Source organism: Pleurodeles waltl, chromosome 7 (genome assembly GCF_031143425.1).
Source record: "Pleurodeles waltl isolate 20211129_DDA chromosome 7, aPleWal1.hap1.20221129, whole genome shotgun sequence".
Taxonomy (NCBI): Eukaryota; Metazoa; Chordata; class Amphibia; order Caudata; family Salamandridae; genus Pleurodeles; species Pleurodeles waltl.
The window spans coordinates 492,560,907-492,632,995 of record NC_090446.1 but is presented as its reverse complement, the minus strand read 5'-3'; the positions used below and the strand labels follow the sequence as shown (position 1 = coordinate 492,632,995).

General features: G+C 46.7%; 1 protein-coding gene across 1 annotated transcript; it reads right to left on the bottom strand.

Annotated features, from left to right (window-relative positions):
- Nucleotides 1-17,777: 17,777 nt before the first annotated feature.
- Nucleotides 17,778-53,291, bottom strand: TNFRSF12A (TNF receptor superfamily member 12A). Its single transcript, XM_069244144.1, has 5 exons — nt 53,010-53,291; nt 30,119-30,220; nt 29,034-29,168; nt 23,217-23,274; nt 17,778-21,936 (listed from the first exon to the last, which is right to left on the bottom strand). The coding sequence occupies exons 1-4, from the start codon at nt 53,077-53,079 to the stop codon at nt 23,219-23,221; spliced, it is 363 nt and encodes a 120-aa protein (XP_069100245.1). The 5' UTR covers nt 53,080-53,291; the 3' UTR covers nt 17,778-21,936; nt 23,217-23,218.
- Nucleotides 53,292-72,089: the final 18,798 nt, after the last annotated feature.

The following is a 72,089-nucleotide window of genomic DNA, read 5'->3' as shown; positions in this document are numbered from 1 at the left end:
AGATAGCTGCGGACACCAGATACATTAATGGGAGCCATGGCAGATTGGATGTCCTTTACCTTGGCCGGGTCTGGCAATACTCCCTTTCTAGAGAACGGATACCCAAAGAAAGCCACCTCTGTTTGTAGGAAGGAACATTTGCCTCTATGAAGCATTAAGCCATTCTCATGAAGCCTCTGGAATGTGGCTCTGAGGCAAGCAAGATGTGATTCCACGCTGGGAGCATGCACAAGTATGTCATTGCTGACATTGAAGACTCCTGGTAGACCAGCAAGTACCCCAGGGATGGTGTCCTGGAAAACCTCTGCGACACTGGAGATCCCAAAACGGAGGCGTTTATAGCGCCTGAGACCCACATGAGTGGAGAAAGTAGTTATTTCTCTAGAATCGGGATGCAATAGTAGCTGATGGTATCCTGCCCGCAAATACATTTTTGAGAACCATCTTGTCCCTGCCACCTCTGCAACAATGTCATCTACAGTAGGTGTTAGATGTGGCGCACACGTGATAGCGACATTGGGCAAACGCATATCCACACATATTCTCACCTCCCCAGGTTGCTTGGGTTTCCTGGCAATCACGATGGGCGACACCCACGGAGTGGAACTATCTACCTTCTCTATGACACCCGCTTGCTCCAACTTCCTGAGCTCCTCCTCCACTTTGGGCCTCAGATGGAAAGCAACCCTGCGATGCTTCAAAGCCACTGGTTGTATGGACTTGTCAATGTGTAATCGTAACATACAATCCTTCAGGCAGCCTTTACCTTCAAATAGTGGTTTGAAATAAGCTACCAGGCTCTCCACAGTCTCCAGGTGAACACTGAATGCAAACGAGATGAGATTTAGCTGCTCTGCCGTACGGCAGCTTAGTAGCATATCTGATCCAGTGAGGGTGACAAAGACCTTAGTTTGTATTTCATGTCCCTCATGAGATAGTGTTGTGGTAAACACACCTGCCAATGGCAATGGCCGTGATGACCCAAACGCATTTACCTGAGTCATTGTAGGTCATAGCTTGGGCTGAATAGGAAGACTTTTTAAAATCGATTGTGCCATCACATTGATGGAAGCGCCAGTGTCAATCAGTGCGTCAACTTTATGGCCTGCCAGAAGAACTGGGTATCTTGGTACTCGTTTCCGGGGATGCCCACTGGGCTGCAATGCATGTATCACATGGACTGTTCCTACACCTTCCTCATCATCATCCAGATAATCATCTTCTTCCATCAACACTGGAGGTTGCACAGTGTACAGCTTTGGACTTCTGTGACCTTGGACGGGGCGTTGACCTGCATACCTTGGTGAAATGATTTAATTTATTACAACTTGTGCATTCCTTGCCTTGCGCAGGACAAACCACTTGATGAGGGAACGGACCTCCACAGGAGTAACAGGATTGCGATGATGTGGTGGCCTTTTGCCTGGACTTCTTTCTATCCGCAGCCTCTGCGGTGACGGCGTTCACTGGCTCCACTTTGACCTGGGTTTGCAGCGCCGCTTCCATATGGGCTGCACGTACCTTAGACAGCTCCTTGGACCTTCCCAGCGTGAGGATATTCACCATCGACATATCCGATATCTGTAGTATGTGTTCTCTCAGCTTCACAGAGGCGCATCCCTGTATGAACTGCACACGGACTTCATCTTCGACGTCCACTAAGGTGCAGGTACGAGCTAGGTCCTTCAGTCTTGCATAGAAGGTATCAACTGATTCGTGCGGAAATTGCCTGGCTTGTCTGAGAAGAAAAGGGTCATAATCAGGATTCGCTAGGGGTTCAAAGTGAGCTGTGAGCGACTGTTTTAGTGACTGGTAGGTGAACGGTGGGCCCTCTTCGGCCACTGATTGTCCCAGTTTATGAATAGCTGCACCTCCCAAGTGTAAGAGCATGGAACGGCGTCTGTCAATATCTAAAGCTGTTGCGGCAAAGTAGGTTTCTAACCTGTCCACCCACTCTTTCCAACAAGCTGCTTGGGATGAGGGAGGACCTTCTACAACAAAAGGTTCTAAAGCTGGTACGGATGCCATGATTGCACCTCAAGTATGCGACGTTGGACCACCCCACTGCTCGTCCTGTGCACTCCCACTGAAGAAGAATAAACAGAAACTCACACACAAGTCACTGCGTGCTTTAGATCACGTACTCGCACACCTGACGTGAGAACGAAGTGTTTGCGTAGTATCCTACCACTTTGTGCAGGAGTCACTTGTCCTGTGGCATTCCAGGGGACACAGCTAATGGTGGTTGGATCACACAGTGAAGAACACATCCAGCAGAGGAAGAAAAGTTCAGGCAGATGACCAGCAGAGAAAGAAAAAAATGAGCGGAGGCTCCAAATCTCTGGAGACAGATTCTTGATGCCTTCAGGCCGCATGCGAAGAGTGGCAGCTTATGAAATAAAGACGCACAACACAAAACTGCTTAGCTAGTCGGACTGGCGGTAAAACCTCCTGAGTCCCTTTTTATTACAGTTGTTTACGTCACCGACTAAACCATTGTTGCATGACACTGTAGGGAGATTGGGGTCATCTCCCTTCCAGTGGGGACGTCATGGGTGGGTCCATGATTAAAACATAACAAAAACCTTTTTAATCCACCAAAAACTGCTAGTCTCCATTAACGTCAATGAGATCAACCTCCCAAACCACTCTATCTCACCCTCCTTGGATACTGAAGTGGTTCAGAGGAATGCATTACTCTGGTTTATGTAGGACCTGGAGCAGCCCAATCCCACACTGACCTGTTCACATGGAACCGGAAGTGGTCTCAGTTCACTAACGCTGCATTTTTCCAGTTGTGCTGCTGGTTAACATTTCCAAGTAGTGCAGGAGCAATTACAGTGTACCCTAGCACTGCCTAACCTCTGTCCTCTGTGTCAACTTACTTTGGGTTTTCTTTTTTTTTTAATCATTCACAGTTCTCTTTTCATTGCATTTTGCAGCTATAGTCTTTCTTCAGTCCAGTTGTAGTCTGTCGTCTTTGTGCTCTGTGTATCACATCAAATTCAGTATTACCCGCGGTGAACGGGTCCCCGAACAATGCTGAAGGTGGACTCAGTACCCAGTAATGGACGCCCCTGGTCAAAATCCACAGCTGTGTGTCAGAACAGTCCTGCCCTCTGATTGTTGTGTTTTATTTTGTTTTTTCACATTTTCTTATGAAGTTCGTATGTTTCTGAGGTATTGTGTACCTTTGATCCACTGGACTGTCAGTGTTCAAACTCTAATGCTTCCCATCTGCTGGTTGGAAAATAGGGGTCCAAGTGATCCCACTGCCATCTTTAGGGGATTTGTACATCACACTATTGTTGACAAAAATATAATCCGACATAAACATTGTGGCCTAAATACCATTCCAATGGGTATAGATTTTATACTAACTCAGATGATATTTTGTCCATGATTTTCTGGTACAATTCCATTGAAGGCAGTATCCTTACTTAAGCCTACCTCACCCCCTCAATTGACGTGGCTTCCTGGTTCTCATATAGTTAAGGCAAAAGCTCTTTTTGCTCTACCCCAGTTTAAAGTCTACTGACCCTATACGTTAAATCCATTCATCCCTAGTATGATATCACCCCCCTCCAACCCTATTATGTGTGAGCCACTTTACTAGTGCTTTATGGATGACATGCTGCATGCCACACATTACTCGAAAGGTCCCAGCCCGATAACACCCACTGAGCCCTTCTGTTCTGCCTGAAGACCAGAATGCTTGTCAGAGGGTGGAGGCACCTCAAATAGTGAAGTGAGACCTCTGTCCTTTGAGCCTGTCCTAGAATGACCAACAGCCTATTCTGCTTATGTTGCCCGTGCACTTTACCCCTGCTAAGCAGGAGTGGAATGCTGTTGCTCCTCCTTTGAACATGGTTAAATTGGAGTATTCTTAATTGGCACATTTTACTTGCCTGCAAATCCCTAGCATAGGGTGTAAAAGTGTACTCAGGGTCTGGAAGATACATGCCTTTTGTGGACGGAGCAACTATTGTGTCATCTGCTATTGTGACAGCTCAAACATGGCTTCAGGCCTCCCCTGGGTAGCTAGACTGTTCAAGTTTCAAGTTCAAGTTTATTAGCATTGCTCAGTTAATTAAAACCACTGCAACTTTAAAAAAGTATGTAGTAAGATTAAAACCATTCAAAAGTTACAATTTTAAAATCAACAGCGTTATTGAACATTGCAATCAAAATAAAAAAATTCATGAGTGCAAGAAATGCAAAGCTTTTCATAAAGTGCATGATTGACAATCTCTGCTGCCTATCTGGCGGAAAGAGTCTGCTGAATAAAGGTCTTGCCATGCACACCCGCTACTTTCAAATTGTGAGTTTGCCACCCAAAGCTTCAAACCATAAAGCGGTCATGTGTACAAAAATGCACAGTGGTTCAAGAAGTGCAAGCTTCGTGGTCCCTGTCGGAGTAGCTGCTTAGACTGGCCACTACTGCCATTTTCCTTTCCATATTTTTAAGGAACCTCACAAGATTTAGCTGCAGATGTCCTGGAGTGCAGCAGCCCAGCACCACCTGCCTGCATGTGCGGATTCTTCTTTGATTGAAGAGTGTTCTTAATATTATTCTTCATTCAGTCAGTAGCTCCTTACAGGTGCATATTAGGTGCTGCAGATCTTTATTCGCTCCACATAGACAGCAGCTAAAGCTGGCTGGAATGTGTGTCCGTAGCGATGGAGGTATACCAAGACGATATTTCAAAAAGTTCTCCTTAACAGAGTTGGTGAACCCCATCTGAAAATAGGGTTGTGATGTTTTGGTCTTGTAGCTGTTGAAAACAAGCCAGCCACGGGCTCTGCATGCCAGAGCTGCCTTATCCTCGATTAGGGAGAGGGATTTGATGGTTTTGTTAACCAATTTTTCAAAACGTGGTTGGGTTGTTGGAGTTTCCCAGAGATCTTGACCCATTGAGGTAATCTCCAGCGGGAGAGTTGTCCCTACCCTCCGGCTCCAGCCAAAGATGTGAGTTTAGAAAGTTCTGCTCTGCCCTCCTGATTTTATGCTAGCAGTTGAAATAAGCTCCCTGGTTGGCGAGAGACTGCTTTTAGAGACCAAATTCGAGCCTAATCTGTGCGGGGATGTTTATTTAGGCAGGCTAAAGATCATTCTGTATACCCCAACCAGGATCCCATTGAAGGTGGGTGTGTCTCCTCCACGCAGAGGTTCGCTCCCATATGTTAGAGTTGGCAGCAGCTTTGCTTGGATCCCCTGGAGTAATGGAGTAAGTGTAGGGCTAGCTTGTGTTTTCTTCATGTTTTTAAGAGCCAGGGCAAGGACATTGCCTTTCCTCTTCAAGGGTTCTTTCTGGGGTTTGAATGATCCATTTTTATCTGTAATGACTCCGAGATATTTATATTCCGATACTGATGCCAGCTGCTATTTGGCCAAGTGCCAGTTAGGAGACCTTATTTTTGCAGTATTAATTGACATCACTTTTGTTTTTTCTAAGTTGATCACCGGACCGTTTTCTGCCGAGTAGACCTGTATGATGTCAAGGAGGTGCTGTAGCCCAATGGGGTGCAACTTATTAGGACCAAATCGTTGGCCTAAAGGAGGCTGGAAAGGACCATGCCTCCTAGCTTTGCAGCCCGGAAACTACAGGTTTTCTGTTGTGATGTTAAGTCGGCACGAGAATACACCCCTGCTTCAGCCCTTTAGTTATTTGAATACGTCTAGAGAGGTGTGTCCCTGCGCCCAACTTAACCTGCACTCACGTATCTGTGTACAGTGGTATGAGTTGCTTCAAAAGAGCAGTTGAGATATTCCAGTCCGCCAGTTTGCTCCACAGTTTGCCTTGGTCGATGTGATTAACAGCAGACCGGTAATGTAGCACAGGTACAAAGAAAGCCTTGCCCCTTTTGCTTCATCAGTCAATAAGGATAGGACCAAGGTGTTTGTTCTGGTTCCCATGTGTTTGGGGAACCCAGTCAGGCTTGATGGAATTATGGCTCTTTTGGAGGCAAAAGATGTTAGTTCCTCCAAGATACTGCCTGCAAAGTACTTGGCCTCATTGTCCATGAGAGCCACCAGACTGGTTTTTATTTCCAATAGTTTTATCACCACTTTTGAATATGGGGGAGATTATAGATCCTCTCCATGAGGCTGGTGTTGATCCCTCAGCTAATATCTGCTGAAAACAGGCTCTAGCTTCTATGCCCGGTAACTAGCATTGTGCTTCAACAGAGCTGGTGGAATTCCATTTGGGCCCGGTGCCCCCGCATGTCTTCCTTTGTCGCATAACTAACCCCATGTTTATTGGGGGAGTTGCAGTGAAACAACCTTGTGAAAGCTGCAGGTCATAAGATGGTTGACATAATGCCTTCAAGTTCTGAGTGTTGAAGCAATTTAACTGAGTTTATTCTGCAGCCATTTTGGAGGCTGCTCCCTCTGCATACTGGTTGAAGTGCTCAAACAAGAATTTGGCCCAAGCCGCCTCTATCAGGTGGGAGCTGGTTCCTTTGTGAGTGCAGTGTTGAAGCTTGTTTACTGTGCACCAGGACTGCCCGTTTTTGTTGCTTTTCATACTGAAGAGCAATTTCGACCAGAGCGAGTCATCTTGTTGCCTTTTTATGGCCCAATTCAGCCTTTTTAGTGCTGTTTTATTGCATCCCAACGATTGTTGTAAAATTGCATCTCTCAGACTGCATTGAAGGTCTCTTAGGGTTTTGTTTATAGGCTTCTTAAGCAACTTTAGTTGCTCAAACTCAAACTTCAGTTTCTCATTTGCTCAAAATATAGCCCTGATGCCTAGTACCATGAATTGTGCTTCTTATTTTCATTGAAGTAGCAAATGTATCCGGAGCTCCTTTGTGAATGCCTCCGATATGGTTAAAGCAGTCATAACTATATCTTGTTGCTGATATAGCAGACCCTTTGCTGACTCAAGAAGGTTGTCTATAGACAGGGGAGAGTATTTGATCCTTTTTTTATTCATAGTGAATATTGAGCCTGGTCCCTCGGCCGATTGACGAAATGCTGCACGGGCAGCTAGGAAGATAGCACCTTACAGGAGCTGACATGAAGACCTTTTATGAAACAATGGGAGGTGACAGAAGTAGAATTAAATGTCGAACTAGCTGCTGGTGGCATAGCCTCCGAAAACTGGCCATTTAGTGCCCAAAAGCGAAGATGCTTCAAGTCCCCCAAAAGTTGCTTATCAGTTTTATTAATTTTGCCCATTCTATTTTCTCCCTGCAGTGCAATGTCCTATTATGAAGACTGATCTGCTATGAGGTCTTCATCCGTTAGGGTTCCTAGTTGATGTAAATCGAAATCTCCTGATTCTACAGATATTGAGGTTTGTTCTTCTAGGAGGCTAACAATTTTGCTGATCATTATTTTTGGGGACTTTGCCCTGTTTGGGGTGTAAATACACATTGATTATCACTACCTCCAACTCAGCATTCTCACAGCGGACTGTTGCTCTGATTACATTTATTGCTGATTACGTCACATATAGGCGGTCATTCTGACCCTGGCGGTCAAAGACCGCCAGGGCGGAGGACCGCGGGAGCACCGCCGACAGGCCGGCGGTGCTCCAATGGGGATTCCGACCGCGGCGGTAAAGCCGCGGTCGGACCGGCAACACTGGCGGGCTTCCGCCAGTGTACCGCCGCCCCATTGAATCCTCCAAGGCGGCGCAGCTTGCTGCGCCGCCGAGGGGATTCCGACCCCCCCCTACCGCCATCCAGATCCCGGCGGTCCGACCGCCGGGATCCGGATGGCGGTAGGGGGGGTCGCGGGGCCCCTGGGGGCCCCTGCAGTGCCCATGCCACTGGCATGGGCATTGCAGGGGCCCCCGTAAGAGGGCCCCTAAATGTATTTCACTGTCTGCTGCGCAGACAGTGAAATACGCGACGGGTGCAACTGCACCCGTCGCACAGCTTCCACTCCGCCGGCTCGATTCCGAGCCGGCTTCATCGTGGAAGCCTCTTTCCCGCTGGGCTGGCGGGCGGCCTGAAGGCGACCGCCCGCCAGCCCAGCGGGAAAGTCAGAATTACCGCCGCGGTCTTTCGACCGCGGAACGGTAACCTGACGGCGGGACTTTGGCGGGCGGCCTCCGTCGCCCGTCAAGGTCAGAATGAGGGCCATAGTTCCTTAATAGTACCTATGCTTGCTATTGATGTGTAAATTGTCAATCCACCCTTGGGGTGGCCATATTTGGATCCTTTGCAAGCTGGAACATGATGATTCATGAAGCCCTGCATTTCAGATGGGTCCTTGAGCCACATTTCCTGAAGGAGGATATCATCAAAAGTTTATAGACAGAATAGCCGCGGAGAGTTTGATGTTTTGTCTGTTAGGCAGTTGATGTTCCAGGGACAGAGGAGTAAGGATTTTAGCCTGTCATTTAAGGCCTTGTCAGAGGCTATCATTTGTACAATTTACTGTGAGCCATCTCTAGTTTTAGCCTGGACCATCTTCTATTTGTGCATGTGGCTCTGAGTGAATCCTAGACATGGCTCTTCCTGGTGGAGATTTGCCCAATGCACCTTTGAGAACAGAGTGAGTAGTCTTAGGATGCTAAGCATCTTTTCTGAGCTGGTTCGAGTCTAACAGGGGTAAAGGATAGCCAGGTCTGTAGTAAGGTATCAACATATCTTTCACTATCTTTCAGCTGACTCCATTGTCGCCCTTGTAGCCTTTGTTGACTCATTATCCAGTGGGCTACCAGATTGTACAAATTTGATCAAAATTGGAGTCCCCAAGCTAACGATTGACGCTAGTAGTCGTAATATATTCACCCTGTTTAGGATATCACAGTTCCCTTGTGATTTATATTCAGATAAGAACATTTTAATGTTTGTATTTGATTGCTTGTATGGCAAAGTCTGAAGGCCGTATTGCAGACTGTGAGGTTGGTCGACTTTTGATGAGGGAGATTCCACATTTTTTAGGCTCATTACTTCTCAGGGTAGATGGGCCTGTGAATGGCATGGTTTGCAATGTATCAACTAGCTGGACGTGGTCCTGCTCAAATATTGTTGGATGCACCTTTATTGCTAAATTAGTTCTTAGGTGTCAGCCACCAGTTTGTTGATCATCTGCGTATGGTAAAGAAGTTTCACTCATCTTTGTGCTCAAGGGTTCTGCTACCAAGGGGTGTTGATTTCCCCATGGTCATTGGCTTGGTACTCTTGAGAGATTCTCTCCCATCGCTGTTGGCTGCATCCCTGCAGATGGTACCACCATCTCCCTCCTCTGCCTCTGGATGGATACCTGGTGCTAAAGTTGCAGGGATGACATCTGAAAGAGATGCTATTTCAATGTAATTATCCTTTGGCGTCCTTGCAGCAATTTGAGATGTAGATTCTGCCCTGAAGTAAGTGGTGATATCATTCCTTTTATTTCTGCCTGTTCTTCTCTGTTTGCGATGGGCTTGTGCATTGTTCCGCTGCCCTGTCTGAGTTGAGCCGTTTTGCAGGTTTGGCTCAGGGTTAATTGTTATTATCGCCTGCTCATTTGAAAGCAAGAACTGTGGCCTTTTAGGTGTTACAGTTGTTGCCTGATCCTGACTGCCCTTATTCACTGAGACAAGGATCGCCGATTGGTGTGAGTCAAGGGCACCCAAAGAGGGGCCTGAGTCAGAAGCAACCAAGGAGGGTCCTGAGAGATCTGTCTATTTTCCATTTGCAGGCTTAGTAATTTGCTTTATGTATGTTAATTAATTGCCCAACACAGTGGGAAGAGAAGATAGCTTCTCTAGTACTGGGGCACAGCCACAGCCTACTTGTGTCAGTTGAGGATCGGATTGGGCACGCTTGATCAAGTTAAGTTGGCAAGTTTTCTGTCTGTACCAGAAACAAATACCATTAGGGTGTTGAGAAGCAATAGCTGGATGTCCATTTTTATCGGCTTGGTATTGTAAAGCTTTCACTGTAAACTGCATAGAATTTCAGAGTAATGACCGGATGGTGTCAATCGGTTATTCTTTTTCCTGCCTGAGATAATTTTTTGGCTTTGTGTGCTGCCATCTAGGGGTGAATTCTGTGCATATGAAGCTACTAACTCCTCCCATTCATGGGTTGTAAGGCATGATATGTTGCGGTTTGTCACCTGAGGTTCTTCCATTAGTTGATCAGAAAGTTCACGGCTAGCATGGCCTCCAGGCAGTTGTTGTGTTTGGTGACTTTTGGCATCAAGGAAAGTGAGTTTCCTCTCTCTTGCCTAATCTATTTTCCTCTCAGTGGTGCCTCATGTGGTGGTGTCTGGCGGTCGCAGGTCGAGGGGTTGATTTTCCTAAGGAGACCTTGCGTCCAGGGGGGTGCTCCTCCAAATAAGGGTCCGTTAGGTTCATGAATGCTGGTGGATGCACTTCCTGCCTTGTTCAAGCCGACTGACCTTGTAGGGGAGTTTGGACTTACAGGACTCTCATGGCTCTGATCCACCACTTCCTCCATTTTTCCTTTGCTGTTAATTCTGTTTGTTACAGTTGTTGCTACCCTTCATCTAGGATTTCTAAAGATGCTGAGGATTCCAATCTGGAGCTCCCCTCCATAGCGTGATCGATACCTCAGGTTATAATGGTAATAGTAGACCTGCAATCCCCTCATTGCTTGAGAAAGGAACTGATCCAACACCCTCTAAAAAGGTAAACTTTCAGTATATTTTTAGCTGGAAGCTGTGAGTCATTGCCCTCAGAATAGCAACACCCTCTGCGGATGCTGAGCCTCTGCTGTGTTGAGCTGCGGACTCCAAGTTGATGATGGATGGGGATTCCTCACCATTAATGGGGGACCGTCTTGAAATAGCAGCTCGGACAGGAGGGTTTTCTTTTAGTAGTTCGTATAGGGAGCCCCCTTTCCTTGCCCGACCTCTCTGAATCCAGCTATAAGGCTATTTGCTATTTACTAAGAATGGGTAGAATCTGGGTAATGTAGCAAGACTGCTGTTGTGTAAAATCAGCATGCAAGCTGTTTAACATAAGATAAAAACATCCATTTATATATTGTTAAGGTTCTTCTATCTAAGCATTACAGCTCACAAGGTACTGCGCATCGTATTTAAAAGTGGAAAGTTAATAATATCATGTCCCTACAATGACAAGGCACAAAAGCTATTTTCGCTGTGATGGGCCTGCTATCCTATGTAGAAAGCTAGAGTGCAGATTAAAATATAATTTTGCTAACTTGGGAAGGGGACTAGCTAAAATGCAATACACCCAATATTTTGATAGTTACTAAAAATCTAATTTAATTGTGAAGTCTGATTATTAACACATATTAAGGGAAAATAACTTTTAGAAAGTTACATTTTCCCTGACAATTTCCTGGAGGTTAATTTGCATTAGCTCTCCAGCTTCTCCCAACCTGTGTTCAGTCTTAAATAGGTGTGAATGAGATGTGAAATGCCTTCCAGGTGTAAACAATAGGCTGACATGAATGGGAAGAAATGAGACGAACTCCACAGACTATTCAGAATGGGGACTGTATGCATCTTATGACACCATTGTCAAATTCTGCTTGACAGATCTGTTGAGACACATGTACCACTTAGAGCACACTTGAAAGGAAGAGAATAGGACGCTAAGACAGTTCTTGTGTATCAATGTCTGGTGGCTGAAGGACCTTGGTTTTGTCTTACCAGACTGTCTCTGGGGTTGTTGTGGGCACAGTGCTTGCTTCAAACTGGATTGTAGCATTCATTAGATGCAAGAGGACACTAGGATTACACTCACTACATAAACCCCGGCTCTCAGACCCCAACTTTAGTGTGACCAAAGACTTATACCATCTTCAAAATGTCTAACGTGGCATTTTGGGCCTGTTTGTGGTAAGGCAAACAGGAACTGTTGCAAATATTGGTGAGGTTACACCTAGAAACTTTTACCTTATTGGTTAGGGAGGGGATAGGCGTCACCACCACTCAATAGCTGGTGTCAGGCATATATGAAGCACACCCAGGTACCGTCTTCAGGACACTTTCTGAACCTTTGGAAGATCAGATTAGGCCTGGTCCTGCATTCTGTAACCCGAGGAGGGCACTGAAGGACTCAACCTGGTCACTGTTCTACCCAAGACAAAAAAGTAGACTCCAAAGGTTACTTTGCTGGCCTCTTGAGTGGCTTAAGGGAGTAAAATTGCAAGAGACCTTTTCTTTAAAGTACCCAGATGAACAGTGGCAACTGGACCTGGCCTAGACCCTACTGTTTCCTCTGCGTGACACCATGTGACTTTCTAAGTGCCTCCTTTGAGGTCCTGGGGGCTTAGAAGCATGTGGTGGATTGGGACTTAAAAGACTAAGGGTCTGATTTATATTTTGGCGGACGAGTTACTCCATCACAAGGGTGGCAAATATCCCGTCTGCTGAATATAAATCCCATAGGATACAATGGAATTTTTATTTTATTTTGGCGGTATATACATCACTGTTGTGACAGAGCCCGTCCACTTAAAAATAAATCAGGCCCCACGTCAGAAGGTAAAATCTTTGACTGAAATGAACTTAGTTGGTGTATCTGACCTATACTCCATTGTGGTCAGCCTGAAAATGCACCTTGGTCCAGGTCCACTGCGACCATAGACTTTCATTGGCACTATTCTAAAAACTTTAAACATTCATATCTCCAGTTCCCTTATTCAATTATTGTCATTTGGTATTATTCGGTTTATTAAATTGTGCTCTATTTGTCTACTTCAGTTTGGGATGTTTAATTGTCTGGCAGTTTGTTTTTATTAGTGTTTTGGTACTGCATAAATACTTTACATATTTCCCTAAACTAAGCCTGTCTGCTCTCTGCCATAGGTACCAGGGGGTTGCGCTCTAGTTAATATGGTGACCTGGAGTGCTCACGGGACAAGGGTTGTGATTATTACTTGGTGTGAGCAGTCACCCACCACAAATAATAATCCAGTTTCTTAAACTCCTCATGTTGAAATATTCAGTAAGCATTGGTCCATTAATCTAAGAGAGCTCTATTACCAAAATGAACTGAACCATAGATTGTGAACTGAGAATAAAGATATTTCCTTTAAAATATCTGTGGAACCGATGAAGCTAAATACTTCAAAAGTGCACTGTTCTTAAAAGTGGTACTTTTCTTTTAGAACATCTATTAAAGTGCTATTCATTTCCAAAGTGATAACGCTGTTTGGATATTAATTTTTTGAGCAGTGTATATTAATATGTAATTGACTTCCACATTATCTCACTCAAATTTCACACAACATGCCATCAGCTGCACAGCATCTGCGCAACGAGGCAACCCAGGAGTGCTAAGGCAGCTTTGGGGGCCAAAGTGTACATGTGGTGCTGTATTATGTTAAGTGTGCATTGCCCGGGTCAGGCTGTGCTACAACACAACTTTAAATGGGTGCGATGGCGGTGGTCATTGCACTCCTTTATAGTAAATGAGCTGTCCCTGGGGCAGCCGTGAAATTGCACCTGTGCATTAGTGAAAGGTGTTTCAGCAGTTTTAAGCAGGCTGTCTGTCATTCACAGTGTAGGTGGCAACTGGCCTGATTTTGAAGTACTGTGAGAGACTGCAACCTCCTTTATAGGGATGTCTGGGATTCCATTGGACCCTCTTTTCCCCTCGTAGAAAACATTGACTGTATGCCACCTGTGACAGCTCCTTTGCCTCTGTGCCCGTGTCTCTCATACTGTGCATGCACAGATGCTAAGTGACCACTCTTTTGCATGGTCCATTCTCCAATGGAAATGAGGGAATACCCCTGGGATCGTGCTGCCACAACATCTGCCTGGTGCAATCTGTTACAGAAGGGGGCAACACAAGCATCTACAGCCCCTTCTGTAACACCACATGGTGTGGGACACAGAAAGCAGGTGCACTGGCACTTTGTGTAATGCGGCCCCTGGAACGGACTAATGTGCAATGTGTTCTGTGGATAACAATTACACTGTCACCTGTGGTGCTGATAGGCGGAGCCTAAAACTTCAGGATCTGAAGGAAAATATTTGCCCTATATAAACCTCATTCCAAAAACAGGCATAGGCAGGTAGCTAGTCATCTGTCTGCCAAATCCCCTTTCACAGAGAGAGAGAGAGAGAGAGAGAGTACCATGGTGAGAGCTGTATGGGATGTAACTCCTTCCCAGGTGCCCTCCAGGACAACCAAGCCATCTTTATTTTATTTTCACAATCCTAGGGGAGGTTTTTTGCCTTGGGGAGGTGTGGTCAGCAGTCAGGTTTTGCCAATGGGTGAACCCTGAGTCTGCCGGGGACACTGGAGACTGGTAATATGGTTTTGCCTACTAGCAAGCTGGACCTACCGCAGCCACCCTGGAAACTGAACAGATCTTAAACCAGTGTTCCCTCATTCTCCACATACCTGTACTTCCTGCACCACAGTGTTTTTGCATTTACGTAGCCGTTAAATGCTCCCAGATTAAGGGATGTCCCTGGGTCTAGGAGATGGATAGGCTATTGAGCCAATTGACAATAAGAACTCCTGAGAGGGAGGGAGGTAATATGCCGATACTGCTATCAATAACTCCATATACCTTGGACCCAGTCGAGTTACTAAATGGGAATGTCCTAGTATGAATACTGTATCATCCTAGAACATATGGCTGAGAGAGTCTCAGGGATATCTAAATTGCTACCTGGCAGATGGTCAGGAATGGAGGCCCACCTCCTCCGGGTAAAAGGTAGGGGACTGCCCACCCACATGGCCTGTGGTCCAATTTGTGAACTGCATGTCTGGCCTACTTGCAGTTCTTCTGGTGCCATGGAGCCTGCCTGGTCGGGGGTTATGTTGTCCTCGGTAATGGCAGATAGGCACCAAAAAGCATTATCCAGCATTAGCTTAGGCTGGCCTAGGTCCCATCTGTACAACTCTTGCAGTCCTCCCTCCTTCTGTACTGTGATACACGAGAAGGAGGACTTCTCGTTGATGTAGAGTGCCTGACTGACTACATGCGTCTTTCACTCTAGGCTTCAGACTCAGTCTCTCTCTGCAAGGACGAAAGTCTGCAGACTGGCATTTTTCACATTTATCTCTTGAAGTTTTCCTGCAGTTTTAGGTCATGTCTACCGGAAAGCAGATGCACTTTGTGTTGTGAGGCATATTGTGGTTTACCAAGAACAGAGGATTTTTAGAGCCTGCCCGTTTCTTACCATTGGGTAGCTTTCTATGTCACTCTCATTTACAAGCTTTTTATTCGTGTTCCAGCTTGTCAATATTGTGTTTGTCCCTCACATGGAGCATTGCTGGTTTCCAATTTGATTGGTTGACATCACTGCTTACTTTTCCAAGCACTACTTTTTTGTGTGTGTGAAGCGCTCCATTAGAGCGCATGTATTTTTGAACTGCCTCCCTCTGCACTCAGTGTTGCACTCCGTTAACCTTCTCCTTGCCACTTTGCGCTCAGGCATGTATTTCTCCCCATTGCTTCCTCTCACCCACGCCTTCCATGTTAATTTCCCTCAGCCCCGTGCTGCTCTCGCCCTCCACCCTGTTGGTTTTGCGTCCACTCCAGTCCTTCTCCATTGCCTCCCATGTTGCGTCAGCTCTCTCCCTAACCTTCCTCTGTGTTGCTTCACTGATGGCACCCCCAACCATGTTGCTCCTGCCCAGCCCACTCAAAATAAAAGCTTTTAAAAATTCTGTTTTTGTTTTAGTTACCAACTCATCAGGACGGGGACCAGAAAGAGGAACAAAAAAAATACACCAGTGCCATTTTGCAGGTGCGTGCATGAACGCCATGTCAAAGGTTTTTTTTTTTCTTTTTAACTTTAGGCATGCTGCACAGCACTGCAGATACTATGCAGCTTGGCTAAAAACCACTTGCTAAGACAGCAAGTTACAAAGATGAGACCCACTGGCCTTACCGATGCTTGTTGTTAAAGGGCCCTTAAGCCTAGGAGACACTCGAACACCAACTCCAGTGCTTTTGGTGACACTCTGTATGTCTGCAAGGACTGAGGGATACCAAAAAAATTCCTCCACCATTTGTCTCAACGGGGTAATACCCATTCTACTCCTTGGTTGGAGCTCCACCGCTTGTGGACATCACATAGAACTAAATTAGGGTTTCTAGAGCTGTTATGTAAAGTTCAGTAGCCACCTTTTTCAGGGTTCTATCGCCTTCCCACCCAGAATGACTGAGTAGATGTGTGTACAACTAACTTTTCTGCCTGGGGAGTTGCAGCGGCTACCACAGTGCATGCTAGGAGCAAGACAAGCCTGCCTTACAGAGCAGCAACTGCCCCTCCCAAACCCCTGCTATGATGTCTGAGAGTCAGCCTTGGACGCATCTGTATCTGCCTGAGCCAAAGCCTCAGTGACTGGTGCCCATACTCTGAACATAGCTGATGGACCAACCACCAAGGACAGAAGACAGACGCTGGAACTCCACTACACCAAAGCAAGGAACCTACATTTAATAAGACCACCATCACCACCAGTCTCGCTGGATTATGAACCACTGATCCCAAATTGTTGATTCTAATCGACCAGACTTCCAAAAGCCCAAGAAGCAAAGTAGTAAGTCCAACAAAACCATAGAAGTGTGGCAGAACCAGTCTGCAAACACCGGATAAAGGTCCCTGCCCAAAACTGATATTGACTAGAACTTTTATAGGATCAGGGCTGGAAACATTAGATCACCATAATTCTTTAATATTTTCGATCATTGTATTAAAAATATAAGTATTTTCAAATAATAACCTCAAATGAACAGTCCTATTTATTATGACTACTCTGACAATTCTTGTGTTAAACCGTATCTAGCTCAGTCATCAAAACACCTCCCATGAGTAGGCTTGGACCTCTCCAATACTACCCAAGAGAGTCAACTAGTTTTGGAGGCCATCTTTTCCGGATATCCAGCATCATGCTCACTAGACAACACATGTAGGCTCACACCTCTAGGTGGTTCTATAACACTGCGGATCAGCGGACAAGCTTGCTCTTACGACTCTTAGGCAAGGTCTAGCTTGTTGGTCTTGATGTAACTGTTTAGTCAGATAAAGTAAAACATAAGAATTGTAATTACAATAAAGGATGTCCATTCAGTTATTACTTGCACTCCAGTGGTACACTTCAGGTTCAAGTGCTCTTACTCCAACACCTTTCGTAAGCATGAAACCCACATCTCAAGTTGTCCTGTGCTCCTAGCGAGCATCAGTTTTGACTTTTGCACTACATCAAAAATACGACTCATTTGGAGAAAGCTAATCCCTACCCACTATTTCTCTGCGCCAGTCTATGGGCTTAATTACAAGTGTCCCGGTTGGTAGCAATATGTGGTGTAGTGTCTGTTACTGTGCATATCGCAATGACGTGCTTGTCAAAAACCACCGAGCGCCACAATTCTCTCTAGGTAAATACTGCTGTTTTGCGGGTGCTATCTGTAGTTAGAGTTATTGATTGTATCTGAGAAATAACGATGTCCAGATTATTGTCAGTTATCGTATGTAATTAATATTAATCCATCAACAGGACGCTCGTAGTCTGCCCCATTACTTTAGCCAGGTAACTGCTGTGATATATATCGAATCGGATACATTCAACATTTTTGAAATTGGATTTCATCCGGTGTGATGAGCACCATGCAATTCTGAGTTTTGGGAGAGTAACAAGCAGATTTTGCTGCTAACGGCACCGGAAGTTGCAGGTAGCAGTAAATACCGGGCCCGCCCCTCTGTGCAATGAATAGGTTTGATCTGCGGATATTGGTCACAACGACGACAGCTGCGATGTGTAGGTCATCAGGAGCTGCCACTCAATGAAGGCCCAGGTCTCCTAAAATCTTCAAGCTGCATCCCACTGTATGCGACGGCGGGAAAGGAACAGACTCAGTCGATCTTTGTTTTTTTCATTTTATTTTTCATGTTAAAAAGCAGCGGAGAGCATCAAGCCATCCAGAACCACACATCTACAGAAACAACTGACCCTTCAACCAGGTTCCACACAAAATAAGATTTTTGGACACAATACAGGTAGCGTTTCCTATAAATAACCCTGCGCCAGGCCGGTGCTTGCACTTGAAAGTGTGTGGTTCTGCATGCTTCCGAGGACGTGCGCATGCAGCTGTGTCTGGCTTGCAGAGAAATAAGATCTGGTGGCCCAGCCACCATACGTTTACTTGCGCGAGCCAGGATTTCTCGTTCGCAGGTTGTATGTACACCCGGGTGTGAGCGTGGGCAAGTGTCGGGGAGATGTTGTGAGAGCCACATCTGCTCACTGATGCTGTGCGTGACTTTTTGACCTGTAATTTGTTTAACCGCCTCTGAAAAGCTTTTGGAGCTCTTTAGCAGTGGAACAATACCTCAGTATTTCCATAATGGTTTTGAGGCAGAGCTGTGGCTAGCAGGGTTCCACCTCGGTTGGAAATAAGGAGACTTCCAGATGCCACAGAGGTTCTACGGTATTAGTCTAGGCAGCATCAAACAACACTGTCCATGTCATGAGTACCCAGCCCTGTTCAGTTATTGCAAGAGTGGATGTGAATAAACGGACATGGGAGAGTTGTCAGGATCTCTGCTCAAGAGCAGCCGTCCCTACCATAACAGATGTCGATATTTAATATTCATATACATATCATACATATTTACAGCATTATATACAAAAAATGGTGCACACTGAAAGAACAAACATGCCCTCTAGCATTTATTTCAGAGTATGTACATATCAGTCTCGTGAAGTGTCGGCTGCTTGAAAATATTTACACCAATGTGCAGCCCTATTGTTCCATCGGCTTTCAGTAGGAGAAACACAGGTGCCACATTTTCCCAAGTGCTTTCTGTGATGTGACCAGATGAATGGCAGACAAGTGACTCTACTGGGTCGCCAAGGATTTACTACCCACCCCTTACAGGTACAGGAGATTCCTGATAGAGACATCTCCTTCATATAATTAAGAATAATTCATACATATGTACACAGTTTGCACCTATTTACATACGTAGGCATGTTTGAGATATTTGTGCATCTACACACACACACACACACACACACACCGATCCCTGTTTTCCGCGTTTGTTTTTATACAGTCCACGGTGCTGCACACTTCACGTTTAATGAAAATTATTTTAAAGCATCTAAACACCAATCTTTGACAGTTGGTGTACTCGAGGCACTGCTAAATGATTATTTGCCACCATTATGCATCTCATTTACAGGAATAAGTAGGACTTTGGGCTTTGCAAAGATGATTCACTTACAATCTTAGCATAAAAACCCAGGCTAAGTCACAAACCCAAAAAACAAAAGTTTCAGTTGTGTTTTCTTTTTTTACTTGACTTGAATAAATCTGCTCCAATTGCCCCAGCTACAGGGAGTTTTTTTTGAGAAACCCGAAATTAAAGATTGAACTTGAATTCGCATTAGAATGGCTTTACGCCCCCTTTCTGGCAGTACTGTCACAACTGTGGTGTCTGTGACAGTGGGGGGGGGGGGGGGCAGAGTGCAGCAACCACAGACTAAGTAAGGCTTCCAGGTGAACACAAACGCCTTGGTAAAAAAATTGTAAGGATTAGCACCAGGGAGAAGGCATCAGCCATTCATTAACAGGCGAGGACAGGATATTACATTTTTTAGATTAAAATCGAAGTATACTAACACTATAAAACCCTGAATGGTGAAGAAAAACCTATACCTTTCTGCCAACCCCCTTACCAAGACTGCAGCAGCTGCCACACTGCAGTGGCCAAGAAGTAGGACTTAGGGTGGGAGATTGGGGTGCTGGTGTGGAGGGGATTCCCTAGAACATCTTGCCCTGGGGTGCTTTGGCGTGGGCTCTGTCCGTGGCAGGGCAGGCAGTAATAGGTAGGTCATGGTAGCTAATGGGTGCGTCATGGGTAGTTAGTCAGGGCTCAAGGTGTCCTCCTTCCCCTGTGCGATCCTGTGGGAGAGTTAGTGTTTCTGGTGCTTTCCTGTCCGCTCTGCCCATTTTCAGGACTCCTTGAAGGATTTAATTATTGAGGTAGCTCAGCACGGGTCAGGGGCAGCATGAGTTTGTGGACTTGGGGGGCAGGAGGTGTTTCTTCTGGTTCACTTCATCCTGTGGTTAGGATCGGGCCGGCCTTTAGCATGGCCGAGATGGGCTAAGGTACAGGGCACCAATTGTCTTTGGGGCTCATGAAGCTGTTGGCATAAGGCTATGCCAACTGCAGCATCCTTCTCATCTTGCTCCAGCCTTGTCCCTGCCTGGTTGTTTCTGCCTGATTTGGCAAGTTAAGGTAGTTTTAATCCTTCACTATCATACAGCAGGCGATGTTTTAAACATCCCTTTTAGCCCCCTCCCTTGCTCTCCCTTAGCCCTCTGGCCCCTGTTGACACACATCAACAAAACCATCAACTGCATGAGGCAGCTGAGATATCAGTGGTTTAGTAGAGCTGCAGGAAGTCAGAGGTTGGTGTTCAGGAGCCAGTGGCTGCTGGCCCAGGTACTGACCAGTGAACACAAAAAGGACACCCTGCTGCCTCATTTAGTTCACTACCATCAGCAAGGGTGCCAAATTTCTCTCCGCCCAGGTCTCTATCTTAGCAAAAGCCAGCTCTGGTTAGGAGGGTTGCATTTTTGGGACTGCCGGTTTAAGGTTGGGTCTCATTGCCACGAAAGGAAGGAGAACAAAGAGCTAATAAAGGTGTGCTGCTTATCACTTCTAGGCACATTTCTTTCACTCTTTCTTCTCCCTTGCTTTTGAGGTCCCCATCACATGAGAAGATCTGGAAAGGCCTAACATCTAATACTGTTCATTTATATCAATACTGAAAGGATGCGTCGCTAGAGGAGAATGTGGGTAAAGGGGCTGTAACGGTGTCTCTCTCCTGAGAAGGGCAGTCACTGATGTGGACCTGATAGGCCCGGTTAACTTTACAATCGGGGGACGGCATTCATATAGGTGATCTGCATAAGTCAGATTTCCCAGGCAGGTATGTTCCTCTGAAGGTGTAGCAAAACTGGAGAAGGAAGCGTCACAAATCAGACAGAAGGTGTAACCCGAGATAGATCAGGCCCTCATCCTACACATCTTCAGGAACGCAGGTGATGGGCATCATGTCAAGTAACAAGAAGTCACAAAAAGCAAGGTTTAGCATAGATGGATGTCCAAGGCTGGATCACACCATTTGGTTTGTGCATACACTCGGTGTGTGATGTACAGCGCACCAGATTTGTGGTTTAACATGATACATCTTGCTCACAAAAACCTAAATAAAGAAAAAGACACACCTATTTCCTTTGTCCGGGACTACTTTCTGCAAACATTTTCCACTGTTTTCTAGAGCGATTTAAAAATCGATTGAAAGAGGCAGCTATTTGATGTGTGAAAATGGACAGATCCCCCCAGAATTGTCTGGCACTTATGCGGGATTCAGGAGTGAAGAGAAGCCATGTTTGGGGGCGGCAAGGAAATCTTGATCATCAGCTACTTAAGGAGCAGGAGTCCAGGAAGCAACTATAGCGTACAGGCAAGTCACAGACGCAGTTCTAAGCTCAATGCTGCTCTTTAGATCCCTCACAACAGGGCTTCTGGGGGTGCAGGGGATATCGGCTTGAAGGCTGAAAATTGTGCATGGCACTGCACCCCACCTTCACACGCATCATGAAAGATATAGCCAGTGCATTAAAATGTGCAAAATAGCGCATCCCCCCCCGCTTCCCCAGCTAACAGCTCCAAGTATCTTAATCTTTCATTATTTAAGTAACTGGACTCATGGTCCTACTCCCACTCAATATATATATTATAAATATATATATTAAAAAAACTCTATTTAAAAAAATAAACATAAATCTGCCAGCGGGGCAGAAAGTCCGATGTTTAGGCATTCCCTCCACTTGCATGGTACCATCCTTTGCCCTCCGGGTTGGCACAAAGTTAAGTCCCAATTTGCAGCGGTCCGCCTGACCAGATTCTGTCAGAAGATGCGATTCGACATTCTCCATCAGAGCGCTCTTTCCATGCTGGAGGTCCAGATACAAAAGTCATCACCACGTGTCTCTTTGGCCACCGACCTCCACCTAGAAAGAAGAAAGGGGTTTTAGGCAAGGTGCGATACTGGTGCCACGTGTAGGATACACTGCGACATTCATAGTGAGATGAGCAACAGAGCAGCAGCCGCACTTGTTCCCCCACAAAAATGGAATAGAAGTTGTGTCTTCTCTGAGGGGACCTAGTCGAGGACTGAGAGAGAAGTCCACTTCAATCCTTGGGAGTTGTCTCTACAGAGATCAGTCGCTGATCTCCGGCCGCCAGTCCCGGAAACGAGGGCTGGCCAGACACCTCCTGGGACCTCCCGGGGCGGAGGAGAGAGCGCTGGACCAGCGGCTAGCAGCCCGGATTCTCATTAAAGCTCGGCTCCGGGACCAGGAGCTCTGCCCGCGCCGTCTTTCCGTGACGTTAGGGCCCGTCTGGGGTGTGTCTGCTGCGGCACTTACTCATTTTCTTTGGAAAGCAGCTGGGTTTAATTTCTCCAAAGGAAAAAGCGAGGCAGTCATTTCTAGACATGGCTCTTGCTCTCTGATATGTTTTTCAGCCTTGACGGAAACACTGATCGTGGCGGGTGGAAAGATGCCGAATGGTGTTAAGTTGTAAGCATGTGAGGTTGTTGTGTTCTTTGCACAACGTCGGGGAAAAATCTGGCATTAACTCCCAGCCGAAAAAATAACAAATTAAGCTCCGCACCTACAACACTGCGAGAGACTCCGGGGCCAGTGGTAAGAATTAGTGAGACTCCACTGAAATCCATGCGGCCATTGACAGAAAATGAGTGAAACTTCACTAAACTTTATGAAGCCAGTGATGGAGAAATTGAGACAATTGAAGAACATGAGGTCACTGATTTGGGAATACCAGACTTCATTGATGTTTATGAGGCTACTGATGTAAAATAAGTGCGACTCGGTTTATGAAAGTGTATGAATCGTCTGCATTGAGCTGTGTGCAGCCACTGATATGTGAATGAGTGAAACAGTGGTGAGGTTTATGAGGCAAGTAAAGCGAGCACAAGTGACACGCCATTTAAGCGTATGACATAAAGGTATAGTAGTGAGTGAGGCTCCACTAAAGTTCATGCGGCTGCTAATGAAGTAGTAAGTGGGATTCGACTAAACCAGCTGACTCTAGTGATGAGAGGATGAGTGGTCCTCACTGTTGAGATGATAGTGAAGGGTAGGACACCAACAGTATAGACAAAGCGAATCGTAAAAAAGGATAAGGCCGGTGAGGTACAAATGAGATTCCACCTTGGTGTGTGAAGTTGTGGTTTTGAGGGATTTATACCATGTGCTTGAAACCATACCTTCAATTGAGTAGCGATTCCTCTGCCGAGTGAGGTCCTCCGGTCTCCTCAATAGGAGCTGAAACAGAAAGGGAACACTTTTACTTGACCACAACAGATGTACGCCTATGTTTTTTGCTCTGAAAATGGCTTCTTGGTCACCACAAGCAATATTCTACTTTCGTCTACAGAAGGCAAACATTAGATCCATGATATACCGCTCGTATAATACCAGTTTTATAGGTTTTGGCATATCCACAATACCGTACAGGAAAACTTTATAAAAGTACCCAAGTAACCTTTTTTATCATCTCTCCTTTTATTTATTATCCGGTCTATCTTATCCCACAATCTTTAGCAGTTAACTATTTATCATTTTGAACTCAAACACCCTTAAATGTACATGTTCAAATTCCCTCAAGAAATTATTCTTACTGCACATTCAGTACGACGTTAGTAACCTTCTTTGTTAATAACTCGTTATCTTCCTTCTGAGGATCTTTTTGCACAACCAAGTCCGGTACCTTCCAAATTGACCATTTATCTATCCATTTCTTATTATAATTTTCCGCTTCCCGTCCAATGCCTGCTGTACAGACACAAATAACTAATTACAATTATCAGTTGGGCGTGCCAATTATGCATCACACATATAGATATTATTAGATATATACATATTATTAGATATATACATATTATTAGATATATATTTAAAAAAAACTCCATGTATTCCTTTGCTAAGGATTCAAGGGGCCTGACGTAATTTCTCATGGCATTCAACATTTCCACAAATGTGGGTCAGGACTGGACCACTGCTATCTTAATGATCCCATTCTTTTTTCAGTTTGTAATATCATGTGTTCAATCTTTGGCCACTTACATACTTCATATACACATTGTGTTATATCCTGGGCCTGTGTCAACTTCTATCTCACTGTAGTCGACCTGTCTGCAAGAATGCATGCATGAATCTGTTAGGGCAAGCCATTAGTCCAAATAAGGACGTCTCTGGCTTCATAAGGTTCTCCCCTCCAGTCACCGAGAGACCTGTGTTACTTCCCTCATTATGGTTCCACTATAGGACAGCTCCAAACTATGTGACAGAAGACGGCTCCAACACTTCCATACCTAAGGCCAAGACATTCGGCCTATTGGATATTGTTTACCCAATTCTCCTAGAAGTCAAATAAGCTCCTTGTAGAAAACGAAACTACAGTTAAAGTCTTCACGCAACTCTTTACCAATAGCTTTGAGATATATACGAGAGATCTGTACAAAAGGGCAATTGCTTTCTTCTTTAAAGATCAAGTGAAGGATGTCATGTCTATCTGGTTTCCTACCCTCAGGTTGGTCTCACTACTTCAGTAGTTGCCCTATATTTCAAGAACTGTCCTGAGGGAATATTATATGTTTGCATAACCATAGTGAAAGACAATCATCCTGAATCATTCTCCACTCATTGCATCAAGCCCTCAGAGTTCACACTGTTCCTTGTCATTTTCTGAATTGGTATATTCTGGGCGTATGCCACCACAGAACCCTTCTCAGTTAAACTTCTGTCCCAAAAGTACCAGGCTAACATCAATAGTTTGGCCAATATCCTACTGGTCTCTTTAATGCTAACAAACAGATTAACCAATTCTCCATTTATCACACCAGTCGAAACCATCTTAGCCTCTGCTAATGGGCTCTCAGAAAACCACTGAGCCCCACCGGAGCTGTGCTGACACAGAGTACAGCCAAGATCTGGCACTCCCAACCCCCTTCATCCCTGAGCATCCAGAATGTTCACACAGCTACCAGAGCTCCACATCAATCCGGTTATCATGCTCACAAACAATTCTCTAGAAAATAACACTGGTAAGTTGGTGAAATAATACAAAGATCTTGGCAGGTCTTTCATCTTTGTTAACCTTGTCCTCCAGACCAATAAATGCAAGCCTTTCTTCCAGAATGAAAGACTGTGCTGTATAGCTCGAATAGTGTTTCATTCAAATAGATCGGAATCAGAATGGTAGACCTGGATCTCTAGATATCAAAATGTAGTTTATTTACACTTAAACGGAATATTGGGAAATATTGCATTAGTGGAATCTTCACCCAGCCAAATCGGGTGTTAGCATAACTTGTTCATAATAGCATTTAGCCCTGACTATTTTCTGAAATTTTCCAACGTTCCCGCTCTGGGAGCCAGACTAATTTTTACACCCCACCCCAGTGCTTAATTTGTAAATAAAAATGTGCCGGTGCTCAAAGCCCTCCTCCTAAATACGCGGGTGCAGCAATTAAATCTGCCAGCACGGAATACTGAGGCAGCGTAATCCTGAATCCACCTCGGGCCTCTTCAATCCACATAAAGCCACTCCCTGCCCCTACAGCTTTCTGCTTTCTCCCTTTGTGACGCTTTTTCGTTTTTCCTTCCTCCGTCTTTCCCATATGTGTCTTTTGCTCGCAGCAAATGCGTGAGGCAGAAGAACAAGCCCCGGCCCTCAAAAATAAGTGCTGGTGCTCAGCACCGGAAACAACAAACAAAATTAAGCACTGCCCCGCCCACACCACCACCACAGGTATAACAACATATCATCAGCATGAGGCAAAAATGGTGTGAGTGATGTCAGACGCCTTCACACCCCTCAGGTGTCCCAAAGCAAGTTGGCAAATGGTTTCACCCCTATTGCAAAAATGAGTGGAGACACGAGGCAGCTCGTACCGCTTTCTTTAGAATATGTGCGCAATACAACCTGGCCACACGGACCTTACAGTGGGTCACGCTTAAACAAATTAAATTCATCATAAAAGCACTGTCCCTCACTTTATTTCAAAATGACTAACAAAGCCTACCAAGGCATGGTAATATATTCAATATAAAAGTGAGGGGTAATCTTTTAAGACGGTACTCCTGCATCTGTGGTCCTTACTTTATGATCTTCCTTAAGATATACATATTTCCTGTAGGAGTGTGTCAATGTAGTTTTTAGATCTGGTTTCGCAGCACACTTGAAAGTGAGACTAATGGTTAAGATTTCTTTAATCTTTATATAAAGGAGGCCTTGAGTCCACCCAGGGCAGTACTACTCTCTCATTTCATGTTATTTGCTGTACGCTCCCACCACATCTGAAGCGCTTAAATTGTGCTGCATGGCGGGTTTCTTTTAAATCTCAAAAGTACACTGAATCATCACACATTCCATTCTTTCGATCATATATTCTCTGTATGCAGAAAGAAATCATTCGTTTTCGCGGCAGCAGGCTTTTCTTTAATTCGTGTAATTAGGACTCAAATTGCAAGCCAGACCTGTTTGGTGGTTTCTGAGGGCCGGCTGAAAATGAGCGACAGTTAGTGGAGAGAGGGGAGGATGGGCTATATGTGCGACAAACAAGGTTTGTTAACTATATATATATATATATTAGGCTTACATCTCTGAAACAGATGAGAGAGCAAGAGCCAGAAGAGAGGGAGCGCTTCCTTCACCCCAGCTGGCTGAACTCTGCAGGGCTTAGTTCACAGTTTGGGATCACATTTGGAAAGATATTTAAGAGTCATTGCTCATCTCAGGGTGTCGCAGGTCTGCTGGTCGCCTCTCGCGCCTGCCGCCAGTTACAGCCGTTTCCACAGACACCTCTCGTGGCCCGGGCTCCGGTTACCGGCCAGCCAATGGGATCCAGAGATTTTTGCCTGATGAGGTATTAAGGAGACTGACAGCTGCATGCTGACAGCAGAGCCAGCGAGATGAATTTACGACGCGATAATCCACCTCGGCCGCGGTGCGGGGTGTTTATCTGGTGGTGCAGAGCTGATAAAATGCACGGGACCCTGGGTGCTTTCTGCACCAGGCCGGGGACTATTCTAACGGTGCAAGGAGCGGCCGCATCCCTGCTCCTCCCCTTCTCGGGGTGGTGGTTCCTCGAGAAGCAACTCCCAGTACTTTAATATTCTACTGTTAATTACATCTCTTCCAAACACCCTGATGTCCATCTCAGATAATTAATTCCTCTTCGTGGGACAATTTCCTATATAAACATTTCTGAACGATCAGAGTCCGAGAAAGATAATTCGTCTTTCAGCACTGAGAGAAAACATCATTAAATAGCCATTGAATTATGGAATTATCGTCTTTTAGGATGAACTCATAACTCTAATAACAGGAACACTACTTCACTTATCAAGGAAGATGGACCAATGGAGTTAAAGCAGAGACACCACTTAATTGTGGAAAGTTTGGGAGAAAACCAGAAATGAAGGAGGAAGTGTGTGTGCTAGAAGAATTTTTAAGTGAAAAAGTGAAAGGTGATTATGTTTCTCATGCAGAGGATAACCTCAATAATGTATCTGGGACATGTAAAAATGAGTACAGTAAGTTTTAAACTCTACATTAAGGCCCCATTTACGAGGCGGGTGGAGCTGAATTATGTCACCAAATTCCACGCCACCTTAACCTATGTGGGACAGTTTTTCCAAGTGTGGGTGAACCAGACCTGATTTTTCTGTACCGCAATCCGCAAGTTAAAATTCGTATAAGACTTTGGCTGCAGCAGCAGACATGCCTCAAGCCCGTTTTTTCCCTGGTCGCGCAGCATACAATGCTTCTCATGCAATAAAGCGCCTTCCTCTTCCCTTTTCTACTTCTCTAATCCGCCCCCCCAACCCTTCACCCATTCCCGCAAGTCCCCGTATTCATTTACCACCTGTTCATAGCAAATGGTATATATATGCATTAAATCCTATGGAATTAAGTGTGGTTTTATGACAGGGAAAAAAAAAAACAAAAAAAAAAAAAAACACCCATATGGTAAATATCCCAGTCCATGACGCTTAACTTGTAATTGCATGGGACTGGGGCTGACTTACTGCACAGTGATGGTTAAAACATCCGATTTTAGCATGCCCCCAGTATAAGCAGCTCAAAATGAGGACCCAAGAGTTGGAGGTACATCCAAATACAGATTCAATTCATGTCTACAATAATTTTGTTAAACTAAGTCATAGGTAAAAGGAAGTTTTAGAAACTCTACACCCAGTCTCTGCCTTGGAGCTTAGGCACAACAATGGTGTTCTTGCATTCAATGGCTTCTCAAAGGTGCTATTGCTTTAAAAATCACGAGGAAAGCAATTATAAGCAGACTTGCCATGCCTAAAAAGTCAGCGTAAAATACCGACAATCATACTGGTGTCTTACTTTTAAAATTGGGATTTTTTCAAAGAATGAAATTATTGTCCTTGGGAAAATGAAGGTTCAATTCAAAGACTTAAAAAATTAGGGTTTTTATAAGTTTAATTTAACTTATCTGAGTGGCAAATCAATTTCATTCATGTGGACAGCTCACGTGCTGCGGTTACAGATGATGTTTATGACATCTAAGCACTATTCACGTCTCTTTACCCACTGTACTTTCATGCGTACAGCTTCTGTCACTGTATTGCACTGGAAGGCTTCCATTGATATTCCACACAGCTACCAATGACCTTATGGTCTCCGTTAATTAATTTAATAATATTTATTGTTAGGAATTTAATGCCATTATAATTTGCCTTCATGATGGCGAGTCATCAAATAATGATTATCTAGGGATCATGTTTTATTGGATAGTTATTTTTTTTTAATTTGTGACTGGATTTTGTATTTTATGATCTTTTATGCATTTCATGCAAACAGAAAAACCTGCAAACGCAGCCTATCCCTCACCAACGGAAGTAGTACTCATTATAAAAACATGGCCCTCAAATGGAACTCTCTCTGGGGTCTGACCAGATACTCATTGTGGAACGAGGCCAGGCAAAAACTTTGGCGGAGCTCTGCAATAAGCACCAGTGGACTGGTAGAAGGGGTGAGTACTTACTGGTAAACTTCTCCTTCTTCTTGCACCTTCGGACTACGAGGAATGCGCCAATAGCGAACACTAGAACGAAGACGCCTGCAACACTGCCCACAACAGGCCACAGCCACGCATTCTCCTTTGGTACTACTTCCTTGCCTGTGTGGAGAAAACAAAACCATGAGAGGTATGATGAATGCGTGCTTTCAATTCAACCCAGAGCTGACTACACCACACACTGCAGAGGCCCATTTCCAACCCTTTAGCCCAGGGGATCCTTTGAGATTTAAGTGGAAAAAAATAAAAAATTTAATTAAAATCAAAAAAAAAAAAAGTTCTTCTGTTGATGGTTATAGCCTCCCAGTCAACCAGTCTAAGAATGAAAAAAACGATTCCAATGCTAATTTACATAAGGGGCGACCACCAAGAGGCTTATGGGAATGCCAAAGTTTGAAAAACTTGGCATCCATTGGACTTTTTGCCACCACTTCCATCTCCAACATAACATCCCTGTTTGTGGAGGTGTTTCGTGTTCTTATACAGGTGCCATTAAAAGCTTCCTTGAAATACTAAAGATTAACTTAAGTCTTCCTGAAAAATGATATATCATAAGTATGAATCTTCCTGGAGATAAATAGTGGCCAACAAATCCCTTTCAAGATTGGTGCATTAAGCCCAAACCTCCTTCAGATTGGGTGCAGTTGGCCCAAGCCTCCGTCGGTATGGGGGCAGTTGGCCCAAGCCTCCGTCGGTATGGGGGCAGTTGGCCCAAGCCTCCGTCGGTATAGGGGCAGGTGGCCCAAGCCTCCGTCGGTATGGGGGCAGTTGGCCCAAGCCTCCGTCGGTATGGGGGCAGTTGGCCCAATGTTCCCTGATGCTGAGTGCAGTTAGCTCAAAGCTCCCTCTAAGATGGGCATAGTTAGCCCAAAGCTCCTTGACAATGGGTGCTGCTGGCCCAAAGCTCCATGAAGATGGTGAGAATGTGAGATATGTAAAAGGATGGATGGACTAGGAATGGTCAGTGCAGTACATCCCCTGGTGAGTTAAACATGCCCCTTCTTCTTGTTTATGACACTGAAGAACCCTCAACAAGTGGGCATCATACTTACATGAGCCGCAGAAGTCACTCTTGGGAGCCTCCCTGCAGGTACCACAGTTCATGCACTTGCCCAGATCTGAGCTCCACGTCTTTCCTTTGGCGCAGTCGGTGCCTAATAGAAAAGAGCAGGAACGATAGAGGTGGAGAGAGAAAGATAAGAGGGGAAAGAAATGAAAGGGAAGAGAGATATATGCAAGGAAGAAAGGGGATGAAGAGATGCAGGGATGGTGAGAAGGCAGAACAAATGATGGAAGAGAGGAAGGTTGCGAGGAGAAGAAAGAAAAAGGAGAGGACATCACGCGAAAGAAGGAAATCAAAAGGGTGAAAAGTGGGTGGAAAATAAAGAAAAGAATGATAAGGAGAAAGAAAAATGAGCAGGAGAACGATGACGTGAGAGGGATGTTAAAAGAAGTGTGGAGAGAAGAAGAAATAAGAAAGGAAGGAGAGAATAGAAAGAGGAGGGAATATAACAAGAAAGTTTAATTATTTTATCTGCACATTTTAATTTGTCTACAATTAAAATAACATTGAAGAACACATAAGGAGAAAGCAGGTGGGAGACATTGCACTCCCAGTAAATGCAGTAAAAGTGAGGCAAATAGAGGGAATACCCAGCACCATGGGACAAACCACGAGCGGTGAATCAGTGGGTGTTACTCATGTTTATATGACATGTACTGGTATGTCCTTACAGCGCCATTTGGGGTTGGGACTTTCTTGCAAAGGTTGCGAAGATTCAAGAGCAGTTGGTGTTATTTAGTTGTAGTAGGCCGCCTTAGAATATTATGCTGTTGAGGTTACTTAGATGTCTTATAAATTAGATGAGCGTGGCCCGAGGCCGGGCCAAGGTGATTGGGCTCTAACTTGGCTAGTGCATTGCCCGGCGGGTTGGTATGTGTGTGATGTAACTGGCCATACTGGAAGATGCAGAACCCCAATATCCATCTGTTGGCTTCTGTGCACCCTATAGGATGGGACCTAGAAGTTTATTAAATGTGTACTCTTGTATCAATGTTTGCGTGATGGTGAATACAGCTGGTCTTCTGAAATCCACCTACAGGTAGGAACGAACAAAGCTGTGGAGCTGGGAAGAGCGAACTTAAGTGCACAAAGTAAAGAATCGATTGTATGATTGCACACACTAGAGCTTTTTAAGAAGCCTGCGACTATCCTACTTTTCTAGAAGTCAGTCTTCTTCGAATTAGTTGTGTACCCCTAAAAAATGAGAAAGCTCCTCAAAATGTAGAAGCAAGCACAGAGCAGCAGACTTCCAACTTTTAGGGAGTGGATCAGGCACAGAGACTCGCTTAGCCAAGAATACACGTGATGAGTCACGGCTCCAACTCTTGAACTGATGTGAGATAGGTATTTTGGGCAGTGATGTCAGAGGGTAAATTGGATATTTTGGGGTGTTATGTCATAGGCAGCCCAGGTGTTGGCAGCGAGGTGGGCTCCGGTGTCCGTCGTCAGACCCAACAAACAACTGAAGGCCGACATTCAGCAGAACAGAACGAATATTAGCTGAGGGCGTCACAGGGCTGGGCATGCGCATGGTATCCAAGACCGAGGATCAGCTAACACCAAGACTGCTCCAGCCTGGGCATCAGGCCAGCGCCCAACAAGAGGCCGTTCCTGTGCCTTCCACTCGCTACAACCGGCTGTGCAGACCTTGGTACCAAGACTGCAGGCTAAATTGGCAGATTACTTAATTCTTACCTGAGAGATCTACCAGGGGTTGGTGGAAAATCTGTATTGTTGGGAATGAGTGGGGCTCCACTGAAACATGAGACCAGTGAGTTACTGGGACCAAGAAACTCTTGAGCTGGGAGGACACAGCTACAGGAACACTAGGGCACAGAGGCAAGGAAGTGAGGCAGACACAGGCAGGACCACATGAACCATGGGACACAGAGACATGGATGTGAAGACAGACACAGGGAGGAGCACATGAACCATGGCACACAGAGACATGGACGTGAAGACAGACACAGGCAGGGCCACATGAACCAGGGGACACAGAAACATGGATGTGAAGACAGACACAGGGAGGAGCACATGAACCATGGCACACAGAGACATGGACGTGAAGAGACACAGGCAGGGCCACATGAACCAGGGGACACAGAAACATGGACGTGAAGACAGACACAGGCAGGACCACATGAACCAGGGGACACAGAAACATGGATGTAAAGACAGACACAGGGAGGAGCACATGAACCATGGCACACAGAGACAAGGATGTGAAGGCAGACAAGCAGGACCACATGAACCATGGGACACAGAAACATGGATGTGAAGGCATACAAGCAGGAGCACATGAACAATGGCACACAGAGACAAGGATGTGAAGACAGACACAGGCAGGACCACATGAACCATGGGACACAGAAACATGGATGTGAGGCAGACACAGGCATGGCCACATGAACAATGGCACACAGAGACATCGATGTTTGGACAGAAACAATCAGAAGAACAAACACGGTGGGAAAAGCGCACGAAAAAGCTTAGGCTTTGAAACATGGGAATGGGTTCAGAGACAGGCCGAAATGGGGCAGTGAGGCAGAGAGGGCTGGTGACATGGAAACTGGGGCAGGACTCTGACAAGAGAGACCTGAACAGTAGGCCGAGAGGTAACACACACTGGAGAACGGACACAGCATCCCAGTAATCAGACTCTTTCAGCAGGAAATCCGGCATCTGTGCAAAAGAACACCCAGAGTAATACAGGTCCAGATTAGAGTGGAGGTAGTTGATAGAGGTGGACTGCAGGTCTCTTCAGCAGGAACCAGAAAAACAGCAGCCAACATATCTTCTAAAAGTCACATCAGGGTGTGTTGATATCCTCCTTCAGAGGTGTGGAAGGCGAAGAGCAGCCCTACAGCGACCGTGGAGAGTGCATGATGCAAGTTCCAGGGTCCGTATGGTGGGACGGAGAACAGTTTGGAAGATAATGCTCACTCCGATAGGAAGCCAGTGGATAGCTTTTAAAGGTGATGTGTGAGTCTGTCTGGCAATAGGTCGAGTTGGAGAGCGGAGGCTGGCCTTCAAGGAAGCAGCCACGGAGGGCAGCTAGGAAGGAGTGGAGGAATCCAGCGCAGGGGTGACGATGACCTGGGCTACACAGTGGAAGTAATAGAAGGGGTAAAAAGACTTGCCTTCTGCTGAGGTTGCAGTGGTTTTTCCGATCTACAGGACTATAAAAATCGAGGAATGGAAGGTGATTTGGCATGTGAGGTGAGAGCCCACTGCAGGTACAAAGAAAGCCACTCTGACTGAAAACATCGGAGAGTAGGAGAGAAGGATTCTGTCGTGGAAGGGGGCTGTTTAGGGACATGGACAGACACCAGCAAGGCTCATTTTGAAGTGGGCCATGGTGTTCTGGGTAGAGATACGAAGATGGAGTTGGGTATCATCTGTATATTGACGACTAGGCATTCAAACGGTATCCAAGAGGTCTGTCAGCAGCCCTCATGTACGTTCAGGCCCAGAGGTGGCAGGGTTGTGCCCGAGGACCTGCTGTGTCACAAGCAGGGGGCGGATCTAGAAGATCCCGTGCGTATGAAGTGGTCACTAGGCAGGAATGAAGAGAATTACTAGTTCACTTCACCTACAGAAAGCAGCGGCCTGTGGTCAGCAGTGTCCAACGCCGGTGAGCAAAGAGGAGCGTCAGTAATCAAGCAGGAGGAGGACCCTCCTCAACAACCCATAAGGGGACCCTCAGAACGCTGCATTATGGGCAGAGGCCGGATTGGTCGGAACAAAGCAGACTCCAATGCGAGACATGACGCCAAGGACGGAGGACGAGAGAGGCTCTATTGAAGTGTGTGAGGCCAGTGACGGACAGTCACTGAGACTCCACTGATGTGCTGACCAGCGACCAGGAACAAGTAAGACTCACTGGAGCATGCGAGGCCAGAGGCGGAGAAGTAGTAAGACTCTAGTCAAGTGTGCAAGGCCGGTTACAAGAAACGAATGAGATTCCACTGAAGTGCACAAACCCAGTGACAGAATATGAGTAAACTTTCAATGATTGGACGGGGCTGGTGACAAGGAACAGGTGAGGTCCTACTGAAGTGTGCAAAGACAGTGATGCAGGGACTTTGTGGTGCAACCTATCAAATTAATAGAAGCCAACCCAAAGTTCAGACTAGGCTTCAAGAGCACGAGCCGAGCAATCACAATGTTTGCATATGCATTGTGCAACATGTGTCTTGTGAAAATATGATAGAGATTGAACAATTATATTCCTTTGCCTTGCAGGAGCATTTCACTTTAGTATTTCAGATTACATGACTGCACTGAGTGCAATTTATTAGATGTGATAGTTTCTAAACATGAACTTACAAACATTCGTCTTTCCCAAGCCCACAGATGAAGGCGCCATGAATGAGTGAACTGAGACAAGACATGTGTCATGTGCCCTCTACATGACTTATATTTTTGTTATAGATGGAGCAACATTACATTCTATTAAAGCTTATAAAAGAAAGGTTTTTCTACAGCATGAATTATGAACGGAAATATTAGAAGGTGCCCTCAAATACGGTCTTCATGGAAAGGGAGACAGTGAAATGAATGAATTGTCTGGGATCGCACCATTTGGTCAAGAAGAGAGCATGGATTAAATCCAGGCTTTCCCATTACATAGTGTGCAATTCTGCTGCTAGCTGTATATTGTCCTCCACTCCTGCCCCACCTTATGAAAGTGGAATGCCCCCCCCCTCTATTTTTTTTTTACTTTAGGTCCCAGACGGGAGGAGAAGATCTACACCTCAGTGAATCAGCAAAACAAAAGGGCCTCAGGTCCTTACTGTGGTGGAAGTGAAGTGACAGACTTCAGCAAAAAATTCACTTTGCTTCTTTAGGTCGTGCATGCGCTCCGTTGCAAGACATTTTGTTAACTTACAGCGGGCTTAGCGCCTGCCATTGTTTACTACTGGCAGGATTTGCCTGCTTCTTACTTAATGGCTTGTGTGGGAGTTCCTTCTCTGTTGTGAGTTTGTCCCTTTATCCCTCCCCTGGAGCATGAACACATCACTCGGTCCTTAAACTGCACTTTTTTTTCTGCTGCTTCCTTATTTTTAAAGCACTCTACAAGAATGCATGTGTTTTCCAGCTGTCTCCTTTGTGTGTTTCTTGGTCTCGTCTCAGTGTTTCTTTGTCTTGCTGTGTGCTTCTCTGTCCCTCCCCCAAATCTCAGTGTTGTTCGGACTCGCGGTGTGCTTCTTTGACACCACTGTCTCCGTCTCGCCTTTTGCTTCTGCCACACTCAATGCTGCCCCGCCCCCCCTCACCCCCGCCCCACCCCCCCCCCCCCCCCCCCCCCCCCAACGACCGACACATCCCACGGTTGTTTTCTGTTCTTAGTTACTGAACCAACTTAGATTGGTAATGCGAGTACACTGCAAGTGCTTGGAGAGGGGTGCAAGGTGTTGAAAAATCAGTAGCATCACGTGCCTTTCACACCCCTCTACAATCCCTACGCAATCAGCCAATGCCCCTCCCCCATGCAGACAATAACGGAAGGTTGGTTTCCGCTTCAGGGCCCTGACTGACCTGTAGCAGAGCCAGTCAAGGTCATGGTTTCTGCCTGGCTCGCCCACCTATGCCACCCCCCAGCGCTTTAACAGGGCAGGTATTGTCGGAGTACCCTCACTTCTTTAAAGTGAAAGAGAGTACTTGCTCTTATCATCGCTGCGGCAGTACATTTAACGGGATAGTATCGGCACTTCTCAGGAGCAAACAAGCACTCTATGGAGTGAATACCTGCACATCCATTTAAAGCAGTGCTTTAAATGGGACGGTACTGTCCGGTACCGAGTACAGGCACTTTTTGATTTTCAGAGGTAGAGTACCTGCACTTCTCAAGAAAAACGTAATACTTTTAATTGGAGAGTACCAGCACTTCTCAAAAACAAGCAGGTACTCTGACACAGCGTACCTGCACTTCTATTTTTCCATTTACAGCACTAACCCCACCCCATTAATGCACCGGGGACAAGGCACTCTGCAGCCCCGGGAAGAACACCCTGCTCCTCAGGCTGATCAGAGGCAGGCAGGCCTCCTTCCCCAACCTCCCCCAGAGAAGCGAAAGACATTCCTTCCAGATGAAGAAACATCATTTCAAAGAGGGTGAATCAGAGGCCCTGCAGGAAGAGGCTGAAGGGGGCGGATCGGGGCCTAGCAGGCACTGCCGCCTCGAGGCACAGCACCTCCGCCCCTCCCTCTCCGACCGCGCCTTTACCTCTCCTCGCATCCCCGCTCTCACACATTCCATCCACACCTGCGACATTCTGCGCATTCCTGAACCCTGCGGGCACCCGGCTCGGGCCATGCGTCCTCCAGTAAACATTATTCGGTCCAGCCCTCCCTTCTCCACCAGACCCTGGGCCCCCCGCACTGCTCCGTCAACGTGCCTCAGTTCTTAGTGGCTTCAGCAACTGGTTCCCTACATAGACTGCCGCAGGGGGCGCCTCTCTCTCAAATGATGCCTGGGGCTATACCCCGGGAGTCCGGCGTCCTGCCACGTCTCTGCGCCTGCACGTTCTACTTCAGAGGGGCCTCTATCGGGGGTTGCCTCGGGGACGCTTCGTGTATCAGGAGGTGCCTTGGGTGATGTCTCAATGGCAGGGGCCTAGTAACCCCCAAGCCTCCCCCCAGTCCTAGCAGCTACAGCGGGAGTGTGGTTGTTATTTTTGTTTATCTTCTGTCCACAGCTTGGCAGACAAAAACTCACAAATAACATTATAAAGTAAAGGAAGCAAGGAAAAACAAAAGGTGTATAAATAGGAAACAGAAAAAAGAATAAATATTGAACGGCAAGAAGGATTGAGGGGTGCAACAGTTTTCGCACGTCCACCTACATATCCGTTCACTCAGGATGACACAGTGAAGGGCCGGATGGACGGATGTACAGTAAAGGGAGAGAGGGGTGGGCAGATGAGTCGATGAAAGGACGTGTGAATGGCTCGCAGCGGATGGATGAGTGAAAGGATGGCAGGGTGGATGGATGAATGGGTGGTCAGAAGGCAAATTAGATGGATGACAGTGTGGATGAAATGAGGAAAGATTGAATGACAGATGAAAGGAAAATCAATAGGTGACACCTGCAAAGGTGAAATAGCGGATGTCATTTGGTGGATGGAAGGGTGAAATGATGAATGAATAGATGGAAGGAACAAGGGAACTCTTCTATGGAGGAGTGTGCTCACGTGCCTCGCTTGCTTGGTGCCATCAGTGCTTTTATTTTAAAGGGTGGGATATTTTAATTTTCTGGCTGCTCACTTGCTCAAAGTGTCCTCCAGCCAAGTCTCCTAGACTTGGTGCTGCTTCTGGCTTCCATCTACCCGCCACCCACTTTTGTCTTTGCCTCACACTGCCTTCGCCCGCCCTTCCTCCACACCTCACATTACTCCCTCCTTCTGCATCTGTCCCCACATTATCCTATCGCCTTCGTGCTCTCGACACTTGCCTCCCTCTCCCGGGTCCCTCCGTCGCCTCCCTCCCACCCTCGCTTTGCTCCCAGCATGCCATGACTCCCAGCCGCCCCCACAAATGCCACCCGGACACCGAAGCCGCTCTGACTCACTCGCGCATTCCCGGCCCAGCAGAAGGAGGTGACTCTCCCCATCGCCTCCCTACCCCCTCCCGCCCGACGGAGAAGCGGCTGAACTCTGAGGAGCATGCAGATGGAAGCCGCCTTTCATTTCTTTCTACCAAGTCCAAATAAAGTTCTGCCGGGTGAAAAGGCAGGGGGCAGAACACAGCAGTCTGACACCTATGAGGAACCCAAAATTTCCCAAACACAGCGGGGCTTCATTTGCCAGGACCACTAAGCCTTACAGAATACAGCCCGATGGCAATTAGGGGTAGACGCAGGGACCCGCGCGTGCCCCTTGGCACTACTGGCACAGCCAAACCGGGCGGCGGGTTCAGAAAGTAAGCCGCTTTTTGGCTTTCTGTTTGCACTTTGTTCCCATACTACAGGCGTTCAGACGCAAACAGGAGGCTTTTGAGGCGAAGGGGGGGGGGGGGGGGGGGGGGGGGGGGGGGGGGGTCAGCCCTGTGATGAGACGGGCAAATAAAGTGTAATGTCACTTCAGCAGCCTCTGCTTTTCCGGTCTCTTGGCGGCTGTATGTCAGAATATCGACGACAAAAATATTATGGGACACAAGTACAAAGGACAAAATATAATGAAAGGACGTCTACATAGTTATGAATAGATTTATTTTTTCCAACTCCATATCTACATAATTTGAAGATATATATATATATATATATATATATATATATAGTCAAGGTATGTATAGGACTCAATCTCAGGAATACTATAATAATATCTAACCTCAAAACACTTGCTCTTAAGTGACCCACGATCTACCACCTTTTTGTAGGCCAAGTAGGGATAGTGCTTCAAGGCCCCCCAATATAAGCTGATACAAGTAAATGAGAAACAGTCTTTGCTAGAGAATATAACAATTAAAAGCATCAATAAGAGTCTCATGGCCGGCCACCCACCCATGACACGAAAAAACCTTGCACGACCCGAAAATTTCCCCACAATAGTTTTATCCATCTCAGCAACAAAAAACGTGGCATTGGACTGTCTGTGTTTTTTTTCTGAAGTTGTGACAAGGAGGAGGCAATCTGGAACCTATTAAAAACCAGAAGAGTCCTACCAATGAAGGTACAACCCCGCCTTTCGTCAAGATGTGTGGCCATCATTGAACAGTCATGCATAATCGCTGCAAAGGAAGGAGCAGATCAGTGCTTAATTTGTGCTTGTTGTTTCCGGTGCTGAGCACGGCACTTATTTTTAAGAGCCCGCGCTTAGGGCCAGATGTATCAAAGGGTCTTTCCTATTTTGTGTCAATGGGAAAATGTGTTCCTACATATGGCCCTTAATGTTCTGCCTCAAGCATTTGCTGCGAGCAAAAGACACGTGGGAAAGACGGAGGAAGAGAAAAAATTAAAAAAGTGTCACAAAGGTAGAAAGCAGAAAGCTGCAAGAGTGGGTTGAAAGGGCAGGGAGTGGCTTTTTATGGATTGAAGAGGCCCGAGATGGATTCAGGATTACGCTGCCTCAGTATCCCGTGATCACACATTTAATTTCAGCAGCCACATGTTTAAGTGGAGGGCTTTGGACACCGGCATGTTTTTATTTACAAATTAAGCACTGGAGCAGATAGATGTTCTGCATCACATAGTTACCAGTTTGGACAGAAGGTTCTTCAGGCAGTGAAAGAAAGGCTTGTTTTGTGCGCATACTGCTGAACGGAGACCACCCCGCAGCTCCCCACCAGATCAATCACTGGCAGGGTCGGCCTTTGCTCAGATAACCCCTGGACAGAGACATGTGGCACCATTCCTGCGGCTGGTGAACCAAAGGAGGCAGCGGGAGCCCCTGGGGTGTTCACGGGTCAAACCCTGAGATTACACCGGGAGCAGTGACCGGGCTCTCTACACAAACCTCTCCAACTCACCGAACCAGACACTGCTGGTGCCGAGCTGCTGGTCAGTGCGTGGCACGAGGCGAGGGGCAAGGTGGGGTTTACTGGGACGCTGGAGTGCGGGGCCTGCAGTAAGTAATACGAATACAAGCAGTTTAGAACGAATCACCGGAGGCAAGTAAGAGGCCTGCGGTTTTCAGGACCTTAATGCAGACCTCCTTCCCCCAAAGGTGGGCGCCCTGGGCGTGGGCCCAGCTGCGCACGCCAAAAGGATAGCGCCTCTCGGAGGAAGACCAGGTGGACTCCTGATGCGAACACCACAGCACAGAGAGGCGAGGATGCAACCGGGTGGACACTCTGGGTCCCCTCAATCTCACTAGGGAAGAAAAGCACACGTGATTCAAGCATCGCACGAGGCACTCACATGTACGCTATGAGAATGAAAGAAGCGCCCTGCGGTCCTACTAACCTCCACCAGGAGAAAGCACACGTGATTCAAGCATCACACCAGGCACTCACATGTACACCATCAAGAGAAAGCACAAGTGATTCAAGCATCACACCAGGCACTCACATGTACGCTATGAGAATGAAAGAAGAGCCCTGCGGTCCTACTAACCTCCACCAAGAGAAAGCACAAGCAGACGTGCCCATCACCAGCAGCGCAAAGCAAACTGCCCATCACCAGACAAGCGGTGGTCTCCTGCGCTTGGGGAGAGACCCTGATTTGGTAAGAACACCAAAGACTGATTGTGTGGTCTGGGACTTAGCTGACAACCACCTTTACATTTGTGCCAGGGAAGGTCACCCAGTAATGAAGGTTTCAGAGACTGGAAGAGGGCAAAACTATTGACTGGCTTACCTAGTGATGCACTTTCCAACTTGAAATCGGGTTTGCACAGTACGGTCTCTGATTTCTGGGACTAGCCAGCCGTACTGCAGCATTGTTCAATGTGCAGCGGTTGCCCTTGCACTTCGGGACAGGGTTCAGTATTGTCTGCACAGCCTTCTTCAGGGTCAGCCCGTTAACTTCACTCACAAGCTAAGGATCTAGGAGGCTCCAGGCAGGCTGGGATTTAAGCAGATCGTGGTGTAGAGTTTCTTAGGTTTCAAAGAGCCGCTTTCCCCAAACTTGCATCCGCCGCAGCTGCTGAACACGTGCCGAACTCCCTTCCACCAGATATGTGCTTTGTTGTGGGCACTGCCACCTTTTTAGAAGCTTTAAAGACTTAGCAGGTTAGTTCGAGTTCGGCGGACAGTGTGCCCTGCCACCAATGTGGCAAAGTACCGTGTCCGCCCCGCTGACGGCCCACCTGCGCTAGGTACAGTCAAGCGAACCATCCTTTTCCCACCACGAAGCCTCAGCTGGCTCTGCTGGTGGAAACCTCAGACCAAAGGCTGTAGCTCCGAGTACCTTAAACAGTCAGTCTTCTGTGGGCGGATATTCTGATCTACTGTTTCAACACGGTAGCAGCTCCTCTGAAGGCGAGGAGATCTGTGCCAGGCAGGTGGAAATCTCTAGGGTAGCAAAATACAACCATGCCTTGGCGAAACTGAGCAGAGCCTGCCAAACAGAAAATAACCCCCTTACTTCATGGAAAGTATTCTCCTTGTGCTGACAAGTTGTGATAAATTATCATTTTTTCCCATTTTCGCTGTTCCTTATGTTTTTTATTTTTTATTTTCGTCCTGTCCTTTATATTTATCAATGTACTCTCATTTGGTACTTTTTTTTTTTTTTTTAACACCCCATCATTTTGGCCTTGAATGCGCATAATAAATGGCTACGTGGGCCCACTTTGTGCCTAACCGCTCACCAACACAACGAGAACCGGTCACCCCTTGGCAGTGTAAAGTGCAGATTGATATGTGCAGGACGCAGAGCGCTAGCAGACTTCTTCTAGTCAAGTGGAAAAAAGAGGCCTTGATACGTCTGACCAGATGGAGACTTATTTTATTCCTTTGTATATTACTAGATCTGCAGAGCCTGTGTTGTCAGCTGGATTTCAGATTACACCCTTTTGCATGCAGGCAGAGTCCGCTATGGTGCATCTAGCTTGTTAGGCATTCCTTAATTTGTCAACGGTGGCTCGGTCCATGAGATTCCGTAATGTGCTCTGGGTAGATTCCGTATGCATCTGTGACGACGTTAGTGCTTTCAATAGGGACTGTTTGCAGTGCCATGTAGGGGTACGAGAGACTGCGGACCAGATGGCCCAGAAGGATCCCAGTTTTACAGATCCGTTGGAGACTGGAGGAGGCACACTGAGGGGCCATTCCAGCACAGATGGCTATAAACTGGTCAAGTAGTACTCAAAAGCATCAGCCGCTGCCGAGAGGTTGAGGAGAATCCGGCATCCTGGAAGCCACTGTGGCGCGCAGAACTCCAGTTGTTGTGATGGGAGGAGCCTCAGTCCCTTGGCTGGTCAGAACCTGGATTGGACGTCACTCAGAAGGGGCGGTGGACCAGGCACCAATGACTGAAGCCACACTGGAGAGCATCCTTGGCTGACAGTTTGAAAGGGTGGACTAAGCACAACCAGGTCTCTAAATTTAAGTTACAAAAAAATCATGTGGTGGAGCTAGAAGACCTGAACTATTTCCACCTATTTCCAATTTGACCTTCTTAGCAAAAGTCCAACAGAGCTGCGTGGAGACCCAAATAACACCCATTATAAAGGAGAATGACCTCTCAGATGAGGACCAATCAGGCTTCATCCAGGATGCAGCACACAGACTACATTCTTAGAGACGGTGATGAAGCACTTCGCATTCTGGTCATAGTGACTCCTGACTCCCGATCCTACTTGACCTTTCTGTGTTCTTTAATAGGATGAACGGCTCCGGTCGCCTGAAAATCACTAAGAATCGAAAGGTATAAATGATGCAGCTCTACATTGCTTCTCGTCTTAAGTGGAAAATCACAGACAAGACATAAAAATAGCGAACAGTCTCTCCAAACACACTTTACTGCTTCCAGGGGTTCCTTATGTTCGGTCACCTCCTCTACTTTCTTCAGTCCATTTATGGAAGTCTTTAACTGCATATTAATAGATTGTACCACTTTTATGCTGACAATATCCAGCTCCATCTAAAAAAAATTCTCTGAATGATTCACAACTTGTGACCCGAATTTTTGATGATATTCAAGCATGGCAGATGCACAATCATCTTAAAATGAACCCGCTCCAAACATCTTCAATTTCAACCTGAACAAAAAACCTAACGTACAAATTCTCATCAACGCACCTGCAAAAGGGGCAGAATTCCGACTATTAACTCCAACGAGGAACTAAACCTCTCATCCTGGCCCTAGATTTGAAACAAGTAACTCATCCGTTGTACTCTCCAGCCTCACAGGATTTCCTCTCAAAGAAGCCTTATATGGAGCTGCCAGGCTTGCAACTGACCGAAAATATTCAGTCACATTTTAACAATACTATTATTATTGAAGTGGCTTCCCACAAATACAAGGAGTATCTTCAAGCTAACAAGCATCACACATGAGGCAATCTACTCTACAACCCTCCATTTACTTTCCCAGAACCTTGACATTTCTGGGAACGAGGAGAGGTCACGTAACCCTCGGGACCATGGCATCCTTCTTGAGAAGGCCACAAGACAAAACCACAAAAGTAATCCTTCTCAGAAGTATACACATCGCACGAACTCCATTCAACCTACCATTAGTACATCTTCAATCTATTCAACATTTAAAATAGTGGAAGATCCTGGTGTCTGCCACTCACACGGTTTTGTACTCATTATTTGGGCTATTAATAAATAAAATTAACGACGTGCAAGGTATATACTTATGACACATGGTACTGTGAGAAGTTTCCTGGGTAGTGTCCATTTCTAGCAGTACTTGTACATTTAGACGGATCAATAAGGCACTGTTGTCTGTATATACTGGAAGCGCCAGTCTCGCAGAATTAGAGTTTTCTCAAACAGGTAGCAATCTCTGCGTACATTTCAAATCTCAACAAAACTGATGAAATAATGTGAAGTTTTTTCTGAAAAGCCTGAATAACTCTTTTAGATAAAGAACACGTCTATCTAGCAGACCAGTCCCCTAAACTTAAGCCAGGACAAAATGTCTTGCCTCTACCCGATCGCTCCTTACACGTAAACAGCTATGCAGTCTTCTGGCCGCCCTTCAAGCAAAGCAAACAGTGTGCTTGGTTCCACTGTGGAAACTGAGCAAAGCGCTTTCAGTTTTTCCAAGGAAAGGAAATGTGAGGTTGACTCGAGTGCCAATCTGACACAGAGCTAATAGAGCAACTCTTTTCACTGGTTAGTACATGAGCCATATGCAAACTTGTGAAAAAGCCTACCATTGAGGTAAGGGAACAGTACAGCTCACCATGCGACAGCTCCTCCCGAACTCGTGATGGGCTCTTTCCTAGGGACTGTCACTGAGCTGAAAGAGCAGTCCTTCAAAAGCCCCAGGGCTAAACAGGACACTCCACAGGACTTATACTCCGGTGCTCTCCGACAGGTAGAAGCAAATTAAACTTGAACCTTCAGATTAAACACTTCACGAAATTATCCTCCACTACTCTTTCTTCAGGCCATGTGCCAAAGTGATAGAACTCTTTATCCAGTGGTTGAAATGGAAAAACAGAAGTGCACGTTCCCTATACCAGAGTACCTATCTGCTCCTGAGAAGTGCAGGCACTCTCCTTCTCAAAATAAAGTGCAGGCACTCCGTACCCGGGGAAACCTGCCCATTTCAAGCACTGTCTTTATCCGGGTCCATTAAACTAGCTAAATCATTCAATCAGTTTGAGCGCTCCACGAAAAATGTTCTATATGAAAAATACACCAATTGTTTTTTTTTTTTTTTTGCTTTGAAAAATGATACGTCCTGGATGAACTCAGAAACCATATTTGATTTCTCAGATTACTGGCGTTGGAGGTTGTTTGAAACACACTTACTGTGAAAAAACAGAAGTTCTGGTGACTGTTGTATGTAGAAATAGTGGAAGGATAAAATTTGGAAGAAGTTAGTATGTTGAACTCAATGCTTACTTTTTTTTTTTTTTCTTAAAGTACAGAGGCTCCAATGTGTTTTGCTCCTGAGCAGGTCAGCAGCACTGACGAATGCTGTGTTGTCAAGTACCAAGGCTGTTTTTTCCACTTCTTGCCTTTTTAACTTAACCCCCTTACAAATCCTGTCTCTTTACCTCAATCATTCAGATTCCTTTTCATCCTTTTTTAGGTTTCGCATGCATGTGCGCTTGTGTGCATGCTTGTGAAATATTCTCCTGGTTAAAAAAAAAAAAAAAAAAACTAAAGAGGCTTGGAACCAGCCCCTTACTTACCTGAACGTACCACTGGCTTACTCCAACATCAGTCTGATTTACTTGCTTCAGATTGGCCAGCACGTCATCTTTATGTCACTTCCTGTCGTCGCGTTCATTGCTGATCTTGTCACCAAGTTGCCTGTGGACCTAGTATTCCTAGTACTCCTACCAGTCACTTCCTATTGGCAGTGGCATAGCATGGGGGGTGCAGGGGGGGCGCGCTCCCGAGTGCTAAAATCCACGGGTTAGGGGGCGCAAATTACTTGCCTTGCCCCGGGTGCTGACAACCCACGCTACGCCACTGCCTATTGGACACTGGCCAGTGTCCTTAACACTGGCTGTGACGCTGATGGTACTTCTTTTTTCTTGCGTGCGGTCTTCTTTCTTTGCTGATGTCTTCCTTCTTCGCTGCTGTCTTCCCTGTCGTCTTTCTTTGTTGGTGTCTTCTTTTTTTCTTCCTGCAAGCCTCCTTCTTACTTTGATGTCTTCTTCTCTGTTTTCTTTCTTCACTGCAATCCATCTTTTTTTTTTTAGGGTCGAGTCTGTATCGCTCTCACTTGAGCATGCGTTTCGCTTGCGAGACGCTTCAGTAGTTAAAAAAGGGCTCAGCGCCCCATCCATCTCACGTCAGTGTCTTTCATTGGTTTGTGGGCTTGCCTGGTGAAATCTGCTTGCTTTCATTAGTGGAAGGCATGTCTTCTTGCATCCTTCCCACATGCCAAAACGTTTTGCTTTTGTCTTTTTTTCTATGTAACTGGCTTACAAATATTAGAACAAGCATTTGCAATGCAATAGGTCTTACAATTGCTCAAGTTAGAGCTATTGGCATTGTAAATTCATAACTGGACTTTTCTTGTCAAATAAACTGGTCAACCGTGCCTCATAATTTTGTCTTTTCCTGCCATATCATTCCGGTGGCCCTGCATATAACTATAGCACTTCCATTTCTTCTTCTATCTGCAGCAAAAAATTAAAATGTTGCCATTTAGCATTCTAATTTAAATCTGTAATGTTATTCCAATTGAATACCACTTTCACCACCCCACCATCATCAGAGTTGCAAGCTGACTAACACAATTCCTCCAAAAAAGACACAAGACAGCCACAGAGGAGACATAAACTAGAAGGGTCACACAAGCATATCAAGAGTGTTCAAACACTCACATTGAGTGTAAGGTTGGCCTGAATTATAGTCATAACTGTAATAAAGAGAGATTGTTAAAACATATACAATTATCATTTAAACATTTTTTCAGAATTCAACTTTTGGCATTAGACTGTAGTGCTCAAAACGGACCCTAGAGGGTACCACAACAAAAATATCATTTGTAAGAAACATGGTCAAGTACCCATATTGTTGTCCCTAGCAAGTATTTTGAAGGCTAGCAGGTCTATTGTAATGATATTACAAACAAGGCCTTTAAAACAAAACTTCTCCTAGCTATAAAACAAAAGTTCTAGACAGGAGAAAGCTTAAAAGACAATGAATGGTGGGAGGGGTTATTATTTTGGAGTCCCCACCAACAAAGTGTGAGGACCTAGGGATGATATAGGCAGAAAGAGCACATTGTGATCAATGAGTTGAAAGTGGTCCCATTATTCTAGGGCCACCACAGGCTAAGTTAAGATCAAAATCATTTTGTTAAAGTATTGCCCTGCACAGCGTTATGGGGGATATGACTGTAATGCTTAGAACAGCCCCTAGAGGACACCACAATGAAAATAGCATGTGTAAGAAACATGGAGCCATATGTACGAACACAATTTCCCATAGACCCAGAATGGGCAAAACTGATTGCTACATCTGGCCCTTGGTCATGTAATTATATAGTTAGCCTCTAAAGGGCATAACCACACAAAATGAAAATGGCAATAAATGATACAGAGTAACCACATATTTCACCCCTAGAGGGCATAGGATATTACATATTTTCAAGGGTAGCAGGGTTACAGCAATAACATTACAAATAAAGCACAAGCTATTCCCAGCTGGAAACCAAAAGTTACAGCCATGAAAATGCTTAAAATGACACTGAATGGCGGGAGAGGCTATTCATTTGGGGTCTCCACTAACTTAGTGTGGGGACCCAAAGATGATCTAGACAGTAAAAAGAGTGCTGTGCGGAACATTTTGGTGGTGGTGCCGTTGTCCAAGGACCACCACAGGCTGAGGTATGGGAAAAAATGTTGTGAAAAAGAATGCTTGCAAAGCATCATGGATCAAGTTTTCTCAAGTGCAGTGAATCGGGGTAGTATTGGCTATCCCTCTGTGCCAAGAGAGCCACTTTCACTTTGAGGATTTCTGTTTTATGAAAAGCATTTACCAATTTCAACTGTTTTAAGGGGAGAGCCACAAGAAATGACTCGGATTAGATAACCGTGAAAAATATGACCTGCGCTTCAATCTCAATGATCGAGGTCACGCTGTTGTCTCTGTTCGTGCTGTGAGCGCGATGGCCACCATGCAGCACGAAGGGGAGAGGAAAAAATAAATAAAAAATAGTTCACCCACGTTGGAAGTATATTTGCAATCGGGTAACAGTCCATGTAACAAGGACAGTCTGCAAGGCGTAACAAAAACAGCCTCAAGGCAGGACAAACGCAAAGCAATTACCAATGACATCAAGTAATTTTTGAAAGGCAAGCCCATGAATGAGTGAAAGTGATGGGCAGGAGGTGGGCGTGGTTAAAAGCCCATGTTACTTACAACAGGTCAAAGCACGTGCACGTTCGACCAAAACTTTTTATACTGTGTTTAATTTAATAAAATAAACATTATTATAACATTTTTCAAATACTTGTAAGTGAGTTACTTAGGAAACAAGACCAAGGCAAAAACTATTGGCTTTGCCAATACCTGTTCCCCTTATCACTGTTTTCTTTCTCTTCCTTTTCTTCTGCCTTTCCCTCTCGCATTCCGAATTTATGGCCCTGATTTCGAAATTGTCAGAATTCAGGTGTTTTTTATTGCACCAGATAAATAATGATATCCAGAGGTACATTATTTACAGATTACGACTTTCTTGAGAAATACATGCGGATTTTGGTGCTTACTGCCCCAAAATACACATGGCAGGGGAAATACTGTACACTACTCCCCTGTTAAATTCCAGCAGATTGATCAGCCCAAATGCAAAGAAGGGCGAGATATTTAATGCATCCTGTAATACCACACAACTAATTTTGGCCCCTCGCAAGTGAGTTTACGCAGGACTTGGGAAAAAACTGACCCACTAGTAATCACAATATTAATTATTAATAAGGACCGAAGTCCGCTGAAAAGAAAAGTTCTGGACTTCAAAAGAGAGGTGCCTATGCCCACCACATGTAATTACCGGCAGAAATTAAGAAGTTCATGAACCTCTGTGTCACACTTGGCCTCTTTTATATAGTTGCTTGAGTGACTTCTACCGCGATGATTCTGTATAACTCCCAAAACATAATTTATTGATTTCAAAATGCGCGCAAAGGTTGCCAGGCGTTCTGACGTACTTAGGAACTACCTCGACCTCATATAAAAATTCGCAATATAAAATACATTAGGGGAAAAAACTTGGCAGGAGAAGGGGCAGGCGCAAACTTTCACCCATTTCATTTTTAAAAAGTGGATTAAAAAAAACAAATGACTTCGCCTCACAGTATGTGTGTGTGGTCTCAAGCCCTTTCAGAAAGGGTCGGCCTCGCTCAGTCACAGTGCATTATGGGGGGTGTATGAAGAAGAGATTAGCAATTACTATAAGTGGTCTCGAGCTCTCAGCCACCGTATTTGTGTGACCTTGGGCACAGAAAGAGAAAGGATGTTTATCTCGCGGCTCTCTTCTGTAAACAGGACCACACCCCCACCCACTTCCACTCCCTATCTCTTCCCCCCAGACTCAGGCTGCCTCCGCTTCCTTATAATTTCCAGGCTTGTGCAATGCGCCTTCCCGCCCTCCTCCTCTCCGGACAGGCTGACGTGAGCCGTCGCACCACCGGCAGTCACGGGGCCGGTGAGTCACGCTTCGCCCTGAATGGAAGCGCTGCTTAGTCTGGGCATAGCTTCGCCATGAGTCGATGATGGGCGTGGAGAACTGGCAAAGAAAGGGAGGGCGAAAAGTAGATGGGAAGGAGAGAAGCCAGTAGCAAAAAAACGACATGAAGTGGGAGAAAGGCGGACGGTTGATGAGGGAGGAAAGGAGGAGAAAGGGGGAAGATGAAGACATTTATAGATAAAAGTAGACATATGAAGGAGATTGGTGGAAGAACAGAACGCGGAAGAGAGGAGATTAGAAGAACGGGAGGCGGAGAGATGTGTGAGCGAATTAGCGGAGGTTGGGGGACTCGAGACGGGACGAAGATAGGGAGAGGTGGGTGAATATAAAGGACAGGGTAGGTCCGGGGGGGGGGGGGGGTAAAAAAAAAAAAAACATGGAGTCTCTGTGGGACCCCTCAGGAGAGGGGCACAGGCAATGACCGAACTGCAGAATATTTTCTGCCCACTCTGACCTTTCCTCTTGGACGTGCTAACTGCAAAGCCTTACCTTAAACTTGCAGACGGTGGCACGCAGGGTAAACTTTTCTTACTGTCTCAAGCCCCAGACAGCCTGCAATATTTACTGTACCCAGCGGGGGCTCCTTGGCTACAGTGAGCCCCCCCCCCACCCCACCAGGGGCAGCAGATGCAATACTTTAAAAATAAAACAATAATATGCAAGGTTTATTATCGTTTTATTTTTATAGAGGTGGGGCCATGGGGGGGGGGGGGGGGGGTGTACACTTCCCTCAGTGTGCATGTGTGTTTGGCCGGCCCTCTCATGGTGGCCATACACACATGCACTCTTAGCTGTCTCCAACCTGAGCTGTGTTGCCGGGTTGGAGATAGAAGGCACAGGCTCCCCAGTCTGCCTGGGAGCAAAAAGGGTGCTCAGGCCAATCCTGATGCTGCTCTTATGCTGCCAGCAGCATGAGAGCAGCTTTAGGATTGGCCACAGCATAGGCTGTGAGCCTGTGTCTGCCTGCATTAGAGGCCTAAAGAGCAGCAGTGATCGAGGTAAGTTTAATGTTTTTGTTTGTTCACCCCCCTCTCCCCTGCAGTGACTGTGTACAGCTTTAGAAAGTTAAGTCTGGAGTTAAGAGGTTCTACAAAGGTTCAGGTCTCCAACTGCAAACGTATACCTTTGCTTTCATACATCATCTTGCAAGATTCGATTGGCTATAACCCTTGCATTATAGGTTTCCAACATCAAATTTACCCCTCAAATTGCACAAACTGAGGCCACTTGCATGCAGCGGAGCTATACGAAAAGCTATTGGAATTACACTATTTTGCTGTTGCAGGTTTTCCCACACACCTATGGATTTGCCACATAATCTATCATCTGGTGCATAATCTGCATATTTTAACAAAAACATATTTTGTGTGTAGCTCAAATGGATCTAACATTACTAAAAACGCGAGGACACATTGCAACGCAGGGAAGGGTGCTTTGTAAAAGTTGTATGGTGCATTTGACTGGTAAACTGGTACTAATAAGGTGAAACCTAGGCCCAGACAGCCAGCGGCGGCTCCTCTGCTATGGAGGAGGAGCGTTGCCCACTGCCAGTGACAGCAGCTGCAAAACTTTAAAAACAAAATGATAATAAGCAATGTTTACTATTGTTTCATTTTTACAGTGGTAGGGCCATGTGCGGATGACAGGAAGGGATGGGGAAGGGTGTGGACTCTTCAGAGCGCATGTGTGTTTGGCCAGCCTTCTCAGGTCGGCCAAACACACGAGAAGCGAGCTGTCTCCAAAACGAGCTGCATTGCTGGGTTGGAGACAGAAGGCACAAGCCCCAAGTCTGCCTCGGAGCGCAAAGCCAATCCTGGTGCTTCTCTCATGCTGCCAGCAGCATCAGATCAGCAGTAAGATTGGCTGCAGGACAGGGTGGGAGCCTGTGCCTGCCTGCAGTAGAGATCGTAAGAGCGGCGGTGATCGAGGTACTTTTTTTTTTTTTTTTTTTTTTAGTTTTGTTCACCCTCTTCCACTTTGCCCTACCTCCAGTAGCGACTGCAGACAGCTCTAGTCTGTGTACACATCAGAAAGATGGAATAGTATCACGAAATCGGCTGCTTTGCGCCGCATAAATTACCATTTCTTGTTTAATTTAGTCAACCCCACCTCATAATTTGGTTCAACCTTGACGCTTTATCCCAGCGGCTCTGATAAACATCAAAGTGCAAGAATCTCACAGGCTGACTGTCAACAGCGCTAACGGGAAGTTTATCTCAAGGCTCTGCCTCCGGACAGTGGAGCTTTCCCCTCGGGTCACAGGGCTGTCACCGAGTTTCCCTGGCAGATTGCTACTAAGGGGCACCCCACTGCTGCGTACACACAACGAGGAAGTGCAGCGCGCCACGTGGCCCCGCCCCCTCACAATGTCCCCGTGATTTTAGTTTCCTCCTTTCAAAGACTTCTCGCATTCCCTGACCCACATCCCCTTTCTTTGCAGGTCCCGCCCCCATTACCTTTTTTTCGTGCCCCTTTATAATTCCGTCGTTAACTTTCTCTATGATGCCACGCAATTACGTCTCCCTTTTCTCTCACATTTCTTGCTCTCTCCCTCCTCCCTGGACTTTCCTTCATGCCACGTACTTTTCTTGTCTTCGTCATGTTTCCTACTTCTTTCTCTCCCTCTTCCCACAAACCCTTGGATTGTCTCGTCTTTTTTCCGCATTTGGGTCTCTATTTTTTCAGATCATTCACTCTATAACGCTGTGCTTTTTCAGATTATTTGAACTATATTTCGTCAGTTTACCAGTCATTCACTTTCCAATACCCTTTTATATTTTAGATCCTCGCTTTGATTCGTTTACTTCTGCATATTCTGTATTATTGTTCATACGGCATAATTGCCCTCACAATTCTCAAGCTCTCTCTATCTTGTATCTCAGGTTTCCTGCCCCCTCCCTCGTTCCCTCAACATCCCCGGAGTATTTCATGCTCCCTCCCCCTGAAGGGAAATCCGTGACGGTACCACACGTAGAAGCGCAGGGGTGTCCGCCCGCTTCGAATGCTAGACGGCACTTCTCTTCTCCTTCCCCTGCGTAAATAATGATGCCCACCCCCCCCCCGGGGGTTAAGAACAACTCTATTTGAGTCAGCGTGGCTACATTACCTTGGATGAACCGCTGTTACCCCCCCCCCCCCCCAAAAAAAAAAGAAAAACATACATACCCCAACAATCCCTGTGGGTTAGCGAAACACATTTACAATTTGTCAGCTGTCAAGCTCGACACCAAAAGTCAACTACAGCTTTTCCCCACAACGTTTTGTTTTCTGGGACTTGTAGTTTTCATTTTAGGGAACTGAGTTCTAATTCCCGGCATTGGAGTGCTGTGGGTTGAAAAGTCCCTGTTGTCTCGTGCCGTTTAGACGGAACAGCTAGCTAGCTTTCGTCCCACTACAGGTTAGGTACCTTTTGTAGATCCCATTAGACATTTCCCAAATGTCGTCCTTTCACCCCCTCGTAAAGCGTCCACATTTCCACCAAGAGAGTCCGTGAAGTAGTACAGAATTGCGTTTGATACATTTTGGGGGGCCGGGGGACGTGCACGATACCTATGTTGCGCCTATGTGCGGTAGTAGCCCCGATTGGAACTTCGCACAACTTTGTGCAAGTTCCAGTATTTGCGCGTGTATTTTTCTCTTCTCAGACGTTTTTGCACCTGCAGGTTAGAAACGTAAAGCACGTGCGTGTGTCGGCCAATGCTGCCCGCTAAGACACGTGTTAAGGCCGGCGCTCTGCCCTTACCTGGTTGGCATTCCTCGGGGCAAACACAAACGGAGGCGGGTGGCGCAGTACAGCTGCTCGTCATTATCTAAGGCAGTCTCTATTTGGCGCCCAGGGCAGGGCAACACACACCAACCTGACACTTCACCTTAGGATCGACATTTAAGGGCGCAAGTCTTAATGTCGCGACATGTTGGATGTCCAGGTGACGCTACCACCTGGCACACAGGCTGCCACTGTGAATGTCACACCCACTTTGTGACCCTGTGCTAGCACCCCACTGCTCGATCGAGTAGCAGCAGCGGTACGAGAGTGGCCGACCATTACTATGGAGCGCTTACTATGGAGCGCTAACACCCACCTGAAGGAACAGCCCTCTCTTACCTGATGTCATCTCTCCCGTTGCGAGGTCCAGCAACAGCAGCAGGGTGGCTGCGAGTCCTAACAGTTGCATGTTGGTGCCCTCTCTGACTGTGCCAGTCCTCCACGCTAAGGTTCACTTGCCCGGCGACGCCTCGTGCCCCCTGCCAGTGTCCCGATCCCAACCCTTGCTGCGTGGGCTTCCAAAGAATGAATGAACTTTCTCTGAGCACGCCGTTCTAGTTCACCACCCTAGCGGGCGGGCCGACAGGGTGTTGGGCGGTAGAAGAGTCCACCCACACCCTGACATCACCCTTTGGATGGAGATTTGCGCCGGGAGGGGTGTGGCTGCAGGAAGGAAACCCAATACCCCGGCAACCAGACAGAAACACAAGCCTGTCCAGCCTGAGGTTTCATCGGAGTGAGAGTGGCGACGCACAGGAAACCAAGAGTTTACAGTTTTCGGGACAGAGACCGCCTCTGTGGGCTTTCTCGCTACTGCTGCGTCCACGGGGCACTTGGATAGCAGCAAAGTGGCCCATGTCATCTTCAGCCTTTTTTTTTTTTTGTGGACAAAATAATGTTGCATTTTGGGACTTGAAGTTTCACTTTTAACGTTGTTAATGTTGGCTCATGGGCTAAAGTATTTGTTTGTCCGAAAAAGCCAGGCTTGGCTGAAGGTGTCAGGACCGTGTTTTATGCCCCAAACTGAGAGTTATATAGATTAATAAAGTAACGTACAATAATGAAAATTCCAAGTAGTGTTATTGAACTTTGTCATATGCTGGGTGTTTATAAAATTCATATATTTTTTGATACATTAAATGGACACAGGTTGACAGTATTGAGCACTTCCCTGGAATCCACTCAGTTTGAAATTCACGGATGAAGGGTATGGCACAAAGTTTTAAAAAAAAAGAAAAATGATTTATGTTCAAAACTTGTAAACTTGAGAAATTTAAATAAAATCTAGAAACAATTAGCGAAAAAATCAGCCCCGTCCCGTCTGAATGTGAAAAACAAACACAAAAAAAATATCTGAAATAAATTAATTCAAGGGACCCTAGGGGGTGATAGCGTGCTTTAAAAATATCCAAAACAAATAAAGTCTTCGTATGCGCTAAAAACACGAATAACATTTATTACTGATTGGTGGCTTGTTTATAGATGTTTACATTAACTTGGGTCCCGTCCCCAATTGCCCACAGAGCCCGACCCCTTATTTGCCAACACTATGAGAGTGGATACCAGATCTCCCGGCGAAGAGGCTGCTTCTTTTCAGGTCAGACACCCCTGCTCTGGAACAAATTTCCAACTGACCTATAACAGGTAACCTCACTCACTGTTTTTAGGCAAAAGCTGAAGACCGATCTATTTGGTTAATAAGAAATGTAAGAGTAGCACTGAGTGCTTTAGAAATGCAGTCTCTTAGATCCACATATCCTTGTTTGTGATTTTAGTGAAAAGTTGTGTAGACAATACTAATATTGAAGGCTTGGGGCCTGATTTAGATGTTGGCAGTAATGATCCCCCCATGGACTTTTCGATGGGAAATCCGTGCGCCACCTTGATGGTCTGCCCACCATAGGTGAAAGACCGCCGATGGTCCACTATCACTGCCAAGGATCTTCACCCTTGTCGACGGCGCCACAGGCTAAAATGGCTGGCAGCAGGACTCCAGCTCTTTTACCCCTGACACGATCATGAGGTGCAGTCCTGCCAACGCAAATGTGGTGGCTAAACCTCCACACCTAAGTTGGCGAGTTGGCAGACTGGCCTCTACATAAACAGGTGTGGCAGGGGTGGGTTTAGGATTTCGAAGGGGTGGTTTGGGAGGTGGAAGGGGTCAGGGCCAGGGCAAAAATGAGGTCGTCTTTGGGAAAATGGGTAGGATGGTTGAGAGGGAGTCCAGTTTGGCAGGTAGAGGGAGTGGCTGTGCCTGTTGTGCATGTGTCTGTTGAAGGTGTGGGTGCTTGAGAGTCTGGTGGATGTGCTGTTTCTTTCGAGTTGTGTTTTTTACTGATTGTTGGGTGGGTGAGTGTGGGCATTTGTGTCGAGTGTGTGTGTGCATGTGTCAATTGTGGTGTGTGTTGCTGTGGTGTCTGTTGATGTGCTTGTGCATGCCAGTGTTGTGGTGGGTGTAATGATTGGGTGTGCTTGTGGTGTGTGTGTTGTTATAGTGGTGGATGTTTTGTCTGTGGGCGTGCTTGCTGTGGTGGTGGGTGTGATGACAGGGGATGTACTTGTGATGTGTGATGTGTGAGGTTGTTGCTGTAGTGGTGGGTGTTGTGTCGGTGGGTGTGCTGGTGGGGGTGGTGCCTGGGGAGGGGTGGGTGTACTGACTGGGGGTGACAGTGGTGGTTGTGTTGGTGTGTGTGGTGTCTGCATGCGTGCGTCTTTGCTTATGTTTTTTGGTGTGTCTGTATTGGGATGTCCTGCTTGTGGGTGTTGTTGTGGGTGCATGTATATGCTTGCGTGTGCTTCGGACAGGGCTGGGTTGAGGGATTTGGGTATGAGAAGGGGCGGAAGTCTGGGCATGAGGTTGGGTGGGTGGGAGGCTGCGGCCAATGAGGAGGCCAGACCCTGGAATGACCGCGGTATGCCAGAATGGCCGTGAATGCTATCCAGGTAAGCCAGCACCTGGGTGTTCTGGCCAGCCAGCCCCTGGATGGTATTCATTAGTGCAGTCTGGCCTACAGTGATCGTCCTTAAAAGATTAACAGTCTCTTCAGGAAGCATAGCCTGGGACACCGGGGCAGGGGCAGAGGTGCCTGCAGCAAAGGTGATGCCGCCCCTTTTAGAGGGGAAGCTACTGCCAAGTTGGGGGGGGGAGCAAAAGGGAGGGTGGAGATTGGAATGTGAGGGGGGGGTGGCCGAAAACGCAGGTGTCACCATTTCTCCAGGGTCCGCCCCCACTAGGGACTGGTTTTCCATGGAGGCCTCCGAGGAAGATGTTGAATCACTCGTGGCCTCCTGGCCAGTTCCATCGCCCTCTGTGCCACTGGGTCCATCAGTGTCAGTGGTGTCCACACCCGATACTCAGTGGCCAACTTCATCACCGCTGATGTGGCCGCTGTCACCTTTGCCTTGCCCAGTTGATGCTGAAACAAAAGATGCAACAGCTATAGTGTATCTGTGAGAATACATTTGGACATCAATGTGCATCAAACAACACTTGCCAAGTTCAGTTATCCCCCCTCTCAGCTCCCATATCCTGAATGTCTTTGTCACTTATAAACTTGAAGTCCACTCCATAACAAAGGGTTCCAACAGCATGAGTTAACAGATAGGCCTGGCCTGGCTAACCACTGTATTACAGAGCTATAATTGTTTGCATTCTTCTAAAAGGGTACTTTTTTTGGATAGAAATTGTGTGCCAAAAATGGGACACCACAGCTATTATGTGATATTACCTTCCACATGCAAATGTCCCTTTCAGTATCATATTGCTCTGCATCGCCATTTTCTTCTGTGGGCAGGACTAAGGACAAAAAATGTAGTCTGTGGGACACACTACTCTCTCACCAATGTGGACACATTTCTGTCTGTTGCTTACAATACTGTTTAGCATAGAAATTCACATTGGCAATCACTGACCCGCTTACATGCATATTTGTGAAAGACTAAGGGCTCAGGTCCACCAGCTACTGTCCACATAAAGTATCCTAAGTTTGCTGGAGAAACTGCTTTCAAACGTGTGAGATAAGGGACGATGCCACTGTACAAAGAATATCAAAACACTTGGTGCAAATGCACATGCTCACATTGTCATAGCACCAACTTAGCAATGTCAAGTCTGATATATCAGCTGCTTCAGAATTCTGCAGTTTGCCACAGTCACCAGTATTGAAGCCTACATTTACTACACACATTTATGACATACTATCACACCTGACCCAATCATGACATGGGACATGTTTTGCGAAACTGCCCCTCATGTCGTTGTGAAATTGCTGGCAATCCCTTTATTTGCATGCAGCCATGTGTCTGCCAACAACAGTACTTGCATTACAAGGAGCAATACACCACACACAGCACCAGACAGTGTTTGATCAACTTACACCTCCTGAAATCATCATGCCCTGTGTTTGTGTTTCTTCCTCAAAGTTGGTGGCATACAACATAGCTGGAAAGTAAAGAGGTCAACCCACAACAATATCTACAGACAATGACTTACTCCCTTGTTGCTGCTGGTGGGCCCTCAACTGCCCATCAAGCTCTGGGTAAGCCACTGCCAGGATGCAGGCCATTAGGGGGTTCAAGGTGTGGTGCACCTACCTGGATCGCTTGGAGGACTGCCCGACTTGACTCTCGGCTGATTTTCTGCTCGCCCAACACAGGTCCCCCCACCTCTTCCTACATTGGAGGCTACGCCGCTTATGGACCCCCAGCATCCACACCTTCTTGGCAATGGCCTTCATATATCTCACTTCTGATGGGCGTTGACCTGTATAGATGACATAATAGAACAGGAAAAGACAATCAGTGTCAGTGTTGGGCAGTACTGCTGTGACATCACTGTTCCTAAATTCATGTGTACATTTATAAAAGTTACTGGAATTTTTTGCCATAAAACTGTCATTGGTAGAGTGGAAATACTGATTTGCAGTGATCTCATGTGCACGTCAATACTTTCTAGCTTTTCATGTTACCTGATCAGACCTACAACATCATCTTGGCCAGAACTATGCAACCAATCCTGTTGGTCACCTCTGATCACTCACAATCATTGTGAGTTACTGGAGGCCAAAGCTATTGGCTTCCTGCCTAAACTCTCAAGAGTCAGAAGCCATGGTTTTCATCACATACAGTGACTGATGGCAAGAAATGAGGGCTGCTATGTGTCAATGAGAGCAGAGATTTGTAGGTTGGTTGAACAAGTGTGATGTCTAATGGAACAGACTGGGATGGATGACGGTGAGCTAGTGTTATCTGAACTTGCTGCACCTAAAATAAGTGTACCTATATGTGGCTCCATGACAGGTTTAAACCATACAGAGAAAATGGCAACACAATATGTGCTGGAATCCCATGTGACAGTACAGCATCAGACAACTCCAGACCCTCCTCATGTTTCACTCAACATCTCTGTCATTTCAACATTGGCTGGATGTTGTCAGACATCCTACTGGTGCACTGTCTACTGGCCACTGGTAGTCAGTGGCCTGCAGTTTGTGTGATGAAATACGATTGGTGTGTTACTTGGACACGCATTAAAGATTTTACTGTCAGGTGACTTAACATTGCCCTACACAGACATTTCAGACATTGGTCACAAAAATCTGTCCCATCTCCATCATTCTCTCAAACATTACCATAAAGGAAGCACATACACTCTGGATCAGAAAGGAAGAGGTTACTTAGTCAGACATTCACCGATCAGATATGTACCTGTTCCTCTGGGGTCCCATATAGTTGGCTGTACAGGGACAGAACCTCCCAGGCAAGAAGCTCCAGCTCCTCAGGGGAGAAGGGAGGGTCTGTGTCACCTGCTTTGACCGGCCCCCTTGGCTCTTAGAGGTCGGTAACATCAGCAAAAAACGAGGAGGTCCTCATGGCTGCAGTGTTAGAAGGCAAGTGAGTGTTTTTTCATACCAAGGCATACACGTATATGGTGAACATGATGTGATGGATGCAGCCATTGGCTTCCGTGCATAGCCATTACACACGTTAGGCTATGGCAGGGCCCGTCATGGAGGTTACCACCTTATACACGGTCAACTTCCTCTGACGGCTGTCGAGTAGCCAATGTCCTGACTAAAGAGGGATGCAACTGATTATGCGACAGGGAGAATTTTCACCTACTCACACAAATTTGATAATACTAGTTTAGAACGACTTGGTAACAGTAGCACTAGAACATTGTCCCCCGTTGTCCCGAATATGAGAAGTAGTAACACAGATGTGTCCAGTTGTTCTAGTATTAATAGTGAAGATTCTGTTGGATCCTTACGTACTAATACAGACACTGGTAACACTAAGTCACCTTTTTTACTGGAATTAGAGCGATTCCGAAAAGGACAAAAACTCACAAGACAAAAACCAAAAAGAACTCAGAGAGGTAAAAGACAAAATAGTGGAACCAAACATAACAAAAGCAGGAGTATCTACAAGGTCGACCACACGCAGCATCAAGAACTAGAGCACAGTGATCAGGAGTCAGTCTCTGATCCCAATGACATATGTGTGATAAATTTATCGGATAAAGTGTTAGACATGGACCAACTAAGCGTCTTGAACAAGGGATTAGGGTTTGTACCTACTTCTATACCTGATTATACTGAGTTACACATTAATCTTTTCAAGTTTGTACGCAAGTGTAAACTTTTCAAATACTTCAGCGACAAACAGAATAAGACCGGTGTTACTCCCATTGACACTACACCCTGTCCAATACTCATAGAAGACATCAAAGATATACACACACTACTATCCTTGGAGGATAATGATGACGTACCCACACATGATCAAATCCTATCAGATTTGGGTTGGGACAGTACTGACACTTGTGTTAGTGGACTCAAACCTGCATCTCGCTTTGTCCCGGTGTTGCCGACAGATAGTGCCATTTACCTTTTTTACAACTGGGTAACTAAGGATTTATATCAGTTGGAAGCACGACAGAAGAATACATTTAGAACTATTCCACAGAACATTACTACCAAGGAACGTGCAGCACTTAGAACTCTAATACAAGACAAAGACATCGTAATAAAGGAAGCGGACAAAGGGGGCAACATTGTTGTCATGAACCGGGTAGACTATGTATCAGTAATTGATAGACAACTACGGAACAATCAGGCGTATTGTAGAATAACCAATAATCCCATGGGTAGGATTGTTAGGGACATAGAAACCAAACTATCTATTTGGAGGGATATGGGTTTGTTCCCAAATCTAGAGTACAAGTACTTATTTAATCCAACACCCAGCTTCCCGTGCATCTACACATTCCCTAAGATACATAAAACGGCTGAGTTCCCTCCTGGGAGACCGATCATTTCTGGGATCAACTCTCTGACTGAGAGACTTTCGGAGTACATTGATCTGTACTTACAACCCATTGTACAAAATCTTCCATCATACATTAGGGATAAGAAACATCTGCATTCCTTAATTTCTGACTATCAATGGACAGATGGGCACTTCTTAGTTACCTTGGATGTCACATCACTGTACACATGTATGCCTAAAAAGTCTGGCCTATTGGCTATTAGACACTTTTTGGACAAGAGGGACTATATTGTTAACCATATACTTAACATATATACATCCCAATCTCTTTGAATGGCTAGTCATGTGGAGTTTGTTCACTCTACTATTTGAACTGTCACTTAAGTGTTACTGCTCTGGGTCCTATACACTGGCACCAAATGACTGTTATTCAATGTAAAGGTGTATTTGTGTGTGATATTGGAATGTTGTCAATAATGCTCTTTTCAGCTTCATACCATCCAACATATCCCCTATGATAGGATTGCACTCTTAATATTAGATTACTAATTGGTCTATAAAAATGTGGGCTACACCTTGGGTGTTTTCTTGCATGCCTACCGTTTCACTCTACATTTGTGTTCCTTCGACGAACCGTCCTTTATATTCTATTTTTTTGCCGGTTCTTACCCGTTCATTTTGGGCTTTGCCTATTCCAAGATGGCCGCCACCGGGATACTGAAATCCTTGTCCTTTATCCATTTCTATTGTTCGAATTACTTTAAATATTTGTCGGAGCTAGCCTAAGCGCGCCTGTTATTCGAAGCGCGGGACAAGCTCCGACATACTACCGGTAAGAACTCACTTCCAGTTTTATGATACCGATTACTGCTTTCTCTGTCATAAGAACACGATGAGTGTTTAGTTCGTTTCAAAACATTAGAAAGAAAGACAGCCAACCAACTAGCAACGGGTTCTTTCTCTCTCGTGATTGTATAACATGTGGTCAGTCGATTATTTCGGTATGTTTTATGGCCAAATAATGTTGGTTATAACAATTGGCAGTGACTGCCTGGCGGAGGATCTTAGTAACTCTCTCTGGTTAAAGAAGATACATGTTGGGTTACCCCACACTAGTTTTCTTACTGATTCAGAGTTTTTGGCAGTTTATATGATCTGGCTAAATGTAGCGTTTAGATTACTTACTTTCCTATTGATATTTTGGGCACACTGCCATAGCTTTAGGCTATGTTGCCCCACAATGTGTGAACATCTTTCTTCCTTATCCATAGAATGGGACGTTTTCCCTACTCAACACCTCTGTTTGCATATAATATGATGAATGCTAAATATTAGCGTATTACTTTGGGTTGAGGTTTTCTTGCTCATAATGTCCAAATAATAGACCGTAAACCAGAGGGTAACGTTTTTTTCCTTTTTTCTCTCTCTTAACTTTATAATACGTGGTCAGTGGAGTGTTCAGTTATATTTCATGGCTGTATAATTTTAGTTATATTAATTATTACTGCCTGTGTGGCGGAAGATCTTAGTAACTCTCTCTTGCCTCAAGACAAGACATGCTGGTTCACCTGATACTATTTTTTCTTACTGATTCTGAGTTTGTGGCAGCTTATTGAATTTGGAAAAAGTGGCGTTTGATTATCTGCATTCTTATTGGGCATTTTGGGCATACAACCATAGCTTCAGGCTATTATGCCCCACAATATTTTAACTTCTATCCCTCATACCCATAAAATGGGATGCTTCTCCCTATCCAATACCTTTTTTTAAAAGTTACTTTTAGATCGAGATATTTGTACCTTATGGGCTGTTCAAGATGTGCAGAGGCTCCTGGGAGCATCTGGTTGGTCAGGACTAGTGATTGATGTCAGTGATCTCCTCTGATAGGTGGTCACCATGCAGAGTGACCAAGCCCCCTGTTAGGGCTATTTAGGGATTCCCTTGTGGGTGGGTCCCCAGATTCAGTATGCAAGATTCCACAAGGACTCCTCTGCATCGACCTCTTCTGCTCCTGGCCACCGGAACCACTGCTGGACTCTTCAGGAACCAAACAAGCCTGCAACTCCGAGATGACCTCGCCTTGCAACATTGTTTCACCAGCTCCTCCCAGCATTTGCAACATTTCCACAGCTGTGCATCCTCTGGGGTCAGTAAGACTACAGTTGCACCAAATAAGCAAGAAGGAATCTCCCTTGGAGTGGTAGTTCCTCCTCATATGTCCACAACAATGTATCAAGGACCTCCTATGAGGCAGACCACTCTAACTTAGGGGGGAGTTCCTAGATAGGGAATTCCCCAGGCTGAAGTTGGACAAGGCTAGACTGAAAGTGCAGCAGCATCAGTTAGCCCTAGAGAGTTAAGCCTTACCAGTGGCCAGGGAAAGACAGATTTTGGGGCTAACACCCCATGGTGGCAGCAACAACTTTGGGAACACCAGGATCAGGGGGGCCTCCAATGACTCTAGGAACCTGAGAAAGATAGTCCCCCCTTAAAAGGTTGGGGATGACATCCACAAGTGGTTTACTGCCTCGGAGAGAGAGGGCCTGTAAAGTTTAGAGGATCCCTCAAAGACATTGGCAGCCATCTTGTGGCTTTCCTTTTCTGATAAAGGCAGGGTCAAACTCCTCAATGTCAGAGAAAAGGATGCAGATAACTTTGAGGCACTTAAGAATGCACTCATGGATGGATTTGGGCTAACCACAGAACAGTATAGAATTAAGTTCAGGGAGACTAGAAAGGAGCCCTTCCAGGATTGGGTAGATTTTGTGGACAGCTCTGTCAAGTCCCTGGAAGGCTGGTTGCCTGGTAGCAAAGTAAGTGATTACCAGGGTTTGTACAGTCTTATTGTGAGAGAGCACATTCTTAATAATTGCATTTCTGATCGGCTGCATCAGTAGCTGGTGGACTCAGATCTGACCTCTACCAAAGAATTGGGAAAGAAGGTAGACAAATGAGTTTGCACCAGAGTGGGTAGAAAAGCTCCCACATGGGGTGACCAAAAGAAGAAGGATTCTGCTAAGAATCAGGACAATGACGGGGACAAATATAAAGAAAAGAAATAGTCTTCATCAGGCCTACAAAACTCTTCTGAGGGTGGGTCTAAGTCCACAGGGCAGGTGACATCACCTATCCTAAAAAGCGCACCAAGCCTGCTACTATTACTACCACTTGTACCCCTACTGCCCCTAGAAGTAGCAATAGCAATGGTAGTAGTAACCAGTCCAAGAGTGTAGCTGGGCTCACCCTGGGAACTGTAGTGGGCTCTGGGTTAGTCAGAGAGATCACTGTGGCGGTTTTGGTCTCTGATGGTGGCATTGACCTTGCCACCCAAGCTGCTTTTCCCCTTAATATGGGTAAGTACAGGCATCATCCCCTTATAAATGGTGTTAAGGCTGAGGCATGTTGGGACACAGGTGCCAGTGTCACCATGGTGACTGAAAAACTGGTGTAACCTGAACAACACCTATTTGGTCACACTTACCAAGTTACTGACTCTCACAACAACACTCAGTGCCACCCCATGGCTGTTGTTGACATTAGCTGTACCCATAAAAGTTGTGGTATCCACTGATCTATCTGTAGAGTGTCAGTTAGGTAATGATTTGAAGACTTCAGCTTGGGCTGAAGTGGAGCTGGAAGCCCATGGGGCAATACTGAGTGTCCAAGGGCATATTTTGCTTTAACCAGAGCACTGGCCAAGAAACAGAGAGAGCAAGGAGCAATGGAGCCTGGAAAAATGGACCAGGAAGCTCCCAAGAAGAGAGGCAGGCAGGGTAAAAAGTTGTCCCCTGCTCAGACTTCCAATGAGGATCCCACTCTTGAGGAAGAGGAACCTGCCCCTTGGGAGGAATCTACACCAGAGGAGCTTAAAGCTGATACAGCTGAGCTCTTAGGTGTGGGGGGACCCACAAGGGAAGAACTTAGGCCCTCATTACAACCCTGGCGATGAGTGATAAAGTGGTGGTAATACCACCAACAGGCTGGCAGTAAGTACCGCCAAATTATGACCATGGCAGTTATAACTCCCATAGACAGCCAATTTGCCACACCAACTGCCAGGGCGGAAACAACACTCACCACGGTAGTAGCCGCCAACAGCCAGGTGGAAGACAAAGTACTGACCCCCATATTTTGACCCTGCAATCCGCCACCTTTTCTGGGGCAGTACCAACACCATCAAAAGCCTGGCAGAAACGCATCACAGAAGAGAAAGGACTCACCATCAGAGACACAGGGAAGAACAACGCTACCATGGAACCCGAACTGCAAGTTTTCCCGATGATCTACGTTATGCTCCACCTGGAACATCAATGCCAACGAAGACGACAACGGTGAGTACAGCCGCTTAGCACACAAGAGAGGGAGGGAAGAAAACACGAGTGACACACACACTCACTACACACACACACACCATACACACAACCAGCTGCACACGCAAAACAATTTGCTCTCCACGAAACACGACAGAATAATGCAAGGACAACAGGAATGAACGAAAGTGATTGTAATCAAATCAACATCTAAAAAACGTAATTGATTTGTCAATGAAACAGATATGTACACATGTACACAAAGGGGCACTGCCTGTCCAATGTTCATAGGGCCCACATGGCCACAGGGTGCAGTCTAAGGCCCAACTTGAATCCTGACTTCATCCGAATAGTATGCTGCAGGGGCATCAGTTTGCAAATGGGCAGGCACCTCAGCCGGATGCGGGAACAAGCCCACTGGCTCTAGATGGGGCTCCATGCCCATTGCTCTTTGCTGGGGAGTGCAAGGCCACAGTCTCTCAGGTGGGTGACTTTCCCACTGGTTCTAGAGGGGGCAACATGCCCATTGCTCTGTCCTGGGGAGTGCAAGGCCACAGTCTCTCAGGTGGGTGACTTTCCCACAGGTTCTGGAGGGGCAACTTGCTCTTTGCTCTGTCCTGGGGAGTGCAAGGACACAGATTCTTAGGTGGGTGACTTTCCCACTGGTTCTGGATAGAGCAACGTGCCCATTGCTCTTTCCTGGGGAGTGCAAGGCCACAGTTTCTCAGGTGGGTGACTTTCCCACTGGTTCTGGATGGGGCCCCTCGTACAGCAGCCACTAGAGGGTGGCCTACAATGCATCTGCTGGCGGTGACGGGTGCGGTGTTGGTGGATGGAAGTGCCTTCTGGGCAGCCTCTGCAGTTGCTGATGGCTGCAGTGTCGTGGTGGATGGAGGTGCCTCCTGGGCAGCCTCTGCAGTTGCTGATGGCTGCAGTGTCGTGGTGGATGGAGTGCCTCCTGGGCAGCCTCTGCAGTTGCTGATGGCTGCACTTCATCAGCTGGCGGTGGGGGTCCTGTGACAGCTGGTGGTGCAGGAGGTGTCACCCTGACAGCCTCCGCTGAAGTAGAGGGCTTCTTCTCCTCCATTACATGGGGCATGGATTCCTTAACCTTCCTGGCAGGGGTGGATGGCCTCTTTCCCTTCTTGCCTGGAGGTGCAGGCTCCTTTCCCTTCTTGCATGGAGGTGCAGGCTCCTTTCCCTTCTTGCCTGTAGGTGCAGGCTCCTTCCCCTTCTTCGATGGAGGTGTGGTATCCTTACCATCATGGGTAGGTGGTACTACCACTGTCCCCGTGGACTGTTTGGCTGAGGTGCTGGGCTGGGTCTTTGGTACCCTGCTCATACGGGCAGGATGGGGGAGAGGAGAGGTCAAGTTGGGCAAGGAAAAGCTTTTTAGGGACTGTGGGGTGGGAGGAGTGATGGAGTGGAGGTTGAGGGAGTGATTGTAGGAGGTATATATGTCTGCTGGATTTGGGTGCAGGTGCATGGGCTGTATGCTGAAGTGAGGTGGATGGATATTGGGTGTGTGAGTGCTTGCGTCTGTGTCCTTTAGGAGGGGGGGCAGACAGGGTGGAAGAGGACAGAGGGGACGCATGCATTGCTGTTTTGGAGGTGTCTGCTAGTGAGGTGTGTGTGCTGCTTGTTGTGGTGATGCTGGTGGTGAATGTTGATGTAGTGCATGCAGGTGTGAGTGTGGACGTGACTGGGAGGGAGGTGGAGGAGGAGGAGGAGGGGAGACAGTGGAGGCAATGGATGTTGTCGTTTGCAACTGTATGGTGTTTGCGTGAGTGCTTGTGGGATGAAGTGTGGTGCTTGTGTTTGCCTGTGCCACTCTTGAGTGTTGTCCTGTGTGCATGCTTGTCTGTATGTGTGTCTCGGATGGGTTGGGGTTGAGGAGAATGGGGCTAGGAAGTGGAATTTGGAGGGGGGATGATAGAAGCAGTGACAATGGCTGCCATCAGAGAGGAGGCCAGAGCCTGATTCGATTTCTGTTGGGCCGCCAATCCACGGTGAATGCCCTCCAGGAATGCATTGCATTGCTGCATCTGGGACGCCAGCCCCTGGATGGCATTCACAATGGTTGATTGCCCTACAGCGATGAATCACAGGAGGACAATAGCCGCGTCACTCAGGGAAGCAGGGCTCACTGGGGCAGGGCCTGAGGTGCCTGGGGGGAAGGAGATGCCCAACCTCCTGGGTGAGCGGGCACGGGCAACTCGCTGATGGGTTGCTGGGTGGTCGGTGCTGGTGCGGGGGTGGTGGCTGTACCTACAGCTGGGGTGGTCACAGAGGTGTCCGCCACCACCAGGGAGCTCCCATTGGAAGAGGTATCTGAGTCTGTGTTGTCTCCTCCAGTCTCCGCCGTGGTGCTCCCCTCACACTCCATCCCACTGGTTCCCTCAGCGTCGGTGGATTCTGCCTCCTGGGTCCTGTGGGATGCAGCTCCCTTTGTCGCCGGTGCCGCTGCTCCTCCACCAGATGGTGCTGATGCACACGGACAGGATGACAAAACAAGAAAGGGGGGAGAGAAACAAAGGATACACTCGGTCAATGACTGCCCCCACACCACTATTGGCATACACATCACCGTCACACACAGGGACACGCTTAAGAATTATGCATTGCACTACCAGTGATATGGCTAGTCACTAAGGCAAGATGAGGACCACACACCGTCAACTGCAGCACTCCTGGGACCCACGATGCCCTGGCTGAAATGGACTGCTAACAAGCTAGGTTACCTGTATGTGCCATACACCCATTACCCTTCAGATGACCCACGCTGTAATGTCTGGCACATCCACCACCCGGATACCACCCCAAAATATGTAATGATATCCACTTTACTCACCCCCTTGTGGCTGCTGTGATTCCCTCAAGCACCCATCCAGCTCAGGGTAGGCCGCCACCAGTATGCGCGTCCGACGGGCACCCCTTCCTCGTTGGGAGGCTATCTCCAGCCCACCATTTCCGACTGCCTGTGCTCCGCCTGCCATAGACCCCCAGGGTCCGCACGTCCTTGGCGATGGCAAGCCACATTTCCTTCTTTTGATGGGCGCTGACCTGCAGAGGCAATAAAGACAGGAGAACACCATTAAACAAACAGTCCAGCCTGTCACAGAAATGGCCGACCATACCCATTTCTATCACCCTAGGCACCCACATAGCCCAGCGCACACCATGTACCCTGCCACAAGACATTCCTCCCACCCCCTTACACGATGCTTGCACACACATCTCCATGCATCATTCCCACATGCATCGTGTCCAAAGTGTACTCACCTGCTGGTCTGGATGCCCATACAGCTGTCCGTACTGGGGTAGGACCCCATCCACTAGTCGCTCCAACTTCTCCGAAGTGAAGGCTGGGGCCCTTTCCCCAGTCACATGGGCCATGGTAGGTTCCAGACACAGGTCACAGCAGCACACGCAGTGTAGGTGTTCTCCTGTTGAAGGTCAGGAAACAAGTGAAGAATTAGATAGAAAATGGCAGTAACATCCGTGGTGGTGTACACCGTCACCGCCGGAATAGATCTCCATTGGCCACTGTACTCCATAGAGCCCCATATTATCCAATGAGGAATTGCATGGTGGTGCAAGACCGCCTTCTGCCACGACGCCCAACGTCGGCGGAATTACCTCACTTCCACCTGTCCCTACATACAGGACAGGCGGTCGCCATTTCGGGGGGGGGGGAACAGTCATATCAACCATTGCTGCGTCACACATTAGATTGGCACATACTTCACCATTAACACTGTCCCAATACATAAGTGCACAATGTGGACTGCAGTTGTGGTTTTGTTGTTCCAATTGTGACAGCCTTCTCACTCTTGTGTCCCTTAGATACCTACCGGTCCGATGAATAGTTAATTTGCAATAGAGGTGTGTGAGGGATGTATGGGTGTAAGCGGTGTGTGTCTAGTTGTTTCAGTGGTCTTGGTGTCAGTCTGCAATAGATGTGACTATTGGTGTATTCTGTGTGGCTGTGGCATGATGGCATTAACTTCCTTTTACCTCTACTTACTGTCACCTATGGTTTGTCATTTTACAGATGTTGGTGATATAACAACTGTGTGCTGATGTGGTGACTACAGCCAGCTACAGGTCATTATTTCTATGCTCTCACAATGTACAGTTCATTTGCAATAGATGTAACTGTTTCGTAAATACACATTTTCAGCACATAAAATACTAGTAGTCAAGTTGTGTTCAAGGGTGTTTATTTTAGTGCTAAGAAATTTAGGGGGAAAGTCCAATGGAATGGGGTGATGATGGAGGAAAGTCCAGGGTACTGTTCCAGTCTGTTTGTAGCACAGGTCCAGTATCCAGGGAAGGCGAGAAAAGGCAGTTGAAAGTGGACAAGGTGACTGAGTGGGACACAAGGGGGGCAATCAGTAGAGTCGTATTTCCTGGCGGAGGTCTTGGCAAGCGTCTCTGGCTTCTGTCTGGGTCGCAGGAAACGTTTGCGGGGTGGTTCACCTTCTGCAGGGGAGGGGTGCTGGTGGCCTGTGGGTCCTGTGGCAGGGCCTCCTGCCCACTAGAGGGAGCGGAAGTGGAGGGCTGGTCAATGGACTGGCTAGTGGTAGGGGCCCGCTGGTGTGCTGTTGCCTCCCTCATGATGTTGGCCATGTCTGCCAGCACCCCTGCTAAGGATATCAGGGTGGTGTTAATGGTCTGCAAGTCCTCCCTGATACTGTCCCTCCTGCAGCCGCCTGTTCTCCTACACATTGTCAAGGATCTGGCCCATCGTGTCCTGGAATGTTGGTAGGTTTCCAGGATCTCGGAGAGTGCCTCCTGGAGAGTCGGTTCCCTGGTCCTGTCCTCCCCCTGGCACACAGCAGTTCTCCCAAGGTCCCTGTTGGCCTGTGCCTCTGTCCTCTGAACAGTGTGCCCACTGCCACTGACCCCAGGCCCCTGAGTGTCTTGGGGGCGAGGTGTGGACTGGGGTCCCTGTACAGGTGGGCACACTGCTGATTGATGTGTCCTGGGGACAGAGGTGTGGGTATGCTGGGTGGATGCTGTGGTGCTGGATCCTGATGGGGGAGGCTCTGTGGTGGTCTGTGAGTGGGCTTGGGTGACCAGCTGTCCAGTGGTCCCTGATGGGCCAGGTAGGTCATCCAGCTCTTGAAGTCCAGGGTTACTGTCATTACTGGGGGCATCTTCTGTTGGAGGACTGGATAGTCATGGCACCTCCTCTCCACTGATATTGGCTGGAGTACCTGTGGGGATGTAAGTGATGTATTATGCTTCATGTGTATGACAGATTGTACATCCCTGGCTTCCCCTCTGTTGTTGGTGTTGCCCTGCCACCTTTTGCTTGTGTATGGTGATGTATTGTGGGATTGTTAGTTTCCCTATGCTGTACATGCTTTTGTGATGGGTGTCCATGCAGGGTTGGGAGGGCTGTCCATGCATTGTTTCGCATACAGGGCCTGGCATTGGTGCTAGTCATATGTGTAGGTGCAGTATATGGGAAGGAGTGGAGTGATGGGAGTGAGGGTGAGGGGATGTGATGGCATGCAGGTATGGGGTGATAAGTGTTAAATGTTGACTCACCAGTGTCCAGACCTCCGGCTACTCCAGTGAGTCCCTCAGGATGCAGTATTGCCAAGACTTGCTCCTCCCGTTGCTGTGAGCTGTGGGGGAGGAGGTGGGGGTCCACCACCAGTCCTCTGTATAGCAAGCTGGTGTCTTGTTGCTATGAAACATACCTCCCCTTGTAAGTCGTTCCACTTCTTCCTGATGTCGGCCCTTGTTCTTTGGTGCTGTCCCAGAGCGTTCACCCTGTCCACGATTCTCCGCCATAGCCCCATCTTGCTTACAATGCATATTTGCTGTGCCTGTGCTCCAAACAACTGTGGCTCAACCCTGACAATTTCCTCCACCATGACCCTGAACTCCTCATCAGTGAAACGGGGGTGCCTTTGTGGGGACATGGGTGTTGTATGGTGTGTGTTGGTGAGAGCGTGTTGAGTAATGTGGTGGGGTGTGTAATGTGGGGTGCGTGAGGGATGTATGGGTGTAAGTGGTGTGTGTCTAGTTGTGTCAGTGGTCTTGGTGTCAGTCTGGTGGCAATGATTTGTTTTCGTAAAGGGTTGTGGTTAATGTGGATGTGTGTTTTATAGTGCTGTGTGTATGTGGGTGTGGTGTGTGTATGTGTGTCAGGTGTGTGTTTTTCGTATTGGCCAATGTGGTGGTGTTTTGTATGTGGGTGTCCACTCTGAGCGCAGCGGTATGTACCGCCAATGGTTTACCGTCGTTGAATGTCCGCTGTGGTGATTCATGGGTCATAATGTGGTGGCCGTTGTTCTGTTTCTGTAACGGTATGGGTGTTAGGACCGCCACGTTTGCACTGACCTTTGGGCTGGCGGATTTGTGTATGTGGCTGTATTCTGTCAGATTGGTGTCTGTGTGTCATAATATGGCGAACGGATATTCGCCACCGCGGCGGTATGTTGGCAGCCGCCAGCATGGCGGTAAGTGGCATTTACCGCCAATGTCATAATGAGGGCCTTAGTCTAGAGCAGAAGTCCTGTCTTAATCTAGAAAGTCTGAAGATTCAAGCTGCAGCTCAGGAAGCAGGGGATGTCAGTAGGACCCATAGGGTCTACTGGGATATAACTACCTTTATTCTGAGGCAAGGGACCCTAAACCTGATGCTACCAGGAGGCGGGATATGCCTCAGAAATTTTGGAAATTTTTGTTGACCTTGGCATATGACATTCCCCTTGCAGGCCATTTGGGCCAAAGCAAGACTTGGGACAGACTTGTCCCTCACTTTCACTGGCCTCACATGTTTGAGGATACAAAGGAATTTTGTCACTCATGTGTAACCTGTCAAGCCAGTGGGAAGAAAAATGGCATTCCAGATACCTCCCTAATTCCATTACCAGTGGTTGGGGTACCCTTTGGGAAGGTAGGGGTGGACATAGTTGGTCCCCTGGATCCTCCGGCAGCCTCTGGGAACAGGTTTATACTATGCCGCTAGGTACCTAGAAGCAATTCCCTTTAGGACCAGTACAGCTCCTGCAGTGGCCAAGGCCCTCCTAGGAATCTTTTCCAGGTTGGGTTTTCCTAAGGAGGTGGTATCAGACAGAGGTGCCAACTTCATGTTTGCATACCTTAAAGCCACGTGAAAGGAGTGTGGTGTAACATACAAATTCACTACTTCTTACCATCCACAAATTGGTTAGTTGAGAGATTCAACAAAATCCTCAAAGGCATGATCATGGGACTCCATGCGATATGCCTATTGCCTTGCCTCCTCTTCTCCTACAGGGAAGTTCCACAAAAGGGAGTGGGCTACAGCTCCTTTGAGCTTTTGTTTTGACATCCTGTTAGGGGTCCACTTGCCCTTCTGAGGGAAGGTTGGGAGCAACCTCTTAAACCTCCTAAACAGGACATAGTGGATTACATGCTAGTCCTAAAATCCAGAATGGCTGAGCACATGAAAAGGGCATCTAAAAACATTGAGGCCAGCCAGGAACTGCAAAAGCAGTGGCATGAGCAAAAGGCTGTACTGACTGTTTACCAACCTAGACAGAAGGTGTGGGTCATGGAGCCTGTGGCTCCCAGGACACCCCAAGTCAAATGGAGTGGTCCTCACACTATTGTGGAGAAGAAAGGTGAGGTCACCTACTTGATTGACCTGGGCAATCCCAGAAGCCCCCACAGAGTACTTCATGTGAATCGCCTCAAACCTTACTACAACCGGGCTGATATGACTTTACTCATGGTTACTGATGAAGGTCAGGAGGAAGAGAGTGACCCTCTCCCTGACCTCTTCTTACACAGCCCGGCTGATGGTTCAGTAGAGGAAGCAGTTCTTGCAGACTGC

Coding starts and splice junctions, on each gene's coding strand:
- TNFRSF12A (XM_069244144.1), bottom strand. CDS start 53,079: ATGCAACTGTTAGGACTCGCAGCCACCCTGCTGCTGTTGCTGGACCTC. Junction 30,221..53,009: donor AACGGGAGAGATGACATCAG/GTAAGAGAGGGC, acceptor CTTTTCTATTAG/GCACCGACTGCGCCAAAGGA. Junction 29,169..30,118: donor GAGTGACTTCTGCGGCTCAT/GTAAGTATGATG, acceptor TTCTCCACACAG/GCAAGGAAGTAGTACCAAAG.